The sequence below is a fragment of the Schistocerca serialis genome, chromosome 4 (assembly GCF_023864345.2).
Source record: "Schistocerca serialis cubense isolate TAMUIC-IGC-003099 chromosome 4, iqSchSeri2.2, whole genome shotgun sequence".
NCBI classification, from domain to species: domain Eukaryota; kingdom Metazoa; phylum Arthropoda; class Insecta; order Orthoptera; family Acrididae; genus Schistocerca; species Schistocerca serialis.
This window is the reverse complement of record NC_064641.1, coordinates 750,610,339-750,682,427: the sequence shown is the minus strand read 5'-3', so window position 1 is coordinate 750,682,427 and position 72,089 is coordinate 750,610,339. Positions and strand designations below refer to the sequence as shown.

Here is a 72,089-nt window from a genome sequence, read left to right as displayed (position 1 = left end):
CATTTTTATTTAAAGAATGTGGGTTTGGAGCAGGGATATTTTATTCAAACAATTATGCAGTACATTGAGATATAGGTGATATCCTAACTCCCACACTTCACTTCCAAAGAGAGATGGTTTGTGGGTATTCCAAATGGTCCACAGGTAGGAATCAGACAATATGCGTGTTCTCATGCAGAAGTCTCAATTACTGCATCTTCAGTACATTGGAGGAATGGAGATATGAGCATGTGGAGTAATGAAATGTCCCATTAGACTTGGTGACCATATACCCAATGTAGCACAAAAGTTCATTTAATTGTTACTGAAACACTTTTAAACGTGGCATTCAGAGCTATGAACATTGAAACACTTTTAAACGTGAAATTCAATACTATGACATTGTTTTAATCCTGCAGGCGTTCTATATAGAATCTAAATACTCCATTATCATAGAAACTGCATTAACAACTCGAACTGAAGGGGAAACCAAGTTTAATCATTCAACACAATCACCTCACCAAGATTAGCGATCTCAAATCTTCAAACACTTCAAGCAAGAAACAAAACTGTATGATTAACAAATAATTACCACAGATTAAAATGGAAAGTGTCAAGCATAGACTATTACACAATGGTGTGCATATCAATAAGACTGGACAATGGACCTGATTGCAATGTTTTCTTTGAAATGATAACAGAAAGTGAGCTGCATGAAACAGCAGCTATTTCAAGAAATTAACATACATAATATTGGAGAGTATGGTTGTCCATCATTAAATAAATTGCAACCAGAAAATTTTTTTTCACACTGTACACAAGACATCAAATGACATATGTTTCACTGAAAATGTGTTACTATGGTGAATTCCTTAAATAAATAAAAACTGATTAAAAATGAATGTAATGGGAGTGCAGAGTTTATAAAGATGTGTAGAAGTTGTATCTCAGACAGTAAAGTAATTGATTCCCAAGCGAAAAATTGATTCATGGAAAAAAGTAGGGCATGTCAATTACCATTCCCTCTAACTGACAAAGCTGTAATTACAACACATTTTCTTCCATGTCAGACATCATGAGAAAACAATTTGTACCTGTGCATTCCTGTTCAGTTTGAAATAATATATGCATATTAACAATACCCAGGAAATGAATGCTTTCAGTTATGAATCAGCAGGATAGTTAACAACATCTGTATTAGATTAGATTAGATTTACTTTCATTGCAATTGATCCATAGTGAGGAGGTCCTGCAGGATGTAGAACATGTCAGAAAAACAATAATACATGACAAATATTTGCAACTGAAACAAATAAGCTAATGTACCTTCCACGGGGCTAAGTGGGATGATAGTCATTTTTTTAATGAACACTATATCAAAGAATCATTTTACAAACACTCATTTACTAAGATCACATTAATGTACTGAATTTAAAATTAAAAAATATTTTTTTTATTTATAAGTAATAAACATATAATAGAACTACTACAATACTTATTTGGAATGAACACATTACTGCACTGAAATGGTGCAGAAGTTAGATTATACAAACACAAATCAGTTGGTTCTACTGAGAAATTCATCAATGGAATAGAAGGAGATGGCCACCAATAAATCCATTAGGCTTCTCTTAAACTGAATTTCATTGGTCATTAAGCTTTTTATGGCTTGCTTGCACGTTACTGAAAATGTGTGTTCCTGAATAATGCACACCTTTTTGTACAAGAGTAAGCGACTTTAAATCCTTGTGAAGATTATTCTTATTTCTAGTATTGGTTCCATGAATTGAGCTGTTGGTTTGAAAAAGTGATATCATTTTAGTGACAAATTTCATTAAGAAATAAAGATATTGGGAAGCAGTAGTTAGTATCCCTAGTTCCCTAAACAGGCTTCTGCCAGATGTTCTTGAGTTCACACCACCTATAGCTCTTATTGCACGTTTTTGTGCCTGGAAAACTTTAGTTTGGCTTGATGAATTACCCTAAAAAATAATCCCATGTGACATTATGGGATGAAAGTAAGCATAGTACGCCAGCTGTTTCATTTTTATATGCTCTATGTCAGACACAATTCGCATTGCAAATAGAGATTTGTTAAGACGCTTCAGCAGTTCTGTGGTGTGCTCCACCCAGTTGAATTTATTATCAAGCTTCTTCTATCTGCTTGCCATCATATGTTAAGCATATACTTGTGGGCCATCCCTTACAAGTTCTGAACTGCATATAGGGTGTTTTTTCAAAGTGTAGTGACAAAGAATTGGCTAGGAACCAGTGATTAATGTCCACAAATATTTTATTAGCCGATCTTTCTAAGACTACACTTGATTTGCTATTTATTGCAAAGTTTGTATCATTGGCAAACAAAACGAACTTTGCATCTGGTAATGTTACTGATGAAAGATCATTGATACACACAAGAAAAAGTAAGGGCCCTAAGATGGAATCTTGTGGGACCCCACATGTAATTAATTCCCAGTTGGATGATGATTGATAGCTTAATACATGTCCCTTTCCTAATAACACCCTTTGTTTCCTGCCAGAGATATAAGATTTGAACCATTTTACAGCATTTCCTGTTACACCACAATATTCTAATTTGCTTAAAAGGATATTGTGATTTACACAGTCAAATACCTTTGACAGATCACAAAATATACCAATTGCTTGCAATTTTTTGTCTAAGGAATTAAGTACATTTTCACTGTAAGTGTAGATAGCTTTCTCAATATCAGAATCCTTTAGAAATCCGAACTGTGACTTTGACAGTATGTTATTTGCGATAAGAGGGTTATAAAGCCGATTGTACATTACCTTTTCTAAAATTTTTGAGAATGCTGGCAAATGTGAAACTGGACAGAAATTTGATGATATTTCTTAATCCCCCTTCACAAACAGTGGCTTAACTTCAGCATATTTAAACCATTCAGGAAATATTTCACTGATAAATGACTGGTTACACAGATAGCTTAATATGTTACTTAACTCAGAATCACATTCTTTAATTAACTTTGTTGATATTTCATCATATCCACTAGCTGTTTTTGATTTTAAAGATTTTATGATGGACATTACTTCTGCTGGGGTAGTGAGGGTCAAATTCATATTATGGAAATTACTTGAAATGTCTGGTCTGACGTATTCCATAGCAGCATCTACAGAACCTGACAACCCCATATTTTCAGTAACAGTTAAAAAAATTTGTTAAAAAGTTCTGCAACACTGTACACATCTGTCACCAATGTATCATTTAGTCATAATGCTATTTGTCCCCCTTAATGTCTGGTTCTACCACTCTCCTCCTTCACTATATCCCATATTGACTTTATTTTGATATCTGATATGACTATTTTTCCTTGTAACATATTTGCTTTGATGTCCATATTACAGTCTTTAATATTTGGCAGTATTTCTTTCAATGTGCTATAGCATCAACATCAGAACTGTTTCGGATTGACAGATACAGTTTACTTTTCGTTTTGCAAGATACCTCTATTCCTTGAGCAATCCATGGCTTCTTTGTAGACTGTGCTCTAACCTTGGTTAGTTCTGGGGGGAAAACAGCGTTCAAATAAGGTAAGCACTCTACTAGCAAAAGTGTTATATTTTTCATTCATGCCAAGAGCACTATAAACATCACTCCAGTGTATATCTCTGAGGAGTATCCTAAAATAATCAATTTTTGGCTTGTTGATTACCCTCTTGAGCTCAGATTTAACAGATTTTATATCTTGTTTAGCATTAACATTTAACAGAAAGAACTGCATGTCATGGTCTGAGAGGCCACTGACTATTAATTTTGTAATATAATTTTGTTCATTGGACTTTTCTATGAAGACATTATCAATGGGTGTTTGTGAACAATTGGCTACCCTTGTGGGGAAATTTACAGTGGGAATTAAGTTGAATAATAGTGTTACTAACTCAAAGAAGTTCTTATTGGGAGAGTCTTTAAGGAAATCTACATTTAAATCACCAGCAACCACTATTTCCTTGTTTTTGGTTGTTAAATGGGCCAGTACAGCTTCAAGGTGGTTTATGAACAGCTCAAAATTACCTGATTCTACTTCTGTTGCACATTCTTCCATATGTTGTTCTAGGCAAAATTTATGAATGTCTATGTTCTTAAGTTTATGATAGTTCCTGATGAATGTAGCAACTCCTCTTTTCTCCATTTCTGTTCTACAAAAGTGAGATGCTAAACTAAACCCTGTAACACTGAAAAGTTCTATACTAGTGGTCACATGATATTCAGAGAGGCAGATTATGTCAGCTGGGTTTGAAGACACTAATTCATCTATGCAGATAATTAATTCATTAATTTTATTTCTCAGTCCTTGAATATTTAGATGCAATAAAGATAGCTGACATTTCACATTGACTGAGTTAAAATTGGATAGAGTTGAAATATCTGCTGACTGTTGAAAATTCTTAACCAATAGCTGTTTATGCTGATGTAACCTCTCTTAAAACTTCGTTTCTTTCTGTCCTCCCTACCCTAAAAAGAGTCTTATCTGAACTCCATTTCCACTGGTATTTTATCACTCATGACAGTGCCTCCCCCTTTAACTTTCCTGCTATTTTCCCAACCAGTTTACCCTTCCCTTTCCTGTTGTGGTGAAAGCCATGCCTAGTATAACCCCACCTACTGAGAGAATCAACAGGAACCACACCAATGTGTGACCCTGCACCTGGCATAAGTAGCTGTTCCAACTCCAAATTAACTCTCTTGACAGCAGAGTTCAAATGATGTTGGTCACCAAGAACAGATACAAACTCGACACTAGTACGCTTCGATGCTGATGCAATCTTTGCCAGGTTGCACTATACTGCACCCAGGATCTCTGTCAATACTATTACCTGGCCCACCCACTATAACCACAGTGTCTTCCTTAGTGAAATCTTTACAAAGTGATCCTAAATCCTCTGTCACCTGCTCCAGACCAGCGCTAGGCTTAGAAAAATTGATGACGTGATATTCTGATCCTAGTTCATCCTGCAAATGTTGGTCAACAACTCTTTCATGGGAACTACCTAACAACAACACTTTCTTTCTCTTTACTGATATATCTACATTCTTACTTTTCAATTTGCTGCTGAAAGTTTGTTGTGCCCTGTCTAGACCTGCAATTGCTTGAGGCTCACCAGCTTCTAACTAAAGCAACAAGTCAAATCTATTTTCCACATTCACCACGAAGCTGTCACACAAAATTCTAGGCCTGTTCCTCCAGTTGCCTGTTGTCACTTCCCACCTCTCTTTACCCCTCTCCCTCCTTAATCTGTCAAGATCTCCCCTGGTCTTGTCTAACTTAGCCTGAAGGGCAGCAATTTTCCCCTCCTGTTCTAGTATCTTCCTATCTCTACTACATATCCTGCAAAACCACTGATAAGTCTCATTTACTTCCCCTATTCCCACGCCACTACAGACACCCACATGGAAAAAACTACAGGACCCGACACACTAAAGCCCAAAGCCTAACAATTCTACAGCAAGTCAAGCACTTTTCACTCATGGTAAACATAATAGTTTATTAAGAATAAGTCAGTTAAATTACAGATAAACACGAAAATATGACTCTTCAAATTTGGCTTATACACAAATGTGTGTAAACAAAAACAGCAGTGCAAATTTTCTGAAATAACAACTTAAACTTTACGCTACTTCCCAGAAATGTGAGTTAAATATTGTAGAGGTACACTACAGTTAAATTGCTGGAGAGAGCGAAGAATAATTATGTATGTACTTAAATAATTATTGTTATTCTCATTTCAGGTCTTATAATTGTGCATCCACTGACAAAACCGCTACAACAGGGTCTATTAGAGGAGAAAATATCAATTTTCAACAAATCATGCAGTTTACATGCCAGTAACAGCAAATTATTTATTGCCACAACAGTGTTAGATCGTGAGTTCAACATAGTGGTGGTTTCCGAAAATCCTCTACATTGTATCAGTGAAGTGATATTATCCTTGGATGAGTGGATTTTTCTGTATGATGCTTCAATAGTAATTGCATACATCTTCAGCCAATCAGCCAAAACACTTACACTCTCTGCACTGGTAATCAAAGAGAGAGAGAGAGAGAGAGAGAATGCCACACAACATTCTCTTGACAGAGGAATATACTGGCTACCATATATGTATAGTTCTTATACAATCCATTGCCTAATTTAATAGAGCTTACATGTCAGACTCTATGTCATATGGAAGAATCTATTACACAACCTTTTAATGTATGTTGTACATCAATATGTAGGAATGTGTATGAGACCACTACACCTGATGTAGGCCTAGAAATACATCCTTATTTAAGCATGATAGCATATCCAGCTATATGTAAGCATTTATAAACAAAGAAGTGCATCTCATGTGTAAGTTTTTTCTCTCCCTTGAAATTCCTTATATGCTAATGTAAACAGGGTCATTACCATGGCCAAATGGATGAAACAGCCTCATCACAAGGATTTCTTAGTAACCGAAGGATTTTATAGTAAGCTATGAAAAAACGGTGTTAAAGTGGAACATTCCTGCCCGACAATGTAGTATCGGTAATTGTGGGTCCATCAGTTGTGGCATGACGAAAGTTAATACGTCATTGATAATGCACAAAAAACGGAGTTCGCTTTGAAAACATACAAGTTTTCAAAAACAATAGTTCAGCTCAAAAGAAAGGTATTAAGAAGATACTGTGCACCATTGTTGGTGTAGTGAAAAAAACATTCTGTGAAGCAGAGATACCCCACTGCCAGAAAGAGTAAATAAAATATTGGGTTTATATGTGACGTTGTTGTGGTGGGAAACAAGGATCAAATACGAAAATCTTTCTGTTTTGGCTGCTATATGTGGTAGATGCTTTTTGAGTCAAAAATACTCTAGGATTATGAAGCAGTTGTTAATGGGGAACTTATCAAATGTGTTCATCAACTGACATGATAGTCAAAGAATTTATGTGGAGAGGGCTGGAATCACTCAGAGTATGGGTTTTTGGTTAGTGATAAAACAAACAATTGAATAATGAGGAAGACACGTGGAATTACCAGGATTTTTTAAAAATATTATTAGCACATACATCCAACTAAGAAAATACATGAGAAGATCTTAATCTAGATGGTATATATATATATATATATATATATATATATATATATATATATATATATATGTTACACCATGCACACATTTGCATGAAAGACACCCATTCAGTCAGGGAAGAGGATACATTAATAAAATATTTGTCTGTATGTCAACATGAAAATTCAAACATTTAGTGAAATTTTCAAATTATACTCATATTATGAACACTGCAACTGTCAAAAAAAGTGACAAGAATATAAATGCTCAAGGAAAAACCTCCACGCTGAACACATTGACATTAATCAATAAGTTAGCTTCAAATCTTGATGGAATTGTAAAACCACTAGAATATATGAAAAAACCTATGTCACATGTAGTCTGAGATTATACATGTTGTATGAAGTGAATGTGTGTGAGGGACAACTAGCTTATATATAGATAACAGGTGTAAATGCGAAATTGTAAATTATATTACGAACAAATTTGTACACATATAATTCATTCTGACCAAGAGGAGGTGGATGGATGGACAGAACATCCCTCCATATACTGACACAAAAATTGGAACGATCAAAAAAATAGATATACCAGGTTAGATGACCATACTAGAACACTTAACACAAAATTAATGAAATTCTGCAGGTTTATCAAGGCACTAGCTATAAGAGGTGAGAAATATAAAGCCAAATAGAACAATTGCAGGCAAATGGCTGTTGATATGAAGCTGAGACAGAAGAGTAAAACTAAACCATTATATTGACAAAATGCAAAGTTATTGAGACACGTAGTGCTACTTGACAGAAACTGCAGTTGCAGAGAGGGGAAGAGCTGGAAAACCACAAGTCTCTAAAAGAAATATTTAGGCCTATTACTGGAAGTCAGGTATGATTCTCATAAACACTTGATAAGACAGATGGGAAGAAAGAAGAAGAATATACTATTGACAATTGCATCAGCTGTCACAGTGATCCTGAGATGTATGGAACATATAGAATCAGGAGGGTGAACTGAGTATGCTGCCTATGAAACCTATAAGGTCGACCAAGTACAGGTTGGGAATAAGGGCTCTGAAAGAATATTTCGTTTACCAAACCTAATCTTCTTAAAACTTTTGAACCATGCAAGAAGATATTTACCAACAAAAATAGTAATATTTGCTGAAATACACTCCTGGAAATTGAAATAAGAACACCGTGAATTCATTGTTACAGGAAGGGGAAACTTTATTGACACATTCCTGGGGTCAGATACATCACATGATCACACTGACAGAACCACAGGCACATAGACACAGGCAACAGAGCATGCACAATGTCGGCACTAGTACAGTGTATATCCACCTTTCGCAGCAATGCAGGCTGCTATTCTCCCATGGAGACGATCGTAGAGATGCTGGATGTAGTCCTGTGGAACGGCTTGCCATGCCATTTCCACCTGGCGCCTCAGTTGGACCAGCGTTCGTGCTGGACGTGCAGACCGCGTGAGATGACGCTTCATCCAATCCCAAACATGCTCAATGGGGGACAGATCCAGAGATCTTGCTGGCCAGGGTAGTTGACTTACACCTTCTAGAGCACGTTGGGTGGCACGGGATACATGCGGACGTGCATTGTCCTGTTGGAACAGCAAGTTCCCTTGCCGGTCTAGGAATGGTAGAACGATGGGTTCGATGACGGTTTGGATGTACCGTGCACTATTCAGTGTCCCCTCGACGATCACCAGTGGTGTACGGCCAGTGTAGGAGATCGCTCCCCACACCATGATGCCGGGTGTTGGCCCTGTGTGCCTCAGTCGTATGCAGTCCTGATTGTGGCGCTCACCTGCACGGCGCCAAACACGCATACGACCATCATTGGCACCAAGGCAGAAGCGACTCTCATCGCTGAAGACGACACGTCTCCATTCGTCCCTCCATTCATGCCTGTCGCGACACCACTGGAGGCGGGCTGCACGATGTTGGGGCGTGAGCGGAAGACGGCCTAACGGTGTGCGGGACCGTAGCCCAGCTTCATGGAGACGGTTGCGAATGGTCCTCGCCGAGACCCCAGGAGCAACAGTGTCCCTAATTTGCTGGGAAGTGGCGGTGCGGTCCCCTACGGCACTGCGTAGGATCCTACGGTCTTGGCGTGCATCTGTGCGTCGCTGCGGTCCGGTCCCAGGTCGACGGGCACGTGCACCTTCCGCCGACCACTGGCGACAACATCGATGTACTGTGGAGACCTCACGCCCCACGTGTTGAGCAATTCGGCGGTACGTCCACCCGGCCTCCCGCATGCCCACTATACGCCCTCGCTCAAAGTCCGTCAACTGCACATACGGTTCACGTCCACGCTGTCGCGGCATGCTACCAGTGTTAAAGACTGCGATGGAGCTCCGTATGCCACGGCAAACTGGCTGACACTGACGGCGGCGGTGCACAAATGCTGCGCAGCTAGCGCCATTCGACGGCCAACACCGGGGTTCCTGGTGTGTCCGCTGTGCCGTGCGTGTGATCATTGCTTGTACAGCCCTCTCGCAGTGTCCGGAGCAAGTATGGTGGGTCTGACACACCGGTGTCAATGTGTTCTTTTTTCCATTTCCAGGAGTGTATTATATATGACTAATGCATACTGAAAAAACAGTTCTTAATATTTGAACGATTAAGACCGTGCATGGCAACAGCCACTACAAGAAATACGGTCCATACAAATGAAATCATACCAATTTCAGAGACCCACACATGGCCATGTGAATTTCACGCGGTTTATGCCCTTTGGCCACAAATATCGAACTACACTTCCCTCCTCTTCACAAGTTGACAACAGTAACACGCACACCATGTTTGTTTCGAAGTCCAGGCTTCTCTTGCTAGAGTCAAATTACAGAGAAGCATTGGACCAGACGTACTTCTGATAGAATATGACATCAAATGTTGAGGGAACAAAGTCTTAATTTGATGGCTTAGTTTCTCTTCACAGCAGATCAGTTGGGTAGATGATAAACAAGTGGTATATAAACCTCAAACCATGAAGTAGCATAAAATTCATAGTAGGAAGCACATCAAGGTGGTAGTGACTGGCATATGGCAATAAAGAAACTAATTGTTGGATGAAGTTTGCAAAGGTCAAAATATGCCATAATCACAGATGAAGATCGTAAGGCTGCAGATCGTATTTTAGTTGATAAAGCTAAGTGAATATGTGCAAGAAGAGAGATCAGTACAGGCCAACATACATTGCATTTACTGTTGATAAAACAATATGTGTCAAACATAAATTAGGTACTGACTTAAATTTCTCATAAGTTATTAACATCACTGGAGAAGAAGAAAACCACATGGTGTTAAAGAAATGCACTTTATCATCATTCTCAGCAGCTAAAAGTGTCTCAAAGCAGAAAAGAATAATAATATTAAGATAACTGATTAAAGTGCTTCATGCTACACCATTACCTCATACAATAATGGATAGAATTTTACCATTAATAATTCTCATACTGATATAACTTTCAGCTTTTGAGTCCTTAGCTAGTGTGACAACTGTCTTTGCCAGTACAATGAAAAATACAAAACATGACAATGAATATCTTGATGAGTCGAAAAGGCACAACACAATGATGGAATGTGTGGTTTCTTGAAAAGGACTGTATTTGAAAGCACAATGACACGGACTGGGTTGTCTATTAAAAAAAGCTACTAGCTATATCTCCCAAATACTGATCTGCTTAAACTCGCCAAAAGATTCTGGAGTCCAAGATTTTGCAGAGTGTTTATGTGAAATACATTGTCTAAGAGTATATGCAAACTTGTGGAAACTGAAAGAAAGCAAGATTGCAAATTTAGGTGTTTTAGGAGGATCTGCATCTCATTGGTGGCGTATGTTAAAAAGAATCAAAATAATGTCTAGTATTTTGACTCACTGAGAGACCTACACCTGCCTGAAGAATTACACGACTAATTCAGTAGCAAACATGTGCTCTATAGTGTTTGAGGTTATCATAATTTCAGCACACACCTGTGTAAACATTTATACCTTACGTTTCTTCTAATAGCTGCAAAGAAGAAGAATGGTATATAACAACAATCATCACACATCAGTTCACCAATTGAGTTTCAGGTGTGATGTCATACATTCTGACTTTGAAAGAATGATTGTCAGTTCTACACATGAATTACTTTCCGCCAATTTATTTAAGGAAAGGAGATTGGAGTATTGAATTGACTGGATTGAAGACGTATAACAGCTACCTAATAACACATCATGCTGCAAACTGCCTCTAGGAAGTGGTAGAGTTGTGGAAATACTGTATAGTGCATACGATATTGTTGATTTGAACAGATATTTACAAGAGTCTGTGCAAGGGTTCAACTTGTGTTCGAATGTCAATATACTTAAAAAAGAAATAATAAGAACCAAAAGGCAACAGGCTTTAAACTGGAAAGTTCTACAGTACTCCTATCAGGTTTCCAAAAGGAACAAAGTTTGCAGTCAAGTCCTGATATCATTGTAAATTACAATATTGCAAGAAATATGTATCTCAGATATAAATTAATTCACACATTCTACAGATCAATCCCTGCAGTTGATCAAACATAGAATTGCTGACATCAGTTAACACCATATTGCCTCAAGTGACTTCCAAGACTTTAGGCCATCTCGAGTTGGGTATTGTAGTGTGAGATAGATATCTTATCCACTTTCATGATGAAGAAATCATATTACACTTACATTTTAAACAAGAGCAATATTGGCATGTTATATCAAAGCAATACATACAGTTATCAGTGTATTAACTCACAGAGGAAACACAACATACTAACATGGAAGAACGCCATTTCTTAAATCACTAGTCTTGGAACCATGCAATGATATCATTTGATATAACCACTTCATTCAAGTATGATGCACGAATTACATATTGGGAATACTTCAACAAGCCTTATGGGTCAGCAACATTTAACAACAAAGTATAGGACTGTGATTCAAGAACACGAAGCTTCAACAATTCCAGGCAACAATCTCCTCTGTTTGGAGGGAAAATCTGGGGGAAAATGGAGCTGCTGCAACAACATCACATCTTAAACATAATGCCCCCACTTTCCTGTCTCAGCAAATAACATACGAACAGAATGGCTCTGGAACTGTTTGCACAAAGAATTTGGAGATTACGTTGACCCTTAGAAATATGTTTCCGAATTGAAATTCGAGTTGAACGGATTCGAAAATGCAGGATGGTTTGTGGAAAAAAACAGCATCAACAGTCGAATACAAGCGATTTAGTGTGCATGTACCTCTGAGTATGTTAATGGGGAATTTTTCTAGAAATACCGGGTAATGGTGATGTCATGAGTACGTTCTCATCCAAGAACTCACCAAACTAGCATCTGACTGTGGAAAATGTTTGCATAAGCGACAAGTTACACATGTCCCTCTACAAATTTACGCTTCTACTAAATGCTTACCTGCTGATTTTTCTTTTTTCCATTAATGTTGGATGATGACCTGCTGCTGGAACTGGCACCCAACCCAGCACTGTTGCCACATCCTTTACATTACACTTCATCAGTTTCATATCCACCTAGGGACTCATGGCTTGTTATAGATGAGTATTTAGGTAAGTAGCATACCTTTATTATATGTACATGTACATACTTTAGAAATTACTCTTACATGATACTTATCTGTTGCAATTCTTTGTCTGTGTTAGAAACATTTGATAATGAGATGATACTGGTCAGCCACACATGTTTCTTCCATTCCAACTCATAGACATGTTGGCCTGGTGTCCCACAGCTAGTCAGTGTTTGTGTAAGTGGCAGTTCATGTACATCACTCTAAAACATCTTTTATGCATAAACAATATGATTATCTGTTATGTTTTATTTTTTATTAGGAATTTTAAACGATTATAAGCCCAAGTTTGGACGGTCTTCTGAAGAGTTTTTAAGATTCAAGCACCTACACCAGGACCATTGTCATGAACACCCATCCCAGGTCCATTAGCACAAGCTCCCAGACTGTCATTGCAAGCATCTACATTGACCTCTAATAATCTGTTAGCCAGCAACTGTTTCTTAGCCTATCCTATTAATCCTATCCAGCTGGATATCAAGATCCTATCCTGTTCCTGAATGCATGCCAAGGTTCATGGTAACTGGAAATTTCCAACATACTCTACGATTCACGACATCCTGATGTAAAACGTAGTTCACTGCTATGCTGCAATTTTAACATAGTTAGAAACTGTGTTGTTGCTACAGTTCTTGTACATTTATAGGGGAAAATTGGCGTGATAAGGTGAGGCACCCCGTTTGCTGAGTGAGAAACATCCATCAAGACGAGAACACAGAACTGATTCTCTGAATTTCAAGAACGTAAACCTGGGGAAGTCTTAAACAGGATTCTGTGACTTTCTTGTGAATGAAATACAAATATACGCTGCAATATTCGATTATTGAGTGTGTGGTTTGGAAAGAACCTAAGACGACAAATTAAAGTACTGTGGATGAAATGAGCAACAAAAAATTCGCATTCGTCTGTGTCAGAAATATTTTACTGTGTATTTCCTAGCCAACAGCACTTCCGGTTGACATATTCCGCCGTTAATAACGTGTGGTATCTACTGAACAAGACCAATTTTTGTAAGAAACTTGTTCATGGTATCAGGAGCAGAGAACTTGGCATTTCCATCTTCACTGCTAAACAGCAGTAAGAATACGCCATATGTGTTTTTGAGGACAGTGCATTTGTACTAAACTGACTTGTAATGAAACAATTATCACTGAAAACTATTACAAACGTGAAAGAATTCTCAATTACAGGCCATCTCAAGTGAGGAGACTCGTGAAAATGCTTATGGTGTCATTCTCACATCGAAATTGTATGTGTTATGTAAACAATGACTGTGAATCTAGAATCTGTGGACAAGCATCTGTCATGTGTGCCTTGTATTACACAATGTTTTTTAAAAAGAAAAACAAGACACATATAACAGAGTCTTCTTTTACCCATCAGGATATCAGGAATTTCACATTCTTGTCAGGTAATTGTCATCGGTTACAGTCCCTTATGTCTATGCTTCAAACAAGGACAGAAGAGCAAAATTACGAAAGAAAAATATCTGGGCAGTATTTGTGGATTAATGAAACAATGAGAGACAAGCACCACTTCAGAAAACAATGCTGAGAAATGTCTACTATCTAACAAAAAAGTGAAGAAGCATCCAGCAGACACAGTTGGGTGTCAGTGTCACTTTATGCATACATGTAGACACCACTAGCGAGTATATAAAAGATTAGAGCTGTAATTGATTCTCTTTGAAAAGTGGAACAGGCATCAGATTGTATTAGTGTCATTCATGTTTAGTGGATGAACATTGTCAGATGCTGAGTCATCATTGTGAAAGACAAGGAGATACCATTTACTCACATGAGACACAGTTTTATCAGTACCTGACTGAGTTTGAAAGAGGCCTCATTGTGGGCTCCTTTTGGCCACCTGGTCAAATCGTGTAGTATTCAAATTTGTGGGGCATTCGGACGTGAATGTGACCCAATGTTGGACTGCTTGGAAGCATAAGGCAGGCATAGTGGTCACCAAGGTTCCGGTCGACCACATTTGAATACAAAAATAAAGGTCACTGTATTGTGAACAGGTCTGTTGCACCCCCTCACAACTGCACCAGCAGTCGCGAATTGGGGAGACGAGAGCAGTCTGCATTGTTACAGATTTCTGATACTGTCATCCAACAATGCCAGTTCCCTTCCCCCCCCCCCCCTGACCCACTACCCTACAATTCCTCTGATGTCACAAACCAAGATGGCTGCCTTGTGCCAATTGTTCTACATTTAAAATGACAGAAATTGAAAATATTGTAGAAAATTCAAAATACCCCACAAGTCCAGTTACCTTAATATTAAAACAGAGGGAGGTTCAAAAAACCCATGTTGCAATCTAGGTCACTTGCCCTACGTGTAAAACATAGGAAAATTAGAAAAAAAAATCACTTGTCCTAAAAATGGCTTACGCCCTTTTGTGCCATCCTCATATTTAATGTTTGAATAATTAGCCCCTAACCAGTTGCCAGCCTGCTTGCACTGTTTAAACAGTTGTCATCATGGGATAGGATAGGAACTATTGGATCAGCACTTCATTTGTTTAAACAATCACGATAGAATGGCCTTCACAGCACCACCCACTGTGTAACTGCAGACCATGAACCGAGCTTTAAACAATTCTTCCGCCCCATAGTTCCATCGCTGCTGTGTGTATGTAGTAGGACAGGACAGGAACATTTATTTGTTCAAGCAAAAATGTTGGCATTCTATGTTCAAGTAGTAGTAAACTGACGAGATGCCACAGCGTCCATAACTGGCTGCACTGCTCTGTGTCCCATCCAGTGACCTACTCCTTGCCACACCTCAAACTGACATGAAGTCCAGTGATGTCAGATGATACTGTGACTGCTGGCTGGCTCTGCCTACTCCTCTCGAAGACACTAAGCAATCTGCGATGACGCTTCTACAGCGCTCACTCATGTAATTTGGAATGTTAACGCCTAACAGCTATCTCATACCCTAAATATCAGTAGTTTAAACCTCAGAGATTTCACAAACTCACAGATGTGTATAACAACAAGGTGCCTGAGTCAGTCGCACAGTCTCTATGCCACGGAACAAAATATTGACCAACTCTTCAATATTTTGTGCAATGTAATACTTATAGTTCTGGTCTTCTCTTCAGTACTGCTCTGTGTACATTTAGTATTCATATGTTTGCTTCTATGAGTTGTGTGTCGTATGTTGATAATAGTGACATGCTCTACACATTATTTAAGTAACAACAAATGTAATGTGATGGCTTAAACCATTTTAGCCCTTATCTGTGAAGATCGTTCAAGACTGAAACTGATTGATACTTGGGTTTAAGATAAAAGCAGCTGATGATCAAACACACATTTTATAAAAACTTCAATACTCCTACAAATATACCACATAGTAAACGCTATACAATGAGTCAGTAACTTTTTGCGTGAAATCTGTCTGTGTACCTTGCAAAGTCTCCTTGGGAAACTTTACCTGTAGCAGTATTTCATGATAATATCAGTAGAGCAGTTAAAAATTGTGACTCAACTACCCTCTAGATATAGGCTTATGCTTTTTCACCTATTATACAGTAGTCGCTATTTCTTTTTGACATTCTTTACCACGTACTGTTCTAATAGATTCATATGCATCCTTTGCACAGTCAACCATCCATTTAAACTTGAGCCATAGTACTTCTACATGTTCACACCAATAGGTAAATGTTTCTAGCCCCTCCTTGAGGTATGAGTCGACTGCCCCTTTATCTAGATTACTGGGCATGTAAATAATTCAAGCTGTTTTAGTAATCGTGGCTGGATATTTTATTCAACATGGTGGAGACTGGATGCAAGGAAGCACAGGTTGCAGAGAGATGGTACTATAGTTTTATTTTTAATTTGAATTAATATAGGGGAATGAATTCTTCCAAAATGGACTGTTGGGAAAACTATATAAAGCTTCACAAAAAATTTCAATAATACACATAAGGTTGTTACTCAGTACATGCGTCCACACCACACTGGACAGCAGTGCTAGCATATGTTAAATTTCTGAATGTAAATTACTAACAGTCTATGCATTGCATGGTATTCTCTGTATTGTACATTTTAACTGATCTTGGGCAGTCACTGACATATTGTATACTTCTACAATTGCAATAACACCAGTGATGTTTCAGTGTTGATCATTGCTGTTATTTGTGTTGAATTATTGCATAATTGGTACCATTCACAATTTGATTGCGCTATTTTCACGTCTCTAAATAACAGATTTTCAAAAATCACCAGTGTAGTTATCAATGCAATAGGATCTGCAGCTGCAATGAATGAGTTCTTGAAGCCTTCAGCTACAATTTTCTTTATTTCCTGTACTATTGTACAATTTCAGCCTTAGGCCATTTTCAGGTATCTAAAACAGAAGTTTCATACATGGGATACATTAGTGATGCTTGTGATTTTATGTATGAACAAGTCATATCTGTAAATATACTAGGCGCATTATAACTTACCTCATGCGTGATGTTTTGGTAACAGATTATATCATATACACTGTTTCTCGTATGACATCATATCATGCTTATAAATTAGTTCGAGGTGTTAAAGCTATTTTAGGAGCATGTTACTTCTGAGAAGTTGTTGAAAAGCTCTTATATATAATGTACTTAACACTAGGAAGATTATCATTATTTTACAGAATTTTGCTACTTAACCTGCAATTGCTTTTATTCTCAGTTATATTTAATTATCATTCATCATTGGTGTAAATATGACTGTAAGTCATTTCTTTAAAATAACTTGTAAATATTTGTCCTGTTATTGTAGGAGCACATAATTTTTGAACATTTTTGAACGAAGATATAACATATCACATTTATCACAGTATTCTAATGAGAAAATACTGAGAACCACGAGAATCTATTAAAAATTGCTTTATGGTTGCTTGATGTTTTGCATTACAGTCATATTTATTGGAGTGTAGCGATTTTTTGCTCATTTAAAACTTTGTCTGACTAATCTTTTAGATGATGTATGTAGATTTCAATACCTTCCATTACATGCATGACTTCTCCTTTCTGTATCTTATGTAATATTTGGAGTGATCCATCTGTAACACAATCGTTCAAGGAGAAATTTGTGAAACAATAGAACTTCTACAATTGAGATCCACGGACGATTCGAGTCTTGAGGCGTGGCAGATTCGTCATTGACTCGTCATCCAGTCGTCTTCGCCATATCACCGCCGAGTTCCGCAGCATCGTCAAGGCACAGGGACTGCGCCATGCCAAAGGACAATGGAGCATCGCCAGCAGCAGCCATGGGTTTGACTCTGAGCTGCACTCGCCACCTTCAGCGGTAATTTCCTTGTGGTGGACAGTGCCCCAGGGCTGCCAGGCAGCTGCTGTCACCTGCTAACACAAGCAGTGAGTTCCAAGGAGGACTCAATGCCACAACGCCAGCTGCCATCTGACCCTTGCCATGGTGAACATGCGCGGGACAGAGGGGGACCATCCAGGGAGCCACCTTGATCGCGAAAAGAAGCAGTATGTCTCTAACATCACAGCCATGATTTAGTAGGCTGCCAGCTGTCCACGGGCCTTGCATCATCACCAATCGCCACTACAGCATTCCGATCAGATGCTGCCGCCCATACATCTCTGCCAGCCAGTGTTAATGCAGAGAGATGTGTTTGTCTCACTAAGCCACAAAGCAATATGCAGCGAGCTAATAAATGTTGTTTGTTGTCAACAGCGTTTGGCAAAGCCAATCACTATTCCACACCCTTCAGTGCCAAGAGTTGGCTTTCTGCAATTACAAACGAAAATATAACGCATTGAAATTTGCATACTATGCCAATTTCAATATTAACAAAAAACTTTTCCATTGATATACATCTATAGTGGTACTGTTATATTGTCCACAGAAACCAACAGGATCCAGAAGAAATAGTTGTTGTAATAAAGCAAGCAACCTCATAAAGTTTTTTGACATTCATGTAGACAGCAGGAACATCATGTTCTCCAGATGCTAAAGCGGTTATCATCATCAACAACTGTACAAAGGGTGACTCCTGTTTTGGTGACTGCAGTATATCAAGATCAGCATATTTCGGATATTTCCATTCGACAGTATATTATAATATAATTCATACACAAAAAGAAACGACGCACCACAAAGGAATTATCCGAATGGAATGGAAGTTGGTAGATGAGTACAGCTTCAGAAAAATTGGATGATTCCTACAACAGAAACGGCTTCACAAACTCAACAAGTCAATGATGTGTCGGTCAACAGCAGGTTCTTATCCATGTAGTTATTTAACTTGGCATTGATTGATTTTGTTGTTCATGTAGACAGTAGGCTGAACTAAGAACATCATGTTCTCCAGATATCGAAATGGCTATCACCACAAACAATTGTACAAAGGGCGACTTTCTGTTTTAGTGACTGCAGTACATCAAGATCAGTAAATTTTGGATATTTTCATTCGACAGTGTGTTATGATATAATGCACTCTGGGATAAATAGAAATGACGCACCACAAAGGATTTATTTGAATGGGATAGAAGTTGGGAGGTGTGGTGTATATGTACCGACGAACAAATAATTATAATTTCAGAAAAATTGAATGATTTCTTCAAGAGAACCAGCTTGACAATTTTGAGCGAGTCAATAATGTGTTGGTGCACTTCAGGTCCTTATTCAAGCCGTTATTCGGCTTGGCATTGATTGATAGAGTTGTTGGCTGCTCTCCAGAGGGATATGGTGCCAAATCCTGCCTAATTGGTGTGATAGATCGTCAAAATCCCGAGCTGGTTGAAGGGCCCTCGCATAATGCTCCAAATGTTCTCAGTTGGGGAGAGATCTGGCGACCTTGATGGCCAAGGCAGGGTCCAGCAAGTATGAAGATGAGCAGCAGAAACTCTAGGCATGTGCGACTAGGAGCTATCTTGCTGAAGTGTAAGACCAGTGTGACTTGCCATGAAGTGCAACAAAACAAAGAATAGTATATTGTTAGTGTATTGCTGTGTTGCAAGGGTGCTGTTGAAAACAACCAAGGGATCCTTCTACGAAAAGAAATGGCACCCCAGACCATCACTTCTGGTTGTTGGCCCAAATGACAAGTGATAGTGAGAATGGTATCCTACCAATGTCTGGAGCATCTCCAGATACCTCTTTGCTGGTCACTGGGACACAGTCAAAAGTGGAACTCATTACTGAACGCATTTATACGCCAGTCAGTCAGATCCCAGCTCCCGATGACAAGTGAAGACATGACTGGAGACGCTCTGGTAAGTGGTGGGATATCAACCTGATATCAACTTGACAATCAGATATTATGATCTGGGGTGCCTTTTCTGTTCATAGCATGACCCCTCTGGTTGTCACTCATGGCACCCTTCCCATCATGGAAAGTCATCCTAGGCTTATATTTCAGCAGGGTAGTGCCCTCCCACACACGGCGAGGGTTTTTACTGCATGTCTTTGTGCTTGCCAAATCCTGTCTTGGCCAGTAAGGTCGCTAGATCCCTCCCCAATAGAGAACTTTTGGAGCATAATGGACAGGATGCTCCTACCAGCTCGCGGTTTTGAGTATGTAACATGGCAATTGGGCAGAATTTCGCACAATATCCCACAGGGAAACCTCCAACAACTCTGTGAATCAATGTCAAACCGAGCAACTGCTTGCATAAGAGCGAGAGGTGGACCAACACTTTACTGACTCGCTCAATTTGTGGCATACTTTCTCTTCGAGAAGTCATTCAGTTTTCCTGAAATTGTAATCATTTGTTTGTCTGTACATGTAAATAACAACTATCGGTTTCAGTGGTATTCACATAATTTCTTCTTGGTTCAAATGGTTCAAATGGCTCTGAGCACTATGGGACTCAACTGCTGTGGTCATAAGTCCCCTAGGACTTAGAACTACTTAAACATAACTAACCTAAGGACAGCACACAACACCCAGCCATCACGAGGCAGAGAAAATCCCTGACCCCGCCGGGAATCGAACCTGGGAACCCGGGCGTGGGAAGCGAGAACGCTACTGCACGACCACGAGATGCGGGCATTTCTTTTTGGTGCGTGTTTTTTTTTTGGCTTAGAAGGTACTCCGGGGCAACATGGCAGCATCATAAATCTTCACATTAGAGGAAAGAACAGTTCAGGTCAAATGTGCAGTACCCCTTTAAACTTCATGCCATAATTTTTCAGACAATTCAATATATTGGATTCTCTAAACACACCCTTCTATATATTTATAATCTCTGTATTGACTCCTGTCCCTACAGATCGATATTTGCTTAATTCTGTGGAGTCTTTGCCAATTAAACTTAGTTATAAGCCACTCTTTGTACATATCTCTGGTTTTTAACATTTTTGACTAAATTTACATAAGTATTATTTTGAATTGATGGGTATTTTGGTGGAATATATTGTACTAGTGCTAAGTGTTTCAGCACCAGACAGAAAGTTCTGTATATTAAGATCTGTGTTATCAGTTTACATGTTTTATAATGTGTCTGTCTTCCACATATGTATTTATGAGTATATTGTAATATTTGCAGTTCTTGGTTATAGTATACTTCACAAAAGTATCCATCACTGGCTACTCCTGCAAGTAAATCTATTACATGACTTGTTCCACATCCCTGAAGGCTCTCCTCTATGATGGAATTTATGGAAATCATTGTATGATTGATTGAATAAAATCTAGTGGCCCTCAAAACCCAATGAAGATGCTAAGTCATGAAAAGTACATGAATAGTCATCTCCTTCTTGTGACGCCCATCATATTACATTTCTGGCAAAATTCAGAAACCTACCTTCTTGCATTTCATACTAGACCTCAGTAAGTTAGACATATATTTTAAAAATCATTACAATGACTATGGATTCTACATATCTCATTAAAGCTGTGTAAAGTTACTTATATTTTCTCACTAAGCTCTTGCACAGTGATTTTACATTCGCACCTGGGAAAAAATTTTCCAACACCTTTTTATAGGCATGATGTTGTACCCCTTCTTTCTTGACCATATCACCTAGATTATAAAATAATGAACTTTTATACATTACAGTTGATGCATTTATCACCTCGTTGATAAAATAACTTTTGTTTATTATTCATAAATAACTTATGTGTAGTAGCTTCACTAGCAAACACGGAAAAACTCATATAACAAAATACAGAGTTCATAAAACTTCATGTAATAACATGTCTTTAATGTGCAATCACATACAGCATAATACATTGTTTCACAACATTTATTCTTTGACATGGAATGTTTATATGCAAGGCACAGCAAATTTTATATTTTATAAAAGCAAAAGTTAAAATTCTTATTTAGTGTTCTTTCTCATTTGGGATACTTTAGAATTCATTAGGATGAAAAGCATCATACACTTAAATGATACATTATAATTTCCAACATCTGGCATAGGGTTATATGTTTTCTCTCTTTTCTGTCTCATTCACAGAATTAAAATTAAGGTATTGTCACATGGGACTAATGTTGATGTGGTAATCTACAATTTTTAAGACATCTCTTCCTACCATTTTATGACATGAAACACAAAATAAATTCTGCGATATTTTGACAATGTACTGCATAAAATGGAAGCAATAAGAACCAAGGACAGTCCCTACATCACAAGCAGAACTTTTGAGACCCCATATTGTATTCGTCATATTCAGCAGAAATGCATTGTAGTGTTCATGATAAATCTTGCCAAGCACTGATAGGTTTTGCTGAGCTGCGCTACACACATATAAATAGATGTTATAATTTTGTATTATAGATTTTATATGAATTGATGTACTAAAAATGTTTTCATTTGTTTCATGATCCACTAGAGAGTTCAGCAGAGTGTTCCAGTGTTGTTCTGATGGCATGGAAGGTGGTGTACAGGGTGGTACTGAAGTCCAACCAATGCCTAGCAGGCAGCAGACGACCTGGAAGATATCTTTGACTCTGAATTTTAATTATCAAAATGTCTTGCTGATGAATGTAATGATGAATACTATTCACTATTGTATCTGACGTCTGTGCACATTAAAAGTTGTGTTCTAGGAGGTATATGTCTGTTATTGATTAACTGTACGTAAGAAATACTCAGAAGATATGTTAAGACATCTAATTTGTGAGAATTATTGAGTACAATGTTTTAATTTTGATACTTCCGAGTTCAAGAAAGATTAGCCAAGCAACATTAAGTGGAGATTCTTATAGGTCATAGGAAGTAAACAGAAGTTGAAATTGAAGTTTAAATGGCAGTAAATGTTCTTAATCATTTCATAAGTTTGACAGTGTAGTAATGTCTTTGACAGTTAATAATGAGAAGACTTTGATTGATTAATATGCAGCTTGGTAATCAGTGCATATGGAATTATGAGGACACTTTGTAAACTGATAATGATCATTTAATTAGCATAATAGTGATTTGATAGTTAAATGGGAATCAATGAGCTACATTTGTGAATTCAAAACAAATGAATTATGCCGAGTGAACTGAAAAGTACGATTTACTTTCGGAAGTGGTGGCATATTGTAGTGGTATAGTGACGAAGCAAATAATTAATGTTGTTCCTGCTCTATGGCTGATACAGTGTTGTTTGTACCTTTGTTAACTTAGTAAATTAATGATGTTCATAAGGCATGCATTTCATAACATGTTTGCTTAAAATGAATTTCACATAATTCCCAGCATTCATCAGTTGTTGCCAACATAAGCACACTACATTGCCACTGCTGTAAGTGTAATTTAACCCTTGTTGTGGTGTTCATAGGTTCCTGGTGTCTTGCAGGCCAGTTATAATTAGTATCACAGAGATAGATTGTCATTCATTATTCTGCTTGTCAGTAAGGCTGTTGTCTCTGACTGCAGTTTATAGAAGATGTGAACACTGACATTTAAATTCTGATAACGAAGTGTGGCTAATGATATGACTTGAAGTGAGTTATTCAAAGGCTTACATATTACAAAAAGGATTATGGTTAAATATTTTATTATAAAAGTATGTCAAAGAGGACATTGACAACAGAGATTATCGTGTTGTTTGAATGTCGATATATGGAGTCTTCTTTTCGTTCACAATATCACAAAATTTTCTCAACATTATACATTCAAACAATGCAAGTGTCTACTCCTTGATAGCGAATATGGTCTGCTGTTGAAGAACTGTATTGAAATAGAAGAAAATTTCATTTATATGAATATTACTTCGGATTTACCTGAGTCCTAGTTACAATTCGATTTGCACCTACAGTGTGGCATCATGCAGTCACACCAGTAACTGTACAAAAGTCCTTATCTATTGACCAGTTTGCTGCAGGCAGTTGTAGTTGACATCAGGACAGGTGGGACACTGCACCATATTCGTTGGGTTTTATGTTATACTTAACACCCTACAGATATATGCTGTTTCTAAGAACCAGTAAATAGAATATCTAGAAAAAGTGTAGTTATTGGTACGATCTGTTGAAATGAAATAATAGGAAACGTCATATTTTTGCGTTGTAACATACATGTTACGAAAGTAAGGAGACAAGTTGAAGAATCATGGAAAACGTGTACTTCTTGTTAGAATTTGTTATAATTAAATGTCAGTTAATAACATATCAACGATTAAAGCTTTTAGAAGACCATAACATAAAATACTGGAGCTTCAGCATAGTGTAGTTAGTAGGAGTGCCACATTATGGAAGAGTGGGTAGAAGGTTTGTGTTCTGCTATATGCATTTTTTTCATCTTCACACTTCCTAAAAGCTTGTGGGAATTTCTTAAGAAATTAACAGAAATAATTTCTGTAATATTTGATGATGTAAATGCAAGTTCATTCTGTCAGGAGTGAGTTTGTACGATGGTATGCACTTTTATAAGCTGTTGTTTTTACTGACTGCACATGTATCTTCCCTTTTCGTCTGGATACATGTTCATGAATATTGAAGTTTCTATTATGTATACCACACACAGAACAACATTACTAGCATATGGACAAGGGATGAAATGTACATGTTGTTAGAGCTAATACTCGAATTTTATGAGCATCCATTTCCATGAACAAACTGTATGGTTTGTGAGCCAAATAAAGACAACACCTGCTGCTTGAGAGTGCCGAGAACGCAAAATCACATTAACCAACTTCTCCTGAGTGCTGACGATTCTGAGCCTCGTGATGTTGGCTATCACATCCCAGAGCATGTCAACATTAGTTGCCTTGTCCAACATAGTGATGTAGCAGACAGAAACCTAAAACAGCTGTTTTGAGTCCCACTTTTTCAAAAATTTGAAGTTCACCATCATATTTCTAAAACGTGCTGGGACATTCTTATTAATTTTGTAGAAGTATGTTCAGTAGTATTCGATGTTATGAACATAAAAGAGAAATCTCTGCCAGGAACATAATAAAACATATAAATGTATGTAAATACCAGTATTCAAAACATGTCAGTCATCTGGCAAAACAAGCTACCACTCTGAATACAATGCAGAGAGTAAGCTCACACATTAAAAAAAATTAAAAGATATTTTAGTCTCAACCATATAAGAAAATTTAGAAGCTAGCAAATTTAGGAGACGTCTCTTCCAAGGTAGAATGTCTTCAATTAAAGTACATATATAGATGAAATGTGTTCTGTTACTAGTGCATGAATATTCCTGCTGCTGTTTTTCCTTGATGTTCAGTTACTTTCAAGTGCAAAAGAAGTAGGTTGTTTTTCTTGCAATGAATTGTAATTTTCTGCAGAAAGTAGATCATACTTCACACAACCAGCACACTTATACACCACTGGTTGAGCTTATAGTACAGTACTTTTCGTAATGCACTTGTAAATAATGAACATTAAGGTGGATGAGTCTCACTTTCAAAGAAAGAAAAGGCAGCAGTAGTTTCCAGAATTGCAGTGACTGTATCAACTAAAGACATACTGAACTACTGCTTTAATTTATCTGCTAGAATGGCTACTCATCCTTTCTGATTATAGACTAACCCCTGAAACTAATTTTCAGAGAAAAAAAATGCATGTTGCTTGACACTCCCTGTTGAGCGTGTACACTACTGGATTCGAAACAGTGTGTTTACTTCTAAATCAGCCAAATGTCTCACCTTCAAGACTGGTGGAAGCTTGTTAGGAAAAACAGATAATTCAACATTTTCAGTAAGTTTGTGAATTATTCTTGCAACAGTTTTAATTATCTGTTATCCCCAGTCCTGTTCACATGAAGCAGAACTTTAAAAGGTAGTTATGAGGTAGCCTGCATAACCTCCAGTTCACCCTGACAGGGGAACATCAGGTTCACCCCATGTGTTGTGAGCCAAACAACCATGAAAATCGATAGGCAGCTCTTACCGTCTTTGATACAGCTCGTGACGTCAAAATGACTTCACATTTGCCTCATGTGTTGTGAACTTAGTGTTAAATCATCCTCACTTGGGAGTAGAAAGCTGAAATTGACGTGTACAAGAGCAGGAAATCCAACCACACGAGAGAGAGCGCCAGTGTTACATGGAATGTGCTAATTTAAGTGATTTTCGACTGCAGCATTCTCCAGTGAAGTTGTCAGCTATATTTGGCTCAAAAACTACACAGTTTGCTTATGAATATGGACGCACATAGAATTCCTATGTTAGCTTTAATAAAACGCACATTTTCTCCCTTGCTCGTATGCCAGTAGTGTTGTTGTACCTGTAGCATACACAAATAAAAACTTTGAGTATCCATGAATACGTTATAAGATAAATAGGAAAGTTTCAGTCTAGTCAGTAAGGATATTATCTTATAAAAGATCACAAAATCGTACGAACTCACTCCTGCTACAGGGCAAACGTATATTGATGCAACACTAAATACAGCAGAAGATATTTCTATCAAATTAGTAATAAAGTCCCACAGCCTTATAGAAAACGCGAAAGTGAGTAAAAGATATTGGGCACAGCAAAACACAAGTTCAACTACCAGCTATACATTAATTCATAACTAAGTGCTTCTATCCACTACACTATGTTAAACTTACATTGTTAACTGACATTGATTTATAGCAAATCCTACCAAGAACGTCCTTTTGCTGAATTCAGTCGTTGCCTTAAAATGGCAAACAATATGTAAGCAGCTAAATAAAAAAAAATCTTTTAGCACCAATACGGTATTTCCCATCATCTTATTACAACAAATTATACCAATAACAGCACTTTTTCGATAAATCATCAATGTTATGTTACTTAGAAACGACGTATATTCATAGGATGTGAGCTGTAATATGAAACACATTGGCTTCAGTGACGAAATCCAGTGTGACATCTCCGAAGATCTGCATGTGATGTAAAGAGTTTCCTTCCCTTTTATTGTTTCAACGTTTCGCAGCACATTGCCGAAATATTGCAGAATTTATTTTCTGTTCCTTGCACAGCATTGCCTCCTTAATATGAAACAGCGGGAAGCAACGTCACAGAATTCGCATAGCTCCATTTAAACATCATCTAACTCGTCCTGTATGAGACCAACTTCCCATGGCAATTCTTCCTATACGTGAAATAACAGGAATTGACATCAAGAAACTCATACGGCTTAAAGTCCATATCATTTTTTACATCCTCCACAAGGAAGACTTTCGTTCAGTACCACATGGTGAAAGTGAGGCTATGAGATAACAAGGAATAAGGTAAACAGATTTTATGTATTCCATTATAAATATTGTTTTGATGTATTTGTATGAATATATTTTCGTTAGAAAATAAGAGTGTATGTATTGAAATATTATTTCGCTTCTGGGCAGTTGTAGTGTAACATGATGTTGTGGGTCGAGTCCTATTCCACTATACAAAGAATTGTCGCGTCAGCTAAAGATGTTCGCGATGCTTAAGTATAGTAAGGGGTCAAATATCGATGGACATACTGTGCCTACCTTATCTGTTCCTACAGAGAAGGCATATGAGGTAGATGCAGCCACAGTGCCTGCAAGCTAGGAGAATGCTGACTACTTGCTGGGCGCCTGGTATGCAGTCCATGGACCCAGAAGACATGCACAGAATAAATGGGATTATGAAATCTCTTAGGAGAAAAACGAATGGTGTTTTTTGACAATAATGTCAGAAAGACTTTCATAATACTGATAGATCGGCGGCACTCTTGTTTGAGTTCTCCTAGAGAAAGAATGTATTACCATCATATGAATGGACTGCAGTTATGCAATAAATATCTGGAAATGGATGGTTGAAAATGAAAATACATGTTCAGTCATCAATTTATAATTTGGTAAAGTCGTTAGTCGGAAACTATCAGCAATTTCCTGCAGCAGAGGAGACGCTTTGCACAAGTCCACTCATACGTGGCATAGCATAGGTGGTCCACAAAATTCTACACTGCGACCTGAATTACATACAAGCCACATTTGTCAAGAAAAGAAGTAATCCTTTAACAAAATGGTTCAAATGGCTATGAGCACTATGCGACTTAACTTCTGACGTCATCAGTCGCCTAGAACTTAGAACTAATTAAACCTAACTAACCTAAAGACATCACACACATCCACGCCCGAGGCAGGATTCGAACCTGCGACCGTAGCGGTCTTGCGGTTCCAGACTGCAGCGCCTTTAACCGCACGGCCACTTCGGCTGGCAATCCTTTAACAGAAAATTATGACACATGATACAGGATACAATTGAAATTGTACGGGGGGGATACCGAACTAAGGTGAATCAACTAACACGACCAAAACCCAAATGTATATTTTAATTATTTCGCCTTACAGCTACCCAAACAGATAAAGTATTGTAGAGACGCAACATCACAACCCGAGTGGAGAAAACTGAACCAACATTCGCCAAGTTGTCGGAATTCAAAAGAAAGGGGTGTGGTGTATGATGTGCATTAAGAATTATGAAATTGCAACTATTAGCATTTAGCAATTGTCTCCAGAAACAATATTACCTCTGAGTATAACGCACTAAGACTTTACATGAATTATCACTTGACAATGACAGTAATTTTCATTTAAATACTGTAACTTCAGGTGGTCAGTGGCAGAACATTTACACATAAAACATATGGTCTGTAAAATTTAGTTAAGTATCCATCTTCATATGTCTTGGAACACCCTTCTCTACAGAAAACATTTCGAAGAGTGGAAAAGATCTCAGAGACTAATGTTCTTAAGAGAAATTACCTCAATTACAGTTGTGTGTACCAGTTAATTCACATTGAAAACAAAAACTCTTTTGCAAGCTACACACAAGTATATTACGATCCAATACACATCAGCAATCGAATATGCAATAAAGTTTTTGGTTGATCGTAAGTTTATTAAAATAATAACCAATAAACTATCGTGCTTTTTTCATGAATCGGATTACTCTGGTTACAAATAAAGCCAAATTTTGCAAAGTTATCTAGTGGAAAATAGTAAAAGTCGGATTATAGAAGCCTCATACTGAGGAGTTTACAACGATAAAGTTTATTAATGGACAACGCAAGTAATGTACCATATCTTCCTGATCAGTTTTGTGTTTTAAAGCGCCCAGAAGTGAAACAACATTTCAAAACATAGATATTTATTTGCTAGCAAAAATATATACCTACAAATGCATCAAACAACATCAGCAATAAATAGATCCTGTTTACTTTATCCATTATATTTTTAATTGCGTAACTAATAACGTGATAAACAGCTATATTTTTCTCCTTCATTAGAGCTGACTTTTTCACTTATAATGTTAGTTAATGCAAAGTATTTCATTAGTTTAACTTATTTTCTATGCAGGGTGAAGAAAAAAATGCTGCACTTGGGGGTCGGCATGTGATTCCTCCTCTCAGTTTAAAACAAAAGTGCATGTATCGAAACCTAGTCCCACCAATAGGTTTAAGGGGCTCCGGAAAGGCTCAAAATCATGAAAAGTTCAATTTTTACTTTTTTGCGTTTTCTGAATCTGCAGACTATTACCTTTTAATAGATATATAATTTAATCAATTCCGAAGACTACAACTATTTTTAAATTTTTTTTGAAATGTGTTCTACATGGGCGTGAGCCACTGTGGCGCTGTTAAACTGCTGTCAAATGGTGTTATTATTAACGTCCGTGTTCATCAGGTACAGTTTAGTGATGTGAGATAAAGTATGTGTTGTGGCTGACCTGTGATGGTTCAATATATATCGCTGGTGTGATTGTCGATTGTTTCATGTTTATTTACTCTGTCATTATCTCGAAAATATTCGTAATTAATTCTGTTTCTTGAGTCTCTGTTTTGTTGAAGTATAATAATGAGTAAAAGTAAAGTTATTAGAAATCCTCTGAAGGCTTTTAAGAAAAGGAGAAATGTTGGAAAGCCAAAGGTATGTGTTATTACTGTAAACAATAAAGACGATAACCAAGTGAGTGAACCTAACCTCTCAAGTACACCTGCCCATAGCAGTCAAAGTGGGAAAGAAAATACTTCACAGAAGAAGCTTGGTTCAATGAGTGAAAACTATGAATGTTTTATGGGCGAATCGGATGTGAATGAAATATTTGATATGTCGGTTCTCAAAGGAATTTTTTCAAACTGTGTAAGATGTATTCATTGTAGTGAAGTTGGTCTGGAACTCTCCATTATAAAGCATGTAGGACTTGCTAGTGAAATACAACTGAAATGTGATAAGTGTTCATACATGACCACCTTTTGGAACAGTGTTGCAGTAACTGCAACTGAAGAAAATGGTAGCAAAATCTACGAACACAACAACGAGCGATGCTTGCTTTAGACAAGGAACGCCTTCGGGCTGCAGACAAGGCTGTAAAGAGTCTAGAAATACAAGCAAGAGTAAACAGGAGGAGGAACAAGAGGAAGCTGGAGGAGGAGTTTGCAGAGGATGGAGATAATCCATCCTATGGACCTGGAATGCATTAAAAAGTTAATCCAATCTTTGTCGCTCGATTCCCATAACTTTTATTTTCTCATACTAATTATATGTTTTCTAAGGATCTTCCAAACATATTTGTTTCAAACTTTCAGTAAATGTTACACAGTACCTTCTGCATAATTTAACACAGCTTTTTTCCAAAAAACTGTATATTTTTGAATATATAAATAAAAAATTGCAAAAAAATGTTGTGAATTTTCATTACAATTGAAAAAAAATCATCTTTAATAACTGAACTAAAATTTTGTAAAATCCCTATGTTAAGTTGTAGCCCATATTCCAATAAATAATCTGTAAAAAGTTCAACTTCCTACCTCAAATACTTTGTGAGGAAAGATGTAATTTATAAGCGTTATTTTAACATTGAAAGTATAGGGCGTTCCGGAGCCCCTTAATAGAAATGCGATTTAAAAAACGAGGCTCTCGCAACGCTGTAACTGCACGCAGCGTGGCAAAGAACAAGTGCCATGAACACTGTGCTGAAGCTGTCCCACGTCTGCCCCAAACAAATGCAACGAACAATAACGAAATGGTTCAAATGGCTCTGAGCACTATGCGACTTAACTTTTGAGGTCATCAGTTGCCTAGAACTTAGAACTAATTAAACCTAACTAACCTAAGGACATCACACACATCCATGCCGGAGGCAGGATTCGAACCTGCGACCGTAGCGGTCGCTCGGCTCCAGACTGTAGCGCCCAGAACCGTACGGCCACTCCGGCCAGGACAATAACGAATAAAATGAGATAAAAAAGTGAGACCAGGCAACGTCGTGAGGAATGTTCGACTCACATTCACATCAAACTTTTTTGTAAGTTAAAGTGTCAAATTGTATCCAATTAACGCCTCCACAATGTTGCATCTTATGTATTTCCTTCTCTTACTGTTATCTCCATTTAAACATTAAGACATAACATGAACTTCTCACAGATGTAAGCGCTCGCTTTGTTTCATCCACGAAGCAAATGAGGCCACTAAAAAAGTGATGGTGGATACAGTAACATCATCTGTATCCAATGAGGTACAAAAAGCACAACAGGTAGGCTACACTAGATTGCACATCATGCTATGCACAATAATTCCATTATGCACGTTTGACATCCAGGCTTATCTTCATAGAGCTGGTATGTACACTTACAAGAAACGTTCACTTTAGAGATCTTCAAAGCGACCATCCAGCATTTGCAGACACTTCGCCAATCACTGTATCGTACTTTGCTTGACCCTATGCAACACAACTGCATCCACCATTGTTGTACAGCATGCACTTCAGCCACTGTGTTGTGTACATGCATGGGTGGAGTACTATATACTTGTTCCTTTATGTGTCCCCACAAATAAAAATCTAGTGGATTAAGGTCTGTGGAATGTGGAGACCAAAATATTGGATCTTCATGATCAGTTAATTTCCCTGGAAATTCTTCATTTAAATAATTCATTCCAAAGTCTGACTGTGTACCATCATGCTGAAACCATAACTGTTGCCAGATACCAAGTGGAACGTTTTATAATGAGTCAGGCAAGTATTGCAAAGACACATATAGGACAGGGACACATTCTGCTTATTCAGCAATAGGTAAGGGTCCATAAGCCCTCCTCTCACGATTTCAGAACACTGGTTTATGCCAAAGTGTTCCTGGAAGCCACGTTAAGGGGTGACTTGTGGATTGTATTCAAACCAATAGTGGCTGTTGTGGAGGTTGACAATAACTTCACGAATGAAGCTATATTCATCAGCCCATACCACGTTATATGTAAAATGTTCATTGTCTTCCAATAGGTGCAAAAACCATTCACAAAACTGTACTCATCGAATTTGGTATTCTGACTGCTGGTGTTAAGTTGATGTGAAATGATGTGGATGCTAATCTTCATTGTGCAACACTTGAAACTTCTTTTTAATGATTTTACGTGGACTGAAATAACTGAGACGATAAAATTTCTGACTAAAGATTTTATTTAAACTGCTGAGTGCTTAATACTATTAAACTGCTGAGAGAAATTGACTATACTGTCTGTTTGCTATTTTATCATTTCAACACTGACCTACAGAATTTTCCCTGAGGAACAGAACTCAAACTTTTCCTTTTCATTAATTACCCACAATATTCAAGGATAACGCGACCTGACTGCTTTAAATTTGATAACCTGATTTCCAATATTTAATACAAAAGAATGGCCCTGAAATAGAAGAAATCCTAACAATAACCCATACACTTCATAAGTCTCTTACCTCACAAAAATCTTCATCACAAGAACTACAGCAATGGCGCAAGCACTAACACTGCCAGCTAAATAAAAGATTCTAACTACTGAAGGCTCTAACTACTAATAGGCATGTGGTTAGCAAAGGAAAGATTTTGTTGCAGAGCAAACAATGTATTTACCTTAATAATGTGACAACCAGTTCAAAAATTATATAATCGTGTGTGACATCCAGTTTTAAAAATTATATAATTATCGACAAATTACATTTCCATGAAGGACACACGTCCAGATCATCCGCTCGCGCTAACACTTCAAACCTCTAACCTCCATCACCGCTGACTACTCACTCCCAACTTCCATCACTGCTGCCTGTTCACGTCTAACTGCTAGTCTGACCAGCCACAGAGTCTGTTACAGAGTGCGCACAGCGCTGTCAGAGTTATTAATGCAGAGCGCAACATAGCGCTGCCAACATACAAACACATAAACAGCCTACTTACACACTTCAACAGGCAGTCTTTGAGATATCTTGAACTGCCTTTCAATCTCATGGGTACTTCACTGAGATGACTGGTGATTGGGTGCAGGCATTACTTCCTCTGTGGAGTATGTCTAGTCCTTGGATGACATTTGTCCTTATGTGTAGACGAAAATTACCTATTTCCCAAAGACATTGTCTCAGGCGACAAAAACATTTTTATTTGGACAGCGCCTTTTACAGTAAACCACAGAATATACATCAGTGGCAGCAGTAGCTTGGTTGTTCCATAAAAACACGGGAGAACTGCCGGATGGAACAATCAGTACGCCGGGAAAGCTTTAAACACCACAGTAGCTTGGTTATCAGACACACCCAGCACCAAAAGCACCGCATATCGAGGTATTCATCGTTTGTGTTCTCTGACAGAAAGTCGTTATACATTAACTTGACAGGACCGGTTATGGTTGTGCACTGCACGATTAGTATGCGCTTGTATGCAGTTTAATGGCTCCCACTGCCATGTGATTAGCTATTGTCATGTGACAACATGTTTTCCCACTTATAAATGACGAGACCTATGGAACACACATCTAAAAAATTAATATGGAACCTGATGAGGATTCGAATCATAGCCCCATGGTGGACGTGAGTCTGATGTCTGAGCAGTCAACTGAGTGAGCTACAGTAGCTGTTATGGTCGTGTGGGATGATACACCTTACTCTTCAGTTCTGATGTGCTGTACAACGTGATAGTGTTTCCAGCTCCTTGTTTTCATATCTGCGTTTTAGAAATGTACCTGATCTGATTTTGCTATATTAATGTTTGTCTTGAATCTGGCTAAGGAGTCGCATGCCGGCCTCCAAGTACGGCATTTTTTTCTTCACTCTGTATACAGTGTGCACATCAACTCTGTCCTATTATTGTAAAACCCAAATAATTTCTCGCTTACAGACACTTTACTTTCGGAAGAACACTCAATAGAAAAAAGACATCGTACTTTACATTCGGAAGAACACTCAATAGAAAAAATATCCATGTCGTCACGGAACATTTGCAGTTTGCCACGAAAAGAAAGCGCAATAACAAAAATGAAATCAAGAAGATGCAAAAACAAAAATCCATTTCTATCATACATGTGAGGCAAGGAAAATAAGTTAACTTCTATTGTTAGCAGATGACAAGATTGTCAAAACTTTCTGCCAGAGAACTATTGATGCGACATGAGTCGTCGACTATCTATGTGAATCCCACCACTTGAAGTGCTTTGTGAAATGTTTAGACTTTGCGTGACTTGACGCAACCCAACGGAACGGTCAGTGTTCCTATTTTCGCAGACTACAACAGCGTTCTGCCCACCAAGTCAGAGCTTTCTAACCGAGAAACCTGACCTTGTCTTCCTGTCCCATCCCGTTCCGTCGATGGCTTGTGTGAATGACGCCATTTACAATACATCGTGGAATATTTTGACGTTTCGTCAATAGTGACTGAATCTTAATACCGACTGCTTGCGAATCAGTACAAAAGGGAAGGGAAAAAAATATAGAGTGAAAACAAACATTGTGAAAATAATATTCTTGTTATGGGGAATTTGCAATTCATAACATTCAGCAACAAATTAGAACCTGTTCCTGAAAACTGATATGCAATGAAAATCCTTAGCACTCTTTGGGAATCAGAGATACAAACACATGAAGTAATTCACAAAATCATCACCATTAACGTAAAGTCTTTGGCGAAATTCAGTAGAAGGGAAATTTGCTTGCAGGAGTGAATGTTTGTTGCGTATTTGTAAAGCAGCAGTTACACGGGTTTTTAAAGTTGGAATGGCTTCAGCTATGGATGTTGACGATGAGGAGGTAGATTTCGCAGCATCCAGCAGCACAAAGGGAGAAAAGAAACGTTTTGAAGTAAAGAAGGTATTTAATTTAGGAATCATTCCAGATCCTATTTTGTCTGGTGTGTGGAATCAATTCCGTATTTTAAAATGCCATAACTATTTTTCAGTGGAATGCTGTCGCGCTCTGGGCATGGGGTATGTGTAAACGATGACAATAAAGGTTGTAATTGTTTTACACGAAATGGCCTCCTCCTAACTGTTACTTTCCTTATAGATATCGTCGTCGATAACTGTGCAATTTGCCGGAACCATATAATGGATTTGTGTATCGAGTGCCAGGCTAATCAGGCGTCAGCCACCAGCGAAGAGTGCACAGTAGCATGGGGAGTCTGTAATGTGAGTACAGGTGTAAACATCGCCCTGTCCATTTGTTGTGGTTTGTGTATCATAATAAATCGCTTGTTGCAGAGTAAACATGATCCTTTTCTTTTCTCTCTTTCTTGTGGTCTTGGAAAGAGAACGGACATGCGCAAGAATGTTTGTTTATATGTCAAAGAAGCTACCGGCAAGAGCAAATTTAGAAAAGTTGTATTTTTTGCGTTGTTCTTCTAGACTTCTAATGTATGGTGCAGCAATTAGGAAATGAGCATTGATCAGATTCTGCCTCGTGCCGATGGTTGAGAATCATTGTGATTTTTAAGATGATAGAAAAGTTGTGCCCAAATTATGAGCTCTGCTCCCTTTCTATTGTCGTTGTGATGTTGATTTTGAATTTTGTTAGTTATCAGAAATTTAAATATTTGGTGAAGACAGTAAGCTATATTCGATTTAATTCATTCTGTAAGCATCATTGTTTTCGTATAGACAAATACCAGTATTTGTATAGATTGTGGTCACTGTGAATATTTGTTATGAAATATCGTGATGTATGTAGAACGAATTAGATGACAAATAGTTTGACAGAGCTGACCCTCAAAAAATTGGAGTCGTCACGACATTAAGGTGTAAATAGCTTGAGGTCAAGGTTATACATTACCATTATGCACTCAGCATTTCATATATGGGTAAAATTTTGCCAACAGCAGTTGGTGCATCATGTGATGTTGACAGCGGCTGTGCTTGAAGTAAATAATTAATGCTGTTCCTGCTGTATGTTTGAAGGTTCTTGTATGTATCCTTGTTTACTCTGTACATTAATTATCCTCTTACAACGAACATTTCATATCAGAATGTTTCCTTCAGTATGAACGTCACGTAACTCCGAGCATTCAACAGTCGTTTGCAACATTGGCAGACCATGCTGCCACAAGTGAACCAATATAGGCCCCTATGTAATTATGACCACATGTGAGACTTCAATCAGTGGTCCAATTATAACTTATGTATTTAAGTTCAGTCTGTCCTCTTCATTATACACTTCTCTTCATAAAGTCTGAAATTGCTAGGTAAATTCAGAAAAATTATAAATATTGCTGCATGATGTGTACACATGCTGTAGGCTACATAATTTTTGAAAATACCAGAAGAGAACCGTACGTACTGCAACTTATGAGAAATGACTTTTTGCCAGTGTTAAGTATTAGATAATCATTTCCGGACATTTGATAGCTTCCTATATAGCGAAGAGCTTTTTTGTTGGTATGACATGGTTTCCACCACACCCTCTCAGATACCAATTAAAAAATGATTGGTTGAATTATTCATTGCACTAACGTACTGAATTCTTTCTATTTGTACCTGGGGCATGTACCATAATTCAACACAGACACTGATTCATGTCACAATCATATCCCCGTTTAACTGTTGATTTCAAATAAGTTTTCTGTATCTCTTAACATTTAGGGAACCAACAAAGTATTTAGGCAGCCTACCCACCAGAAACAGCAACTGCAGCTTTGTCGGATAGGCTTAATATCACTCCATAAGACACTGAATAGTGACATTTAGGATTGAGCTTCTCCATGTTCTACCCTTCAGTCACTGGCTCACTAGAGACCTGGTGCTTAAGTGTTACGTCAGTTCATTTATAGTAGAAAGTTACAATGAAGCTTCAGATTGAGATAAAATATAGAAAACTAGTTGAGCCTTTGCGAACTTTTAATTTGGCCACCACAGCAATTTATTAGCTATGTTTGTCGCATTCCTTTGTGTTCTTCAAAACAGAAAATAATGGAGTTGTACCTACAGTTCAGTGTGGAGCCTAAATGATATTTGTATCTTCAATTCTTCAGAAAACCCGAAACACTGTCTACAGTAAGTTGTATTAACTGCTGTCCTAAGAATATACTTTGGCCAGAATAGCAAAGGTCTTGATGTGTGAGCATAGTTGAGTATGGAAAGGAATGGTTTTACTTGTTATCAATATTCATGTGTAATATGGCTGTGGCAACAAGAGCTGTTTAGCTCCATTAAACACTCATGCCCCTTCTTAACATTTGTTATTGAACACTTTTGCAGGATCAAAGTAGACTTTATTATTTAGCTTTTACACTTTTCTTGCTAGCTTCAGACACTTTGTCAGGAGAGTGATAAGACAGTTACGTAGGAAAAATGGTATAACCAAGCTCATTGTATGAACAGTTATGGTAGGACTACTGGTAACTGTCTTGGAAACAGCTAGTGGTAATATTCATCTCTGATCCTTCTTATAAATATTTTAGACTCCTAAAGGTATTGTAGTTTAAGAACAACATAATTCATGTATACTGGCATTTGCATACTTACAGGCCCAGTTTAACAATGATGGGAGAGGCTGTACCTAGCTGCCAAAAAGTTTCCCTTTTATGAAGTGTAACAGATAATTGCTCTTTGGATCTTTAGATTTATTGCATCTACCATATGTGTACTGAGACTAACCCAGTAGGTTACTAAGAAATCATTATCCCATAAATAGTTTAATATTACTAGAACTTCAGTGTATCCAACACCAATAATTTATTAAAGATGTCTTCTATATGCCATGAGCAGCTCTAAAAATGTTTTATTTGCCAAAACTGACTTTCAGATTTATAACTCATTGTCTGTGGCATCTGATACAAAGGAACAAACACTCGTATGTACATATATTGTGTATTTTTATTGCAATGACATATGAGTGAGTTAATTTGATAGGATCTGAAATCTGTTTTTACCAGGAATGGTCACGGACTAAGATTTGACAGCAGTAACATACATGGCAAACCGTGTACAATGTTACAGGTTAGATTTCAGATCTTATTGCATGAACTCGCTTAAATGTCATTGCTATGGAAGTATGTAATGTAGATAGATGTGTAAATAGATGTGTATTACTGCTACTATATGTACAGTTACCATTTTTGTATAAATCTGTGTTCATAGTTGTTTGTTCCTTTGTATGGTATGGTATGCTACTGATGATGGGGTATCATCCTGAAAACCGGTTTTGGCAAACGATACATTTCTAGTGCAACTCATGGTGTACAGAAGGTACTGTTTTTTAAATATCTTAAAACTGCAGAACAAGCATTCTTGATTTTTACACCAGTAATCTGTAAAGCTTTCATGTCAAACATTCACCACTCAATTTCCTGCAGGGCATGAAGTTGCAAACACTCGGCAAGAAATAGTGTTGAGTTCCAGCAGGTGGAATTAAAATACTAGTGTAAATTCTTGCAGATCAGAAGGTAGAGTGCATTCATTTTTCCCAGACCCACACTTTTTGAGTGTGCCAATAATGTATCACGATTAGCAATAATAATGTATCACGATTAGCAATATGTCAAAGAAAATAGTGCTACATTTTTATGGTATGTTGATGTGACCTAGTATAGCAAATTGGTTGTTTAGAGATTGTTGCTATGATGTTTATTGTGTTTGACTTGCCTGAGGAGTCTTCCCCCACTGAGCTATCATGACACTAGTGTTTTGTGCGTACAGAAAGTGTGCAAGTACAGAGTGGTTATAATTCTTTATTTTTAGCTGAGTGCAGACAGGCTAACATAGTTTGTTGATACAGTTTCATCATAGTGGGTACCACAGCCATTAGTTTATTAAAAGAAGGTGGCATTTTCCACTTTTGCTGTGATAATTCCATTGCACATAAGTGGAAATGGCACCTTCTTTTGATAGGTGTTGCAGAATAGGGTTGACTCACTTTTCTGGAAAACAAGCACCTTTATTGCTAATTTTCCCGGTTTATCAATTTACAAACACACATGAAGAGGGATGGTTCTCTAAATGTCAAGATAATATAATTCCTATGCCTCTCGGCTTACTCAGTCATCATACTTTAAGGACTCTGAAAGATGAAATCTTCAAATGAACCAAATATTTTGAAGTGTTTTTGTCGTGTTACAAGAAGAACTGAATGACTCTTTTATGGAATATTGGAAGTATGTAAAGGGTCACAGATACTTTCAGTATAGGCTGTTAACTAAATGTGGGTAAAACAGCAATATGAGTGGACTCTGACATGATATATTAAATTTCTACCTTAGCACCTGATTTCTGATAACTTTAACAGGTTGCTAAACAACAATCTTCCTTCCTTTGTTGTTGTACTAGAGTAATCTAAAAGGAGACATCTCTTTTCTTAATTATTACAAGTGAGATCTGAAGATGTGCCTGTTGCAGTGAGATAAGCACATCTGATTCTGTTGATGCATTCTTTGCCCCCCCCCCCCCCCCCTCCTTCTTTTCTGTTGACCAGTTAATCAACAGAGATGATCTCAGTACATTTTGTTTGCAGTTTAGATGAATTCAATCTGTAGGAGGAACTATTTACTGACGTTGTTGAGTTTCATTGATGGTCTCTTCATGGTATGGAGCCTAGGCTAAGACATTCTGCACTAAATCCTCCAGTCGTTTAACTACTACTTGCGTACATGTTTCACTTAGTCCTCTTTCATCAATCAAAAAAAGTATAACCTCTTCCACAGCACCCATTCTTTCTATACTAAAATACTTATTGTATATATTCTAGCCACTTAAGACTATGCATCTGTAACACTAAGAAAAAAATTCAGACTGGCATTACTTCCCTCAGAACCTAGTTCACAAATAGACCTCTTACGCCGTGTCCACCTGTGTCCCTCATTCATACCCATATGAATTAGTGCTGCAAAGGAGCATCTCAGGTGAAAACATTTGAAATGAAATTTTGTCCCATTCCACAATATTGGCAGCTTTGAAACCAGCCAAAGGGGTTTATGGCTTGGCGGCACCTTTGCGTTTACTTGATCTAGTGCACCACTGTGGCATTCGTCTAGCAATTGGAGCTTTTAGAACAAGTCCGGTGACTCGTGTCCTGGAGGAGGCCGGAGTCCCTCCATTGTGGATCCGATGTGCACAGCTGCACGCCAGATATGTTGCACATACTCGTAGTTCTCCCGAGCATCCAAATTACCGCTCCTTTTTCCCGCCTTCGGCAGTTTATCTCCCACATTGGCGGGCCAGGTCTGGGCTAACGATTGCGGTTCGCATGCGTTCCCTTCTCTCCGAGCGGGAGTCGTTCCCTTCTCTCCGAGCGGGAGTCGTTCCCTTCTCTCCGAGCGGGAGTCGTTCCCTTCTCTCCGAGCGGGAGTCGTTCCCTTCTCTCCGAGCGGGAGTCGTTCCCTTCTCTCCGAGCGGGAGTCGTTCCCTTCTCTCCGAGCGGGAGTCGTTCCCTTCTCTCCGAGCGGGAGTCGTTCCCTTTACCATCTCTGCTTGAGGTCCATTCATGTACATCTCCATGATGTACACCTCGGATGAAGCTTTTTCTGAACCTTTTGCGTGGCCCAAAGGACTCCGTTAACCCTGCTCCACTCTGCTGTCACTTCCTCTCGATTCTTGACGTGTTCCAGGGCTCTGAAGTTGTTTACACCGTCGGCTCGATGGCTAATGGTAAATGTTGGCTTTGCCTTTGTCCACAGAGGCCACATTGAACAGCATTCCTTGCTCGCTGGCTGCAGTTTATTCACTGCAGAGCTTGTGGCTATATATCATGCACTTCATTACATCCGTTCCTGTTCAGGTGAGTCGTTTTTTCTCTGTTCTGACTCCCTGAGCAGCTTACAAGCTATCGACCAGTGCTACCCTTGCCATCCCTTGGTAGCGAACATCCAGGAGTCCATCTCTGCCCTGGAACGGTCCAGTCATTCAGTGGTGTTGGTGTGAACCGCAGGACACATTGGAATCTCAGGCAACGAACTTGCTAAGAGGCTGTGCGGAAACCACTCCTGGAGATGGACATCTCGGAAACTGACCTGCATTCTGTCTTACGCCGCAAAGTTTTTCGGATTTGGGAGACGGAGTGGCATAACAGTATGCACAACAAACTGTTTGTCATTAAGGAGACTGCGAATGTGTGGAAGTCTTCCTTCTAGGCTTCTCGCAGGGAATCAGTTGTCCTTTGTCGACTCCGCATGGCTAACACATGGTTGCCTCCTCTGTCGCTAGGACCCACCTCAGTGTCACTGTGGCTCCCAAATGATAATCATCCACCTCTGGCTGGACTGCCCACTTTTAGCTACTCTACTGCAGCAGGCTTTTAACTTTCCCAGCACCCTACCATTGGTGTTGGGGGACAATGCCTCAACAGTAGTTGACCTATGACAGCGTGTTTTACGTTTTGTAATTTGATCTGAGTTTAAGCGCATGTCCTTTGTCCCTTTGTGTCCTCCACCCTAGGGCTATTAGGGCGAAGGTTTCAATGTGTTGCAGAGTGGCTGGCTTCTACTTTTCCAGTCTCATGGTCAGCCAGCCATGGTAATCTGCTTTCTTGTTTTTAACCTCCTCTCCCTGTTTCTTACATCTCTCTGTGGTTTTCTTGTCCTGTTTTGTCCATTGTAGTGTTTGTTGTCTTTATGTTGTTCTTCTCGTTCTTCCTTTCTACTGTTGTTGTGCTGTACGTCTTCTTTGTTTCCGTCTTTCCCTTGGGTAATTGTTCTAATGGGAACAAGGGACCAATGACCTTCCAGTTTGGTCCCTCCCCCCCTCCATTTAAACCAACCAGCCAACCAACCAACCAAAGGGGTGCCAGAGATTAACAGACTAAAATGTGAATCTTCTAACAGGAGACTTTTCCTGGGTCCACTAAGAATAGACAAAGTATTAAATTTGCCTTGATACATGGTCCATTTCTGTGGAATGTTTGCATCTGGCAGGTGGCAGAGCATCTAGAACAACCTCTTAAACTAAAGATTTCATGATCTGAAGGTAGGTATGGGGAAGAGACTGCAATGTGAGGGCTCTAGCTAGAGTCCTATACTGACTGAATGTTTTTCAGTGCCTGAGGCAAAATAATAATACTGATGGCGAGTTGCAGCATGTGTTGTTGTTGGCTGTACTGCTGTCAAATGTTTCCTCCCATCTGAAGTCTTCTCCACAGCTTTTTTTTTTTTTTTTTCTTTTTTTGAGGACTTGAAATTTGCTTTAATGTTCAGAGAGGTCTTTCCCAGTTTTGAATATATGTATCTGAATGTTGATAATCATTGAATAGATGAGATGTGGGATCAGGGCAGATACACAGAGAAAGATAAGCAGTTGAGCTTTGTACTGTCTGATCAGTAGCAAAGTATTCATCAGTAGGAGAGAGCATCTTGTGTTAGTCCACATAGACAGAAAATTACATAAAGTTTTTCCAAATTCAATCTAGCTTTAACTAAGCTTATTAATGGCCACAGGCCTCACTGTTTGCCTACATTTACAATGAATGGTCACATAAACACTGTTTGCTTTGGCAGTGTCCAGTAAGTAGTTCTGGTTCTTAGTTAATGGGTCTACAATATTTCCTGGTCCCCACTATTAATTTGGTTCTTAAACCCTCGCAAATGTAATTGGCCCCCCTATCACTTACTACTCGCCCCATTTTCCTCGTTACTCGCATCAAAGATTTATTTTCCTCCTCTCTTGTATATGTTTTTATCACCAGCTGCATCTTCTTCCCTTTTTCTGTTAAACAATTTCTTGTGATGTTCACTCTCATTTAACCTAACTTTAGTTTCTGCTCCACTAAAAGCTTTACTTTGATGTTATTCCGTACGGAATAATATTCAGTCTGTATTTGACCTGATTCTCTAAAATGTCATTGAGGTGTACTCAATACTCACACATAAGCCAGATAAATTGTTTGAGGTGATGTAATAGCTTTTCCAGTATTGACTATAAAGAATGTTTCTCAGAATGGGACTGCTATTGTACTTTGTGACTGCAGCAATGCCTGGTCATGTGTGTTCTGCAATTACAGTAGATTTGCATTGAGTGAACAGAGCAGCATCAGTGCTGCTACATGTGGGTGATTCTAGGGGTACCAAGAACTGTGTGATGTGGAAGAAAGTAATTCCAAGCAGTAATTAAGGCGTCAAAATTGTCCATGTAATAGTGACAATAGCATTTGGAATTAGGTATTGTGAAGCTGCAGGTGAAGCACTGTTGTGGTGGTGGTGGGTTCCCACTTTTCAATTTCTTTTTGCCTCTGCACACTATGCGACTAAAAAATGTGGCTGAAGTGTGATAATAATAATAATAATAATAGAGAATAGGGTTGTAATGAAAATAATAATTCCTAATCACCAGAAGTCTACTGATACCTCTGTGTGAATTTACAATTTATGAGATACATATTTTCCCAGAATAAGTCTAGGTTAATACAGGGGTACTTCATTTAGCAAAGCTGTGATGATTAAATCCCCCACATCCTTGTGAAGACTGAGCTTTTGATCTGTCTCAAATGACTTCCTTACAGGATTTTGAGTGCTGGCAATAAATAAGTTCAGATGCTGACTGTGACTTCATGGTGTAACACAAAAACACCCATAGTCAAATGACACTTTATCCTGGGGGAGCTGCCGCCTTGTCTGATGACCAATAGGACTGCCAATGTAGTTCGACATGCTAGTAGCTTTGACACACACACACACACACACACACACACACACACACACACACACACACAACTGGGATAGGTCATTTTCTTGAGCATTTGTGAGGTTAAATGTACACTGCTCCAAGGATATTTTTTAAAATTTTTTAAAATATCCTTTAAATATGTAATCTCCTAAATTAATGTTGCCATACTTTCAGAAATATATATGTGGGCTAGCAAGTGATCAGGTTGTCTGAGAATACAGACTGGGAAAACAAATTTTTGTGAAAGGGGGGTATATTTATTAGAGAACAATCAACCCCCCTCCCCCCCCACCCACCCACCCACCCACCAAACCCCCCAAAAAGAAAGATAAATAAATCAGGTGATTGGGTAATCATCTTGTGAGTGTTGCAGTTCTTACTTCTGTGCTTGATAAGAAAAATTGGAGAGGAATTCTGCCTTATGCAAGACATTGCTTTGAAGTTTTGTTTTTGCTGAGACAGGATTAAGCACTTTTGTGGTATCCTCAGTGGGTTTATTTGTGGAAATTGTTGTTACATTTCAATGTCCCATGTGGATTGTATGAACGTTTGGCACAAAATACTTACATTTGTATACAACTGCAATAACTACTGACTCTTCTCCAGCATAAGTGTGGTTTCTAACCAGTGATGTTGGTCTGCCAATGGTAGCCACAAGAGTTTTGGCCAATAACCCCTCCTCCTTAAAGATTAGTGTGGGAATACTTATCTTACCCTTCAATGACGATAGTTCGCCAGTGATAGCCACAAGGGTTTTTAACCGATAATCCCAGTGCTCCAGCACAAGCACGGGAATGCTCCCCATTATAAGGGAAGCCAACACTGGTCTCTGATAATGCTCAGTCAATAGGGACCCAACAAGATCCTGAAGAAGATCCCAGCATAGTCGATAGTTCGAAGAAATGTGATTCAGTCTAACAACTCATGGGATTTTAACTTCATACCCACTGAAAAAAGCATAAAAAGTGCTGAAACATGTCTGGGTCAAAAGAAAACTGCAAAACGGTGTCTTGCACGTGGCAGAATCCCTCTCCAGGTGACTGGAGTGTCAAAGAAAAGTTGTTGGGCTAGTCATGGACAAAACAAAGCCTTGCCAAACATATTGGCTTCAAAAAATGGTGCTACATAATGGCCAACCGGTGTATCTTTGTAAATGCCTTAAATTGTGTTGCGGCTGTGAAGGATGTAAATAGAATGTGTTCTTTGCCTGGTTGAAAATGGGAGGTGTTGAGGAGTTTTAATGTGAGGATAATGTTGATGTTTTAAGCAATATGACTTTGTTTGATGAATTACCTGTTGTACTGCTATTATTGTAACATATCAAAGAAAATGCTAAGAAAAAAAGAAAAAAGAAGTGCATGCAAAGTAACTTCTTAAAATTATTAACATAGGTTTTTATATGTCTAAGATTATGTTGTAAATGAACATAGCTTATTCACTACTGCTCTACATACCTTCAATCTAGTGCTAATTTCACTGAAACTCAACTGAGTTGGCAATTACGGGCATAATTTATTAGGATAGATTGCTTGTATGTTACATTGTTTTTATGGGGGAAGTTGGATAATATTGCTGGGTTTGCATAATGTACTTATTTAAGCAAAAGAACATTTTTGACTCGGAAGAGAATTTCTTAACTCATTAAGTAAATCATTAATCACATTCTACATTTATTTGTGACCCCTGCTGTTGCTGTAAGGAAATAGCTGACAGCTTGCTGATAAAACTACTTTAGGGGGAAAAAAAAAATAATTGCTTGATGTAGTACACGTAGGATGAACACTGCATGTCCTTGGTTGTGTTCTGTTGCTAATTTTGCATGTTAAATTTTCATCTGTGTATCAGTTATTTTCCTCGGTTGTTGTGTTTTTTATTTAAAACGAGTAAGAGGCACTAACAATTCGTGCAAGGAAGAGGAGATACCAGGATAAGATGTTGGCCTAAACTTGTTTGTGCTTGATTGCAGAAGTTACCCAGGATGGATGCCCATACATATTTTCACAGTTAAATGTAAAATTATAAAATTCACTTAAAGTGCACTGTTAGACATTGCTCACTACCATGTTTGGTTGCCATAATGTAATCTACATGTTTTTAAATTCACTGTAGTCTTACAAATTATGTTTCACTTTAATATAGTGCAAAAGCAGTGCACAGAAAGTCCTTAATATGTCATTTACCTGTAATTTAAAGTAACCTCTGTAGCTTTGATACTGAAATATGTAATTCAGTAATAGGGTATGTTGCATTTTAAATGTTATGATTGCAGCTCTGTTAAAACATATGATGAGTTCATCGTTCCATAATATTTTTTTATAGGACCAGTTTTATTAAATATCATTTGATAGAGTTTGTTTGAGACAAGTCAATTAAGTCTCATTGATCCTGTTATATTCATTGAACTGTATGTGCAAAGAAGGCATCGGAAACCAGCACTATTTCACTATTTAGACACTTTGGTATTTGCTAATCTGTGACATGCAAACGTGGGTTTTTGACTTGCTCAGAGTGTCGCTTTTTAGTTCTTAAGTGCCCATTGTGGTTTCCTTCAAGGTTATATGGGAAAGTTTGACTCTCCCTCCATTAATGATTTGAGAAGGTGTAGTGAAATGGTCTGCTCTCTAATCATATTTATAGTTTAAATTTCTCAGAAATATTAGTTTTTTACAGTTCAGATGCTCTTAATAAAAGAAAAACATTTACAGTGACAGTCTTAATTTCTTTGCATGATCGCTTATCCCAGAAATTGAGTGAAATTTAATAGTTTTAGTGGTTTGACATTTGTCTTAACTCATTACAAAAATTTGCATTGTGGAAGGTGTACTGTATATTTTGGGTGATCCATGTGATAGATATTATGCGAAAGTGTGTCTCTCAGCTCTGCCTGCAACTTACGTAGCAGCTGGAATATTTTCATTAAGTTCATTCAGTTTGTTTTGTATTAAGAGGAAATTCTCTTTAATTTAAAATGATTTCACAGTTTGTATACATTCTGGTTTTATATTTCAAGAAAAGTTTTTATGCTTCTTATTTATGTGTATATTGTATTATGTGTTGTATTTTTTTAGATTTTTTTTTAGTTTGTGATGCACTGCAGATCGATACAATTTAAAGCTATTAATCTGTCTGCAGCATGCATTCCATTTCCACTGTATCTCACGCTGGCTCAAGACAAGGCAGGTCTGCCCACTGGATAACAGAGAGTGGGAATTCCAGAAGTAAGTAGGCTCACACACTGTATTACACTGTTAGGAGATTTTTTATGATTTTTGCTGGACGTCTTGATACAGGCACATCCTTTTATTTTTTAAGATAGTATTTGTTCAGCACTGAAAACAGCGAGGCATATTACTGTTACAGAAGGGAGAAAATCGGTAATTTATTGTGACAAAGATATAACTCCTACTAATAGTTCATTCGCTTGAGACAAGGTTAAGCATATCATCTGTTTGTTGTTTGCCTGGTTGGTGTACAACATTAGCACTTGGCTTTCATGTACATTGCTTATCAAGGATATTTCAGCACATTTGTTAATTACTGTGTTGGCAGTTGTAGAAAACTGTAAAAGCATTTTTGCATGATTGCACTTTGTACAGCACTTCACAATTTGTTTGAAATTGCAAGGGAAAATTTTGTGCATTTTGGTGGTAAAGACAGAATTTTATAAGATTGTGGAAAGTGGGAAAGGAAGAGTTACAAAGACAAATGGGTATTCTGGTTGGATGATTAGCATGAAAAAAAAATAATGCAGACAATTGCAAGAGTGTCAGGTGCAAATGAACAGAATAGCGTAGAATGGCTTTTTAGTTGCTGTATGTGTTTCCATGAACACTTAGAGAATATTCGGAAGCTGACAGCTTGAATTAATGGAAATTTATGGAAAGGAGATTAAAAACAGTATGAGCAAAGACAGCTACTTACTCAAAAATTGCTGTGGATAGGCTAAAACAGTAGACCAGTAACTTTAGATCAGCCATCAAACTTGCTTTTGCTCCCCCACCCTGTCACAAAGACCTCACCCCCACCCTCTCTGACATTGACATATCCAGTTACTGTCTCCTAACCCTGTGCTTTAGCAGGATTGAGTGTAGTCTCAGTTTAGGGAGAGATTTGTGAGCGCTAAGTGAGACTACTTGCCTCATTTAGGCCGTAGCGCTACTTCTATATAGCGAGTGTTGTTCTTCACTCACAGTGTTAGTTATATAATTTTGATCAGACAGGTATACATTAGGCAATTTCAACGTCTTTAACAGTAGTTTCTGTACATCCGTTGCATATATCCAAACTTTTTTTTCTGTGCAATTCATACGTTTAATGCATCATGAGGAAAGAAAATTTAAGTAAATTCCAAATATTATTAATTTCAGTAGAATTTGTATACATATGAAGCCTGCTAGTATGAAACATAACATAACAGAACAATAAAATTGATCTAATCAAACGTGTGTAGTTACGATATCAAAATACATGAACCATTTAAAATTGGAAAAATTTGCTGACTCTTCTATACCAATTCATGAATAAACTGGTTACTGAATAACAACTTTCATAAGCATACTACTGCACACAATTAATGTTGGAGTAAACAGGAATGTAATTAGGAGGAAAGTGTTGTGTATTTGAAATGTTTGACTGCAGAACTAATGGTACACAAAAATCGGTAGGTTGTAGATTTTAGTTTTAAGACATTATTGGCCCAATTTAGAAAAATGTGTTCATTTGAAACAGTCAGCTCAGAGAAGTAATATAAGTAATTCGTGGAAGCTTAAATGCTGAGACTTAAGACGAACTGCATCAGGTTGCTTGTGACAATATTGGGTGTTTTAGCTCTTCTTTATATTGCAAGTCTTCAGAAGCAAAAGTCCAGTATGGCATAGGAATAAGGTATGCACTCATTATGGACGTGTCACAGTAAAAGTTTTGCTGCTCAAAGCATGCTTTAAAGGGAAGCTTGTCAGTTGAAGAATATTAGCAATTCACACACGTCATTGACATGTGAATGCTGTGGATGACTTGAATGAAATTACTCACACTGGTTTGGGCTTAACAAAATGGGCATTCTATGGGTACATTTGGTTCGCATTGACTTTGTCACATTGTGTTTATTGGTAATATTTAGTGCCATCTGAAGATATACCTTCCATAAACTGTTTTGTTCCAAAGGTTATTTTATCTTTTCTAGGTGACAGCAGTGTTTTAGTAAATTTCTCACAGATTCTCCCAGTGGGGTCTTGGTCGATAAATGAATGTCGGCCTGTAGTTCATGGTGGAAATTTGTGAGAAACTCAGTGAAATTCATTTACCAGCCAGAAGTATGTGAGAAATTCACTAAAATGCTAGTCTCTAGAAAATATAAAATAACCCTTTGGAACAAAATGTTTATGGAAGGTGTGTTTTCAGATGACAGTTCCCTTCCAAACATTATTCAGTTGATATATCCTGGATCATCAGTCACAGCTGCTACCTGAGTTCTTCATTCTTAAAGAATTTTTACGACCTGAAAAGCTTGCCTCTATTCCATTTTCTGCAACAAAATTCATGTATTAATTTTCATTGCCTTTGCAAGTTGAAATAACCATCTGCGGGGAGATTTTCAGCAAGGTCGAAAATTTAAGAAAGACTACTAAACCAACTGTGTACACATTTTGGGTTCAGTACAGACTATTAATTAAAAAGGGAAGAAAAATGTGACTAGTGGTATGTTGTTTGCCAGGAGAAAATGTAACATCTGGTTTGAAACATAATTTGTAAGAATTTTTGCATTGAAGACTTACATGACATTTATTTTAGAACATAAGAAAATAAAGTTCAGAACAGTCCACCCTAACAAACAACTGGTTCGTGCAAGTTTAAAAACTATACTGTCGGGGGTCATAATTGCGTACTATCAGAATTATGACCCAATTCTTCGCATAGGATCCAATGTGGGGGTTGATCTCTTGGATGTGAGTTTTTCGCTTTTCTCCGTAAAGCAAAAGGTCAAGTTGATGTTTACTTGTAAGATGCGACAGGAGTTGCCTGAAATGGTGTTAACATGGTTGATTTTGTTACCACACTAGTTCACTTCCTGGAAAACACTTTGTCTGAAGTCATTTGCTGCATATTGATGTCAAGTTATCAAAGGAATGTTGCCTTCAGCTGACAGTGACCTATTACTGGTTATTTTTGCCAGATAAGAACATTAGCAAAATTTTCAAAAATAAAACATGTAGTGAATGGATTGTAGAGTTGTTTGGGTGCCTACAGTTAAATTCATTGATCAATATTAGTTTTTCTTACTTCCTTCAGCAACTGGTACCTGATCAATCGTTTTCTTCTTCTCTTGTACTCAGTTTCAACTTCCACTTGAGTTTTAAATTTCCTTCATCTCTTATGTGGTTTTTTTCCTATGTGACTTGTCTAATGTAGTCATTTAAATGTACTAGATTATTTTGAGGGTCCAAATAAGGCGGAGCAGAAGTAAGATACTAGACTTAACTTGAGAGAATGGTACTTCATATGCTTACATGGTCTTCCAGGTTTATACACTAAGAGAAATCTGAACGTATTTCACCATGAAGCATCAGTCCAATATTTATCAAACATTGTGGAGATGTCCAGAACATAAAGGGTATTAAATGATAAAACTACTGTTCCATTAGGAATCTATGATCACTATCTCATTGGTATGAGCTATGACCTTAAGGGCACGAAAACACTCTTCTGTTCATTGTGACATGGAAGCAGACAGCCTCTGAATGTCATCTTAAGGAATACCCTGCACTGCCTGAAATATATGCAGTGTAACTTCAAGAGAATTGCTGGCTGGGTGCTTGTGTGAAAGTATACTTCTGCCCATCACATCCCAGAGTGGGCGAGCCAGTCAAGGATCCATAAATTCCTCAAGGCTTTTGTAGTGTGAACTGCATTATCGTGCTGGAATAATGTGTATGTAATCCGGTCATAAAGGACACGACAATATGGTTTACCATACTTAAAACATACTACCAAGGATTCACCCTCTCCTCAACAATTAACATATCAGTACTGAAATAACAATATGGGAATTATGGGTTCGCCTTGATGCAAAACACTTTTGTTATTTATTTATCCCCAAACTAGTTTCAGCGACAAATATCTTAATCATCAGTAGGTTCTTTGATTCTAAAACATGCAGAACTATCATAGTTATAAAACGTTGTAAAACATTATACGAATATACTGTTTGGTTTTAAATATTGTTTTCTGTGAATACTTTCACGATACCATATTTACTATGCACCACAACATGGGTTTTATTATTGTTGCCGCTGTTTCTGGCATATTTTCTGGGTTTGCTCTGTTGACTTTTTTCTCAGTATACGTCACGCCATCTGCAACTGTATGTGCTGTTAGTAAACAAATACAAAAATGTAAGCTTACATATGTAAGCGTCATATGGTTGGGAATGTGGTAGTGTTGTGGATACAGTTCGGATGGGTACTGGTTGTTACATAGTTTATGTACTCACATTCATTGGACAGCTTGCAGCTACTTTTATACTCAGAAAAACATAACTTTTGCACCTCTTAATAAACCGAAACACAACACTTTGCTGCAATATTCTTTACCACTGTAAGACAACTGACAGGGGAGAAAATACTCTCACACAAAAGAACCACTCAGCTATCGCACACAGACACATAAATAAGGAACAGAAGTAGTCAGAACTCCCGCTACAATTTTCATAACCTTCTCACAACATCGATACATTTCTTGTGACAAAAATGAACAGCAAGATGGCGTAATTTTTTGGATTATAAATGAGGTGCGAAAGTTAAGTTTTTCTGTGTACAAAAGTAGCCGCAAGCCACCCAATGAATGTGAGTAACCTGTAGATAATAAACGAACTGAGACATTGCATAACAGCAGCTGTGGAAACTATAACTGAAGACATGCTCACTGCAATTTCGGAACAATTTAAATACCTCATTGACATGCCGTGCATCTCGAGGGGGACATTTTGAACACCTATGAAATGATATTGGGGGGAGGGGGGGGGGGGGAAATTGAGTTTCCCGTTCATCAAAAACCAAAATTCATTGTATATGTGTATTAGTTTCAGAAATATAGATGTGCCAAATAGGATGATTATCTTTGATACTCCCTGTATAAAACTGACATACATAAGTTCACATTCTTGTGTTTGTTTATTAACAGCCTCTCATACAGTTGCAGATGACATGATATATGCCGAGAAAAAGGCAACAGATAAAAAGTGCTTGACTCATGGAGTTGGGAGAGGTATGGGTCCTCAGACTCCATGTTTGATTTGATCTTTCACCACATCATGTACAACACAAAGGTGCCAGTCTCACCCCCAAAAACAATAGTGAGAATCATTGACGACCCACATTCGATGTCCCACTTGACTAAGGCTCTACACCGTGAAAGTTTTTGTTGTGTATGATACTGTGTCAGTAGTAAGGGCACATGGCTACTATAGTCAGATTTAAATTACTTGATAGTTGACGCTTCTTGCGTTAGAGCTGGTTTCCTCCAATTGAAGTGCTCAGCGTCTTACCCAAACCATTCACCATTGCCAAACTGCCACAACAATTGGTCAGTCCACTTCCCATTGAATGTCCTGCTTTCTTACTTTGTAAAAGCATTCTACAGCCAAGATTGCATAAATATTTCTGTATCCAAAAGAACCGGTTTCGATAGACTCTGGTGTCATCTTCAGGTCTTAAAAAATCTTTTTCTTATAAAATGTGTTCATTTTAAGGTGGATCTCAAACAAAGTTGTCATGTGGGTAAAAACCAGCACATGAGGAAAGGTTTGTCACAACAAAAATATTTAAATTATATATATGCGAGATTCTTATGTCACAAAAACACAGTAACACGTATGTTTACATACAAGTTATGCTCAAAAAATTCCAGAACTTTGTCCACAAAATTTTTCTGTGCATAGACTCCTTCAAAATTCTCTACTCCACATTTGGTACACTGCTTCCAGTGCCATTTCCACTTCCATAAGCAGTCGTGGTACCCTTCTTGCTGGATTGCTCGAAGCACTGTCTTTGAATTTTATCTCATCCAACGTTGCAAATCTTTATCCTTTCAAAGGGATTTTCAACTTTGAAAATAAAGTCTACAGGGGCCAGGTCTGGAGAGTACAGAGGATGACACAGCACAGTGATTTTGTTTTTTGTGCAGTAGTCACGCACCAACAGGGACGAATGTGCAATTGTGTTATTATGACGCAAAAGCCCTGAATTGTCTTGCCACATTTTAGACCGTTTCCTTCTCTCACTTTCTCGCAGGCATTGCTGCACATCCCAATAGTAACATCGGTTAGCAGTTTGTCCCTGTGGCACGAATTCATGAACTATTTGTTCGAAGTCAAAGAAAACCATCAGCACAGCTTTGACATTTGATGTGACGTGAAAGATTTTTCTGGTCTTGGAGAACCTTTCCTGACACATGATTGAACCTTTGTCTCAACATGATAACCTTAGACCCATATCTCGTCACCAGTTATGGTTCTCACAAGGAACATCTCATTTTCGTTTGCGCAATCCAAAAGTGCTTCGATTGCGAAGCAAAGGTCTTTTATGGGCTTGATTTGTGAGCCTTGGGATGAACTTGGCAGCAACATGATGCATTCAAAGATGCTTCGACATGAGCGAACTGATACATTACGTTCTTCTGCAATCTCTCAGGCAGTCTATCTTTGTTTGGGACGCTCAGCTATGGTGATGTTCCTGACATGAGCATCATCGGTAGATGTTGAAGGGCGTCCTGAAAAGGGTCATTTTTAACTTCTGTCTGGCCATTTTTAAAACATGTGAACAACTTACAACACAGTGTGCGGCTTAAGCACTCATCACCATAGGCTTCCTGCATTATTTGGTGTGTCTCTGTAAAGGTTTTCTTGAGTTTCACACAAAATTTAATGCAGATTGATTGCTCCCCTAACTCTACCATGTCGAAATTCGCAAACTGTGCGACACGATGTTCTATTCAGTACAGCACTGAACAATAACTAAGACATACAACAGTGAAACTTCTGGCAGTTGCGCATTAAATGTGCAGGGAAGCCAACCACATTTCGCTCCAAAATACCATTGATGCAAAATTATGAATGACATGGAATGTTTTGAACAGTCCTCGTAAGCTAGACAGCTTTGTAAGCAGTTATGCTACTTCGTACTGTGACGTAACACTACTTCGTACTGTGACGTAACAATCATCTGTGAGCAGTGTCAATATGGATATGGCCATTTGCAAGACGTATTTTTTTATACTTTAACTACGACAAACCTCCTATAATGTGCTGGCTTTTTATCTACGACAACTTGGCGTGAGGTACAATTTAAAATGATCATGTTTTAAAAAAATCTTTTTGTTATGAAACATGAAGATACAGTAAAGTCTGTCATAGCTGGTTGTTTTAAATAAAGAAATACTTACATGTTCTTGGCTTTAGAATGTTCTTAGCAAATTAAACAGATCTCTCACTCCTGGTGCCTTCTCAAAATGAGAAAATCATTCTTTCTTACTTGATGTGTTTCGATCCCAAATTCTGAATCTGGCCCTTTATTTTGTCACACGCACAAGTGCGCATGAGATGCTCACACACGCATTTCATACACAGCACTAACCACACTCTACTGGATCCTCTGCATAAGACGCAAGTCAGTGTCACATACATCTACATATACATTTCTGCATCTACATTTATACTCCGCAAGCCATCCAAAGGTGTGTGGCGGAGGGCACTTTACGTGCCACTGTCATTACCCCCCTTTTCTGTTCCAGTTGCGTATGGTTCGCGGGAAAAACGACTGTCGGAAAGCCTCCGTGCGTACTCGAATCTCACTGATTTTACATTAGTGATCTCCTCGGGAGGTATAAGTAGGGGGAAGCAATATATTCGATACCTCATCCAGAAACGCACCCTCTTGAAACCTGGTGAGCAAGCTACACCGCGATGCAGAGCGCCTCTCTTGCAGAGTCTGCCACTTCAGTTTGCTAAACATCTCCATAACGCTATCACAGTTACCAAATAATCCTGTGACGAAACGCGCCGCTCTTCTTTGGATCTTCTCTATCTCCTCCGTCAACCCGATCTGGTACGGATCTCACACTCATGAACAATACTCAAGTATAGGTCGAACGAGTGTTTTGTAAGCCACCTCCTTTGTTGATGGACTACATTTTCTAAGGACTCTCCCAATGAATCTCAACCTGGTACCCACCTTACCAACAATTAATTTTATATGATCATTCCACTTCAAATCGTTCCGCACGCATACTCCCATATGTTTTACAGAAGTAACTGCTACCAGTGTTTGTTTCAATATCATATAATCATACAGTAAAGGATCCTTCTTTCTGTGTATTCGCAATACATTACATTTGTCTATGTTAAGGGTCAGCTCCCACTCCCTGCACCAAGTGCATATCTGCTGCAGATCTTCCTGCATTTCGCTACAATTTTCTAATGCTGCAACTTCTCTGTATACTACAGCATCATCCGCGAAAAGCCGCATGGAACTTCCGACACTATCTACTAGGTCATTTATGTATATTGTGAAAAGCAATGGTCCCGTTAACACTCCTCTGTGGCATGCTAGAGGTTACTTTAACGTCTGTAGACGTCTCTCTATTGAGAACAACATGCTGTGTTCTGTTCGCTAAAAACTCTTCAATCCAGCCACACAGCTGGTCTGATATTCCGTAGGCTCTTACTTTGTTTATCAGGCGACAGTGCGGAACCGTATCAAACACCTTCCGGAAGTCAAGGAAAATAGCATCTATCTGGGAGCCTGTATCTAATATTTTCTCGGTCTCATGAACAAATAAAGTGAGTTGGGTCTCACACGATCGCTGTTTCCAGAATCCATGTTGACTCCTACAGAGTAGATTCTGGGTTTCAAAAACGACATGATACGCGAGCAAAGAACATGTTCTAAAATTCTACAACAGATCGATGTCAGAGATATAGACCTATAGTTTTGCGCATCTGCTTGACGACCCTTCTTGAAGACTGGGACTACCTGTGCTCTTTTCCAATCATTTGGAACCTTCCATTCCTCTAGAGACATGCGGTACATGGCTGTTAGAAGGGGGGCAAGTTCTTTCGCGTTCTCTGTGTAGAATCGAATTGGTATCCCGCCAGGTCCAGTGGACTTTCCTCTGTTGAGTGATTCCAGTTGCTTTTCTATTCCTTGGACACTTATTTCGATGTCAGCCATTTTTTCGTTTGTGCGAGGATTTAGAGAAGGAACTGCAGTGCGGTCTTCCTCTGTGAAACAGCTTTGGAAAAAGGTGTTTAGTATTTCAGCTTTATGCGTGTCATCCTCTGTTTCAATGCCATCATCATCCCGGAGTGTCTGGATATGCTGTTTCGAGCCACTTACTGATTTAACGTAAGACCAGAACTTCCTAGGATTTCCTGTCAAGTCTGTACATAGAATTTTACTTTCGAATTCACTGAACGCTTCACGCATAGCCCTCCTTACGCTAACTTTGACATCGTTTAGCTTCTGTTTGTCTGAGAGGTTTTGGCTGCGCTTAAACTTGCAGTGAAGCTCTCTTTGCTTTCGCAGTAGTTTCCTAACTTTGTTGTTGAACCACGGTGGGTTTTTCCCATCCCTCACAGTTTTACTCGGCATGTACCTGTCTAAAACGCATTTTATGATTGCCTTGAACTTCTTCCATAAACACTCAACATTGTCAGTGTCGGAACAGAAATTTTCGTTTTGATCTGTTAGGTAGTCTGAAATCTGTCTTCTATTACTCTCGCTAAACAGATACACCTTCCTCCCTTTTTTTATATTGCTATTAACTTCCATATTCAGGGATGCTGCAACGGCCTTATGATCACTGATTCCCTGTTCTGCGCATACAGAGTCAAAAAGTTTGGGTCTGTTTGTTATCAGTAGGTCCAAGATGTTATCTCCAAGAGTCTGTTCTCTGTTTAATTGCTCGAGGTAATTTTCGGATAGTGCACTCAGTATAATGTCACTCGATGCTCTGTCCCTACCACCCGTCCTAAACATCTGAGTGTCCCAGTCTATATCTGGTAAATTGAAATCTCCACCTAAGACTATAACATGTTTAGAAAATTTATGTGAAATATATTCCAAGTTTTCTCTCAGTTGTTCAGCCACTAATGCTGCTGAGTTGGGAGGTCGGTAAAAGGAGCCAATTATTAACCTAGCTCGGTTGTTGAGTGTAACCTCCACCCATAATAATTCACAGGAACTATCCACTTCTACGTCACTACAGGATAAACTACAACTAACAGCGACAAACACGCCACCAGTGGTTGCATGCAATCTATCCTTTCTAAACACCGTCTGTGCCTTCGTAAAAATTTCGGCAGAATTTTTCTGGCTTCAGCCAGCTTTCTGTACCTATAACAATTTCAGCTTCGGTGCTTTCTATCAGCGCTTGAAGTTCCATTACTTTACCAATGCAGCTTCGACAGTTTACAAGTACAATACCGATTGCTGCTTGGTCCCTGCATGTCCTGACTTTGCCCCACACCCTTTGAGGCTGCTGCCCTTTCTGTACTTGTCCGATGCCATCTAACCTAAAAAACCGCCCAGTCCATGCCACACAACCCCTGCTACCCGTGTAGCCGCTTGCTGCGTGTAGTGGACTCTTGACCTATCCAGCGGAACCCGAAACCCCATCACCCTATGGTGCAAGTCGAGGAATCTGCAGCCCACATGGTCGCAGAACCGTCTCAGCCTCTGATTCAGACCCTCCACTCGGCTCTGTACCAAAGGTCCACAGTCAGTCCTGTCGGCGATGCTGCAGATGGTGAGCTCTGCTTTCATCCCGCTAGCGAGATGGGCAGTCTTCACCAAATCAGATAGCCGCCGGAAGCCAGAGAGGATTTCCTCCGATCCATAGCGACACACATCATTGGTGCCGACATGAGCGACCACCTGCAGATGGGTGCACCCTGTACCCTTCATGGCATCCGGAAGGATCCTTTCCGCATCTGGAATGACTCCCCCCGGTATGCACACGGAGTGCACATTGGTTTTCTTCCCCTCCCTTGCAGCCATATCCCTTAGGTGCCCCACTACGCGTCTGACATGGGAGCTCCCAACTACCAGTAAGCCCACCCTCTGTGACTGCCCAGATCTTGCAGACTGAGGGGCAACCTCTGGAACAGGACAAGCAGCCATGTTTGGCTGCAGATCAGTATCAGCCGGAGACAGAGCCTGTAACCAGTTCGTCAGACAAACTGGAGAGGCCTTCCATTGAGCCCTCCGGAATGTCTTTCGCCCCCTGCCGCACCTTGAGACGACCTCCCACTCTACCACAGGTGAGGGGTCAGCCTCAATGTGGGCAGTATCCCGGGCAGCCACAGCCTAAGTCCGATCGGGGGATGTGTGGGATGAGCTGGCCGTCCCCGACAAACCCCCATCCGGATCCCCACAGTGATGCCCATTGGCAACAGCCTCAAGCTGTGTGACCGAAGCCAACACTGCCTGAAGCTGGGAGCCAAGGGATGCCAACTCAGCCTGCATCTGAACACTGCGGTCACAGTCCCTATCCATGCTAATTACTGTTGTGCAGAGAACGTCTGAACTAATCTACAGAGAGCACAAACAATTTGACACAAAATGTAAACGGTTATTAAAATACAAGATTGCCTAGTAAATGCAGTAATGCTGCTACTTGCGCACTGCTGACACACTGCTCGGCGGCGGAAGGAGACTACGCGATTTTACACTATTCAGATACTAAAACGCAATGCTACAACTCTCAAATACTATAATATGCCCGAAATTTATGAATTGAACAATGCAAGTACCAAAAACACGCAAAGAAATTAAGAATTAAACTATGTAAGAAATAAGTGAGCTAAGAATATACGACTTGCTGCGGCAGCTGCTAATCAAACGGCGGCGGGGAGCAGATATACGCGGATATTACTATCGCAGAAATTGAATTATGTTAGATAGGCTTCACATGACATTGTATGAAGCCAATTTCTTTAAGGTTGCAGCTCATCATTGCAAGCGGGGCATCAGATTGATAAACATAACAACCTAACACGCACTGTAGGGCGTAGCACAGTGGGTAGCTTATAAACCTGAAGTTCAGAATTTTATATGTTTGGATCTCTTCAAGAATTTGATTACTATTTTTATTCATTTCATTGGTGTAAATGTAATTTTTTTATTTGTAATACTTTGCTATGTTATTTTTGTTATCATATTGACTTCATTTGCTCTTATTTTTCTTCTTAAATCTCTTTTCATTTTGAATCTGCCTGTGTTGCCTATAATGTGCTACAAAGTGTCAATGAGGACTGCTCATATTTGGTAATGCAGCAGCTTGTGTAGCCAGTGTGGGGTTGTTTCAGGTAACCAGTGATAGTGAGAAATTACAATTTGCTTTTAACACTAGGATTTGAATTCTTCTGTCTTCAGTTCAATCATAGAGGTTAGCTTTAATCACTGACAACAAAACAATAGTGATTTTAGTTCTGCCACAGATTTTTGACCACCACTTTCTCAAATACATTGTGCATCACGAGGTTGTGGGTAGGTTTTGACAAGAGTTTAAATTCAGAGCTATAAAATGTTTTCTACAACAGTTCAGTCATTGGTCATTTAGTCACTATAGACAGAGCATCTCTTGTTCCCATCATACCTCACAGGGGCTGCTTCCAACATTGCTCTGTGTTACATGTAACAGCACTTCTGAAGTGACCTGCCATATTAGTGTGCCACCTGTAATCAAGTGGTAGCCAGCAGCTGCATGTGACAGATGTCAACTGGAAAGTAATTTATATCGGATTATAGAGGTCTCAACTCATCTTTCAGTAACCTGTTGCCAACAGACATGGTGACTCTGACATTAACATCTGCCCTGATTTCAACTGTTGTCTGTTCGTTAGAAAAAGTTCTTGTCGTTTAACCCTTCTGGAAGGGCCCTGCATACTCTTCTTGCCATACTGTTGTCCTGATTCCATCTCATCCCCACTCATTGTAGAGTCGTCACACTACTGCCAGCTGCCTGTGTGCTCCATCAGTATTGTTCTCCCATGTCCCTCACTTTTGGCAAGTACTAGGATGGTCTTCACTTATGTATGACTTCAATTAAGACCATGCAGAGATTTAATGCAGACATTTATTAGTTAAAATGCAATGTTTTAATAATGATGAATTGAATTTTCAGAAATCTCACCTCTGGTTTCTCAATGTATTTCACCATTCCTCCTGCTAGCACAAAAAATGAACTTTTAAGATGGCTTTGTCCATTTTTTTGTGTGTATGTTCTGTGAGAGTTGTTCTTGGAATGATTTAGTATATAATTTACTTTATTCAGTTAATGCAACTTCTATCTGTATCAAACAATAGAAATACCATTACGTGCAATTTGTGGGCCCCTGCGTTCAGCAATGTTTAACACAACCAAACCATCACTTAAAAAAATGATAGATGTATTTTACATTTCATCCCACCTCTCAGTTACGAAGTACAGGAGCTAAAAGTTGAACAAATTTCCACATTTATCAGCATGTGAGTTCTTTGTGATAGCTCCTTTTCCAGGAAGTATCTCTATGCAGCCCCTGCAAAATGGTTTGTTAAAAAATATGGGCAGTGTTACAGTATTACGGAAAGTGTAGTTGCTACGCAATGTATAGTGGAGAAGCTGTCACTGATAAGCAGATCAAAAAGACTGTCAGAAAGAGCCTTAAAATCCTTCAACCAACAAGGGCTTCATTGGAGGTAGCACGCACGGGCTTGGGCGCGCGCTCGCTCGCACACACACACACACACACACACACACACACACACACACACACACACACACACACACACACACACTTGTGTATGACAACTCACATACACATGACGGCAGTCTCCTGGATTTTCCATTGTTGAATAGGCAATGTTACCTGATTCTTGATCCTACTTTTCTCGTGGACTGTTGTTAAAAACTTCTCAGTATGTTGATTAATTCTGGACGATCAGTATGGTACTTGTAGAAGTTACCACCTGTTGAAATATAACTTGAACAGGATTATTTAAAGATACGTTCGTGTTTTTAGGGTTTTGTTTCCCAATGTTATATTAATTTTTGAGTTAATTAATAGTAAACAATTTTACAGTGTGAGTACAGAGTTTTGAATAAAGGATTTTGTTTTTTAGGTATGGCCACTGATGACTGACAAAGTTGTATGTACATCAGTTCATCGAAGCACTGACAACGCCTGGATTACATCAGCTGCCAGTGTTTCCAGTGGGAAAAAAGCAGATGTTGTCTAATACATTTTTAAATTTCTGAAATATATCTTTCTCCTTAATTGTTATTAATTAGTACTGAATGTAAACAAAATTTATATGATTGTCATGATGTATCTTGAACTATTTATTGTTATTTAGATGGTGATGTTAAGCTTTCAAATTTATTTCTAGTTTTACTGGCCATTAAAACTTTATAAGAAGTTGCCAACCAATTTCATAGTAGTACTAAGAAAGGTATTTAAATGTAGTACGCATAGCTATTGGTCAGTGCTTCTTTGGGACTGCTACGTGACATACCTGCCTATTATGCTGATCCTCCAATCATCATCATCATCATCATCATCATCATCATCATATCCATCTCCATGATCATGATCACCACCACAACCACCTACATTATCACACCCTCCTTGTCACCACCACCACTACTACTACTATTTGGTATTGTTTATCATAATTGTTTAATGTACAGTTTTGCATAGTGAATGAAATTCCTAAGTTTTGATAGTCAATAATGTTATTATTATTTGCAATAACAGCACATTTTTCATTATGGAAGTTTTGTATTGGAATTAAAAAAAGATCTGCCAACAGTTTCCGTGTTTTTATACTTGTCAGCTACTTCTGATTCATGTTAAGATAGCAGTTTCATGAGCAACCTTTACCTTTTACGATAGTTCCCGTTCATGTTTCTCTTTATTACTTCATGAATACTTTGCCTTCACACAGCCATAATGTTAAAGCTGCGGCGGTATGTTTTTTTTACAGAGTAATAGTAGGTGAGCATAATGAAGGACAGTTTGGTGTGTTTCTTTTAATTTGTTAGCAAAATAGTTGCAGAATATTGTATCAACAGATGGTGGAAATTACAAGAACAGAGTTATTTTGTCTTTGCAGTTAATGGAAAGCCAACAGTTTTTAAAGAGAGCAACATTGCTGAATTTTTAGATGTTACTACATTCCATACCTTTTTATTAATTTTTGAAATTGGTATGTTTTTATATCATTGAGATGAATCTAGTTACATGGGTGCTATTGTCAGTTAGAATGAATATTATAAAATTGCAGGATCACAAATATATCGTGAATGGTAGTAATATCTTGCGTCATGGTGTCTATAAATGTGAATGTTTAATACGAGACTATTAAGCCCCATTTAACAGTTAGTATCGCATGAAACTGATGTTAATGATAATTCATAAATGCTAAACTATTATGTTGTGTGCTCTCGTAATACAAAACAGTGTAAACTACACAGGTAACCAGAATAAGTTGTTTTCACTAATTTGTGCTTTAGATAAATATTTCAAATTATGACCCATTATATTACTCTTCTTGATGCAATGTAAGTAACTTCTTAAAATGTTTTATCTAGGTTTGACAGTCTGTTCAGATATAAAGCACAACTGTATGTGTTGTGTTTTCTGCTACAGAGATTTAAATGTATTTTGTGCTCCCTTTTTGTTAGTCAAACACTGATACATGATGTGCCTCAATCAGTTGGAGTAGGTGCTTCATAACTGTTTTTTTTCTGATATCTTGATCTCACAGAGACTGATAGTTCATCCACTTATTCCTTTGATACTGGTAATAAAATGTGGCTGAATTACAATTAGCCCAAAAATGTTTTTAAATCAAACATAAAATAAACTATCGTATTTAATGAACAGAGCTGCCTCACCAGGTGCTAGAAATAGTTACTATAGACATTGATTTAGGCCTGTCTGTCACATTTTTTTTAGGATGTCTTCATTATTTAAATTGTGTAATTGCAGAAGTTGAACACTTTATGGGAAATTGTCATTTTGGTCAGTGTGTATTGTATGTGAGGGTGGTAACCAAACATAAAAACAGTGCTAATCAAAGACAGCACCAAGTTTGCATCTTCATTTTGTTCTTGGGAATTCTACAGAAGATAAACAATACTTAATGTTACAGGAAAGAATGAAAATTTGTGCTTGTTATGAATTTCAAGCTTGGAGGTTGTAGTGTTGATGGGGTAGTATTTGCCAGTTGTACTTCCACAGTTTTACGGAGCGAGGTGGCGCAATGGTTAGACACTGGACTCGCATTCGGGAGGATGATGGTTCAATCCCGCGTCTGGCCATCCTGATTTAGGTTTTCCATGATTTCCCTAAATCGCTCAAGGTAAATGCCGGGATGGTTCCTTTGAAAGGGCACGGCCGACTTCCTTCCCCATCCTTCCCTAATCCGATGAGACTGATGACCTCGCTGTCTGGTCTCTTTCCCCAGTTTTCCTTTATTTGCTTTCTGGATCCTATTTTTGAGAATTCACAGTAGTAGAGGGAGACCTTGCTATCTTACCACAGTGACTGCTTCACACACAAAACTGGATCATGTTAAGATGTCTAGTCCTCCACTGTCACTGGTTTAGGAATTTCAGTGCATACGAGAGTAGATCATAGCTAAGTCATTAGAAACCACACTGTGGTTATTTGATAAAGTGTATTTTCAGGAGTTTCACTAAAAAGACATGCAATTTACCATTTTTTGGGAGTTCAGTTATTGAAAAAAAGCTATACACAAATTGCAAATTTATGCAATCATTCAAAGTATGAGAGAAATATTTGGAAAATCATTAAATAGTTTGTGTACCATATTTGCTTGCCCTATGGCCTTCAAACAAGCTTTGCAACATGATTGTGTAATACAAATGAAAATTGATCTTGGGATGCAATAGTATTTCTAACGTATTACCACAAGGCTGCTGGTGGCCACCTCAAAGCCTTAGGCCCAACTTCATGTGCTCACCATTGGCCACAGCAGAGCCTCATGTCTGATGCTGTGGCCTGGCCTGGCAGTCAAACATCCATCACTCTGCTTGTTGCAGTAGGTGTGTTAACAGTACTGCTGCCAATGTGTTACCTGTTAGAGTAATTGGTAGTCCCTCCTGGCAAGTCACAATCTTAAATTTGACCGGCAGTGGTGTATTAGTGTTCTGTTACTTATGCAATATACAGGTATGTGCATTTGTCATAGTTAAAAACAATCATAGAATAGCTGTATGTGGAATCTGTCTCTTAAGAAAAGAAATGGCCACGGAGATGAAGACCAAAGATGGGTTTGTTGGTACTCAGAATGTATGAATCTACACATTTCTTTTAAACTGTCATTGTTATTGTGCCACATTAAAAATCTTAAAAGAAAAAGTAGTAGTAAAGAACATATTGTATAAATTGTAAAACCAATCATGCTCATGCTATTGAAATAGTTGGAGTAACTTACGTGCTTGGAAGTAATAGTTGAACACAAAAAATTTGTGTGAAAAAAATGCTATCCCTTGAATGTTCTCAACAAATGTTTTACCGTACATGGACTGTTAATAGTTACTAAAAGCTACATGTGGGTTAAAACTACCTGTTATTTGGTATTTCTCAAGACCTGATTGTATAGCTTAATACACGGTGTGGTAGCTTAAGAGGTAGGGAGGAGAGCCAAACCTAGATTGAATTTGTGCGGTAGATTGTTGACTGCCAGTATGCAGGGTGTATATTCTGTGGGAAATCTAGGGGGAATACGGGAATTTTTTCATCTGGGAAGAACCTGGGGAATCCTTTGAATTCCAGGAAGTTTTAATTGTTTGTTTTCAGTGTAATTGTCATTTTGGCTGGTAAGAACTGATATTCTAGCAAAAGAATTTTACTTTAACTTGGTACTGCAGAAGAATAATGCAGCAATAACAAGTAAATGAGAGAATAAAACTTCAATTGCAAATAAAATGCACTATTTACGACAAAGGCACAGTGCACACACAAGTGTTTGCCGAGAGCAAAATGCGTCGAAGGCTTTGAGATTAAGACTCTGCAATACTTAATAACTACAAACTGCTTTAAATGAATGTGATGTCACAACCATTTACGTTTCTAACAGGTCCGGGGAAAATATTGCGAATGGTGATTTGAGAAGTGTTACTTCCAAAGTAATTTTCCTTTTATGCAAAATGAATTACGCTAACTGTGGGAATGTGCAATGACTTTCTTAAATCATAGTTTTGACTCTCATTGCATTGAGGCTGTCACTTAGAAAAATTTTAGGCCCAGAAGACCAGCTTTTTACACCATTATTTAGAATTTTACTGGCGCATTTGTGTTTCGTATATCCTAAATGCTAACGCATTACAAATAAAGCAGTAACAGAAGCAAAAAGTTTAATCTTCAAAAGTATGCAGTTTACATGTTTGTCACTTAACATCGAAAAAATTCTTTGACGTCAGGTAAGCCTATAGTGTATTTTTAATGTTTCCCATGTTCCTTTAACCAAAATGAGATTGAATTTAAATACCTTAATAGTTGCTGGGATTCACATTTTAATACATATCAGTTAGTATTATAAAGATCATATAATTGGATAAATAAGAAATCTCACAAAGTGGTGGCAGGAGAGGAACACAAATGATTCGGAAATACACAAGCTTCCAGAGCCAGTGGTTCTTCTGGCAGGACTGTTGAAGGAAAAGGAATAGGGTTGAACAAAAAGACTGGCATGGTTTAGGAAATGGGGAGACTTGCGGGAAAGTTTCCCAGAACAGCGAGTCAGGGGAGATTTACTGAGTGAGATGAGAAAGGGAGAGTCTTTCCTTCTCATTCCATCTGGTAAATCTCCCATGAACCAGGGTTCTGGGCAACTTTTCCAAACTATCCCCACTTCCTACATCAGTAAATTAAGACTATTCAGCACAACCTGTGTACACACAAGCTTCACATCACAGTTATGTTTTTTAATATAAACTGGTGATATCAATATAATGGAAGGAAACATTCCACGTGGGAAAAATTATATATAAACACAAAGATGAGGTGACTTACCGAACAAAAGCGCTGGCAGGTCGATAGACACACAAACATACACACAAAATTCAAGCTTTCGCAACACTGTTGCCTCATCAGGAAAGAGGGAAGGAGAGGGGAAGACGAAAGGAAGTGGGTTTTAAGGGAGAGGGTAAGGAGTCATTCCAATCCCGGGAGCGGAAAGACTTACCTTAGGGGGAAAAAAGGGACAGGTATACACTCGCACATATCCATCCACACATACAGACACAAGCAGACATATTTCTGCTTGTGTCTGTATGTGTGGATGGATATGTGCGAGTGTATACCTGTCGCTTTTTTCCTCTTAAGGTAAGTCTTTCCGCTCCCGGGATTGGAATGACTCCTTACCCTCTCCCTTAAAACCCACTTCCTTTCGTCTTCCCCTCTCCTTCCCTCTTTCCTGATGAGGCAACAGTTTGTTGCGAAAGCTTGAATTTTGTGTGTATGTTTGTGTTTGTTTGTGTGTCTATCGACCTGCCAGCGCTTTTGTTCGGTAAGTCACCTCATCTTTGTTTTTATATTTAATATAAACTGGTTTATTTATGCAGTTTTAATTCATAAATAATGATTTGGCACAATTATTGACAGTCGTATTTAAATCTATTGCTGCTGTTAGCAAAACACGGTGCATTTCAGAGGACTTCTCTTGAAGTTAGTCTCAGATTGAACAGTTTGATGCAATGGATTTAAATCTCAATTGCTGTATTGTAAATGTAATTAAAATGTGACAGAATTCATTGTTGTGGTAAAATGTTAAATCTGTTTTACAAAGTAGATTGTATCCTGTGTTATAAACTAAAATAAGTCATTATTAAAGTTCTGTGTGTTACATTTAGTTGACTAATCAGTTCATTGATATATTTCTTTCATTGTTCTTTATTTTGATGACCAGCAACTATTTGAATGAACAGAGGTTGCACACTGATTAATGTCTATTTTCAATCAGAACTAATGTTTATAAATCACTTACATTGTCCCAAATGATAAATTAAGCCACTCAATGAATTACAGTTCAGTTTGTCTTTTCTAAAATGAGGAAACTTACAGCAGATAATTGTATTGCCTCAAAAACCTGTTCGTCAGATTAAAATTTTATCCACTTCTGCTACAATGAGGGACTTCCTTCTGCTGCAGTAAAATGGCAGCAGATTTGTTTCCTCAACAGTCCTTGTGTCAACGTGTCTATGGCACCAGACACATTGGTGTTTACTTATTACTGTCAGCTCATACTCAATGAATTTTCCCAATAGTACAATGCAGTTTTTTAGGTTCCTTCTGCAGGGCACTGGCTCAACCTCACATTATGCGCTTCTTAGCAAAACAACTGGGATAAGCAGATGTGCTGGCTGCCATTGACGTTCTCCAATTCTAGAAATCTGGCTAAAATATCCTTACAATAGGAATGACAGTTCCAAAAATTCTACATGACACAATTATATCTTCAATGTACACTTGCACTTATTTAAAGCACACAACATAGTTACATGAATTGCAAGATATTTTACTTAGATGTAGTGTTTATATATTCATATAATTATTAGGTAGACTTGATGTATTGTGTATGTGCTTTGAATGACTTCTCCACTCAGGTCTGATAGACCAGAGTTGTGGCAAGTTTTGGGTAGCAGTGCTAGACAGATTTTGAGAGCCATACAAAAATATATTCCTGCTGCTGAAAAAGCTGAGACTTGGAAATATCACCAAATTTGTTGGCAAGTCTTGACCATCTACTTACCTTCAGGACTGGAGCTGAATTATCCTTCCAAATTCAATAGAAATTTTCTTGTAATTCTTATGATATACTCTACAATTCTTGCATAATAAGTGACAATGAGAAAATTTAATTTTTTGACTGGAAGTTCATTTTACCAATAAATTACAGTAATTTCATTTTGTGCATGATGTGGAACTCTTTCTGCCTTAGCTGCTACTGCAGTATTGAGAGAATGTTTCCAGCTTCAATGTTTCATTAGCTCCGTGATATGCTCGTTTGCCCATGTGAATTCCACTTATGCCATAGGGCCAAATATTACTCTTAAAGCGGTATATGTAAATTCAGTTGTTCTCCCTATTCTCTAATGCAACTGAAAAGGACCAGAATGAAATTCAGTAACGCAGTGTTAAGGAAATCTGTTGAGTTAGGCTGAACAGCCAACTTTTTATAATTTCAGCCAAATGATGAAATGTACAGCACTTAATTAATTTTTACCGTATTTTTATTATTGGTGTTATTATTTATTCAATTTTCAAGACTTTTATGTTGTTTACTTTTATTACTTTTCGAATGGTAAGTTGGGGGCATTGGATGTTTGCCACATGCTATATTCTCCTTTACTTTGCTTCCAGTCAGAAAAAAAAACCAACAGGAAGCTGGTACTGTTGGTATAAATGTACACCCTTTTCTGGTGATTTGTTACTGTGTCGACAAACTAGTTTGTTGTAGCATGTTGCTGAACTAAAGATCAGTAAATGTGCTAAAACAACCAGAAAGCAGTGAATGCATGGTCTTGAGTAGTGCAGAATAGTTTTCCATTGTTTCATCTGTTGACTCCATTGACTTAACTGAAAATGGCAGAAAATGTTTTATGACACTGGACTCTGTTGTATTTGTAACTAACTGTGAGAAGTTTGAAACACTGAATAACTTACATCTAGGGTTTGGGTCAAAATCCCGGTGTTAAGTGCTAATGGTTCCTTGTGTGATGTATGATATTGAATTCATTAGTCCCTTGTGAACCATGATTCAAATTATTGTGTAAGTAGCTACAGTTGCTGCTTTGAGAATACTGAGCTAGTTTCTAAAATTTCAACTTCAAGGATATAGGAATGAATTGGAGGAATTCTTTTTGATTAGTTTATTATTTGTAATCGAAAAGTGATTCATTTGTATACAGCCATAGTAAAGTGCTACTTTCATCACCTGACCTTGAGTTTATGTGAGCATTTGTAGTGACATCAAGTGAACTATTCTAATATTAATGACAAGTGAGTTGAGCTTTGTAGAGTAGTGCTTTTAGGGGCAAAGGCTTACAGGTTGTACAAGATGCCAATAAAACTGTACCTACACTGCCAGTTGTCAAACATCTGTAGACCACAAAAAATTTCTGGGACCCCTTTGAATTCGTGGAACCAAGGAGTTGTGGTTATACCCAGTCAAGGGTTGAATAGAGATCCTAGTGGGCAGATGGATGCAGAACATGGTAATTATTTTCGGTCGTATACCAGTTTTATAACACACATTTGAGATCCATAGGAATTGCGAAACTGATTTTGAGTGCAGAAAGACGAGAAGATTTTAGGTTATGTTTATGTGCGTAGGATCCTAATTTTTTAATCTACTATTGATGCATGCGATGGCCAGAGTAGTGAGAGAGTATGGTGGTAGTTTATCGCCTGCAAAATTTGGCGACTGCAGCAAAGAAATCGTCAACAAAAGGTGGAAGTAAATACCCTGTTGCTGTGATACACTGGAATGTGACGAGGTAAAGTTGTGTGTGGGATACAAAGGGGTTGATGCTTCCCGCATACTTTTGAGCAAATGTTTCAACAGCAGAAATTGAGTGACAACGGTGCTGTGCAATTGACGTTGTGGTATGGCTTAATGAATCAGCATCATACGAATAGTCTCCACACATTGCAATACCGTCCGCCAATCTATGCTGTCGCAGTCTTACCCACATGCGTTGCTGTGTGTAAAGGCCATTCCAGCCTGCTTTTTCAAGGCGCATATGCCCTGAAAAAAAAAAAACGAATATTTTTTCTCCGGAAAACTGTTTAGAATCCCGGAAATTTTTGTTTTCGTTTTCAGTTACATTTTTGTTGCTTGGATAGGTACGAACTGATAGGCTAAGGTAACAAAAAAAATCTATTTTCGCCTACTACTGCAGAGTAAAACTGTAGCAAAAAAACACAAATCAGAGAATAACGCCATAATAAAAATTAAGTTGCAAGTAAAATGCGCCATTTACAACAAAACACATTGCACACATTAGCGTCTGCTGATAGCAAAATGTGACAAAGGCTTTAGGACGAAGACTACATATGTCAAAAAATAACTCAGCTGATAGAAATAAACGGTTACTGAGAAGTAGCAGTTACTGCAACAAGGTCAATTCACACTGGCGGTCGCGCCACAGTCACGTCAAGGTGTATTCACACTGCCCGTCATGTCATGGCACATCAAGTCACTTGACCTCAACTCAATTGTTTTTTTGCTAAAATTGTGATCTTAACAAAATGATTTTCAACTGTCTTTAAGCGCGAAGTGCACATACATTGTACGAAAATGACATTTATTGGACTTAATTGGTTTACAGCTTGCAAGGATAGCTTGTATGTCAGAGAAACAAGACAGAACTGCAAAACAACACAAAAAAGGGTGTAGATCGGGAAAAGACATTACTTGCTACCGAAGAGGAATTTCACACACTATACAAGAATGTCAAGAGAGAGGAATCTGCATTTATATTTTAAACAGTAGAAGCATCAGTTTTTTTCATTTGTTACGTCAAATTGAGCGCAGAATTGCTAAGAGGAACGCAGTGTTGCGAGCTGCTCACACATCCCGCGCCAACTTAGTTAGTCCAGCGCCAATTTTTGTGCAATAGTCATATCTCCCTCAGTACCCTTCTCTTCAAGATTTATAGGTTTTCTATATATATTGTATTTGGCTTTTAATATGTCAAGTGCCTTATTCGTACTGGGGCTAGCCACTGAAACCCCATAAATTTTGACCAGTCCTGAGAGCTACGTAACAATAAATAAGCCTGCCACAAACACATATTTAAACAAACAACTTGCAGGGTCTGAAAGTTTCAGTCCATTTCTTTATGAAACACTACAAATGTCTGACAACATACAAATAAATTTCACCTGCTAATCAACCTGGCTCTACCCACAGTACTTTAACTTCAAGTTGCAGACATATTGCAATCCATTCCACTGTAAAATACTACGTAATACTATGTATAAAAATCCACTTCATAAATGTAGTAGAAGACAAGTAATGTAGTATACTCATGTCATACAATTGAGACTGCTGCTTCTCTGCTTCATATTGAAATTCCATCTATTGGTCAGGATCTACTGATAAAAGCTACCCAAAAATTGATTCAAACAGTATTTGGACTCTAGGAATATACTACAATCCCCTACATTTCTCTCACATAGGGTTTGTGAGGATATGATTAGAATAATTACTGCGTGCACAGAGGCATTTAAACAATCATTTTTCCCATGATCCATTTGTGAATGCAATGGGAAGAAACCCTAATAATTGGTACACTGAAACTTACCCTCTGTCAACCTCACGGTTGTGTGCAGTATGTAGGTGTAGAAGTATGGAGATGTGCACATGGCCATGTATTGGGAGGAAATGAATTTGGGGGTTCACGTGATCAACAACAGAGGAATGATATCAGCCATTAAAACTTTCTTCCCGAGAAACCTTGCCAGTGTCCTGAAGTGACGTGATGTAATGGGACAGCCTGTGTGCATGCTACCATTTGATATGCATTACAGAATGTTTCGACATGATGTGTTTTAAGTTGTTTTGAAGCCAGAGTGAGTGGGACCTGCCGCCATATTAAATAGCCCAAAACAATAGTAGACTACTGTTTGCAATTGCTTCTTGTTCATTATTTCTGTTGTGTGCACGTGACAGCTGTTTTGAATACTACAAATTATAGTGCTTACATGAATAACATAGTATATGGAATTCAATTTCGAATGTTTTTCTGTTCCTAAATGTGTATTTGTTCTAGTTATACGAAACATTGGGCCTCGTTAGTGTAACTTCTTTTGTTTGATATTACTGAAACGCCAAAGAAATAGAACTGTATAGAGGTATACCTCCATGCAGAGTAGAGGTCTTGTTTTATTAGATTATCAGTGCATTTGTATCACTGTAGTTTACCCATCTTTTCACTTTGAAATCTTACCTATGATGCATCATTGAGTGTATGGCCAATAATAACAATTTACGAGGCAAAATAAACGTTATAATTTCTTCTTCCAGCATTGTGGAATGTTACAAATGTGATTAAGCCAATGGTGTCAACCGCTTAAGACCACATAAAATGGATATTTGGCTTTAACGTATTTGCAAGTAATTTTCTTTTGTAATGAT

At 38.2% G+C, this 72,089-nt stretch overlaps 1 protein-coding gene across 1 annotated transcript; it reads left to right on the top strand.

Annotated features, from left to right (window-relative positions):
- Positions 1 to 34,911: 34,911 nt before the first annotated feature.
- Positions 34,912 to 61,726, top strand: LOC126473283 (RING-box protein 1A). The gene is made up of 5 exons (XM_050100239.1): positions 34,912 to 35,113; positions 35,202 to 35,229; positions 35,309 to 35,430; positions 47,014 to 47,099; positions 61,038 to 61,726. Exons 1-5 carry the CDS (start codon positions 35,021 to 35,023, stop codon positions 61,048 to 61,050), a joined length of 342 nt encoding a protein of 113 aa, XP_049956196.1. The 5' UTR covers positions 34,912 to 35,020; the 3' UTR covers positions 61,051 to 61,726.
- The last annotated feature ends 10,363 nt before the right edge of the window (positions 61,727 to 72,089 follow it).

What these genes read in the sequence shown, in the direction of transcription:
- LOC126473283 (XM_050100239.1), top strand. Translation starts at nt 35,021, where the DNA reads ATGGCTTCAGCTATGGATGTTGACGATGAGGAGGTAGATTTCGCAGCA. An exon ending in AACGTTTTGAAGTAAAGAAG is followed by an intron (nt 35,114 to 35,201) that starts GTATTTAATTTA and finishes ACTATTTTTCAG; the next exon opens with TGGAATGCTGTCGCGCTCTG. An exon ending in TAGCATGGGGAGTCTGTAAT is followed by an intron (nt 35,431 to 47,013) that starts GTGAGTACAGGT and finishes ATCTGTCTGCAG; the next exon opens with CATGCATTCCATTTCCACTG.